Genomic DNA, 72,089 nt, shown 5'->3' with positions numbered 1-72,089 from the left:
CTTATCCCATAAATGGGCTCCCTCTGGGGCCTTCTCCCCTCACGATATTCCCATTCTTCCACAAACCTCATAACCTCATAACCTCATATTCGCAATAATGGAGACACGATCGTCGGGCTCCCACTGGGACCAACACCCTCACGACATCGCCATCATTAACGAATTAGTCACAATCACTTCACTTTCTTCAACATTTTTCATTCACATCACTTTATAAAAATCATGCATAACATAACATTTTGTTTTTGAAACCAAGCATGCAACACGTCTTTTAAATGTCTTTCTTAATCCATAAAAATCCCATGGACATTTAAAAAAAATCTTAATTTAATCATGAACATTTCATAAACATTTAAAATGACATTTTACCCTCAAAACATGTAAAATAACATTTTTACATATTAAATCATAATCATCTAAAATTCCTTAAGCATTTAAAATATCATTTTACATAAAAAATTTTTATAAACATCCATAACTATAGAAAATAATCATATTAGCACGTAAAACAGCTTTCATGGCACTGCCATGACGTTTACTAATTTTTAGGTGTAAAAAGACCGTTTTACCGCTGGACGTAACATTTTACGTTTTTGACTTTTTCTTGAATTCATTGACTCTAACATGTCCCAAATAATTATTTAAGCTTACATGAATTTTTCCATATTTTTATTTAGCATAAATCGAGAACTTTTAAATTAATATTTAAATAATACGTATCACTGCGTTTTAATCCCGAATTAAACCAAACCTTAATATAAAATTCTCAAATTACAAACTTAGACTTTTAATAATTATTTAAGCTTAAATATAATTTTCTATAATTTTATAAAGCTTAAAACTAGACATTTCAATTAATTCGTTAATTAGCGTCCGTGAGGCGATAAAATCCCGATTAAATCTAAAACTCATTATTTTGATCCCAAATTTTTAACATAACCGTTTTATGATTTATTCTACCCTTCCAAATCATGAGCCACACCCGTCGACCCATGGATTCATTTTGAGCTTTATTATTTTCGTTTTAGACACCTTATCGAACACACCGAGCAATCTCCTAATTTACCCGAGCCACGCCCGAGCCACCTTGAGCCAAAACTTAACCAACCCATCTAGAGACCCTACTGTGCAAGCCCAGCCCGAAACACCAGCCTTGGTTTGTTCAAAACCTTCCTGGAAGTTGACCCAAAATCTGCACATGTGTGTGTGAGTGCCTTCTAGCCTATCTTAGGACTCCTAGCCAACTAGGACACCTCCAACCCTTAACCACTTGACCCTTCATGACCCTAACCTTCCCTAGCCCATGCGCAGACCAAGACAAGACCAACCCAAGCCATGGACCGCGCGCACGAGCCGCTTGAAGCCAACAGCAGCTGTGCGCTACTTTTGTTCTCTTACGGGTTCTACTTCTCCCTCGAGCCAGCAGCGACCTAAGCCACTCCAAACCCTGCCCCAACCCTGGTCATCTCCTTGGGACACTGATAGACCACCTGGCTCGCCCCTAGGCCGGCCGTGAGCCCCCTTTTTATCAGCTCCTCAAGAAATCTGCTCTCTCGCGTGAGGAGTCCTGCTGCATGGGACTCCTCCACAGCTGCGCGCCTGTGATCCTAGCCATGCTAGGACCCTTCCTGACCCTTATCCACGTCCAGCACAAGCCCCCCTCGAGACCTGGTCGAGCCCCAAGCCCCCATGCATAGTGATCGAGTCCCACGAATTTTATTTTGCAAAACTCACGTCCCTACTTGCTGGTTTTCTATTCTACGGTTCCAGCTTTTCTCTACTCTTGTTTGCAGCATTTTAGGGTGACTAAGGACTCAATAAAACATGTAAAAACTTCCCTCAACCTATCCTAATCATGGCAACCCCTAATCAACATAATTTTCATGTTTTTGGAACAACAATTCACAAGTTTACCTCATGTACATGCAATATTTCGAAAATATTCATAAAAACCTCATATTTTTCATTCTAATATAATTTAAACAATAATATGATGGGATAGACGAGAAAAAGAGATGTATGGCGTGTCTTTGCGTAATTAACGCACGAAAAACCGTTGACGATGACGAAGAACGGAGCAAGACCTTGGCTTGAATCTCCTAGAGCTTTACCAAAATTTTCCTCTTCAAATTGTGGAGGTGGGTGCCGTGTGTTGGTGAGGAGATTTTCTGAAATTGAGGAGTGTGTGGCCGTGTATTTGCTTTGGTATAGAGTGTAGGGTTTATTACATATTATATACTAATTAGTTACTAACTAGGCCTTAGGCCTATTAAGCAATTGAGTTAGGCCCATTAGTCTAATTAGGACATAAATAAAATATTAACAAAGTTTTTCTTTAATTAAATATGTGAATTTATTAGCCGGGTTACCAAAAAACTCGTATTTTAGTTGAAAAACCCACCTCGATAAAATTTACGTCCCGGCGTATAAAATCACCTCAAAACCCTTTATTTTTCAAAAGTAATAAAAAGCATCAACCATATTTTAAATAATTATTTAATAAAAACATTTTTCGGCCCTCGGTCCCCGTTCCTCGATCGTCACTTGAATATCCCTTAAAAATACATTTTGATGCAACCGTCTCGAAAAATATATTTTAAACATGCAATATGCACAACATAATTAATTTATGCAATTAAATCATTTAATTAAAATGCAAGAGAATTTAATAATTGTATGCATGTGGTTCGCGTAGACCTTTAAATTTTCGGGGCGTTACAATCCCCCCCTTAAATTGAATTTCGTCCTCGAAATTTGCTTATCTTTAATAACTCAAAGTTTAGACTTAGTTCTAGTATCCCAAAAATCCACGCTTCCGCTGCACTACTCTGATAAAACTTAAACTCTAGAATGTCCTTATTTCTCCTTGATCCCAATTAAATTTTCCTTCTAAATCCTGATTTTTGAATTGCAACTTAAAAAGACACATAATGATTTAGTATTGTTACTATTATAACCTCGAATTTCAACTTTTCTTACAATTCCCAATAAAAATATGGATGTCCATATTTATCGTATATTACTTTCCTTATTTTATACCCAAAATGTTCATCAACTTATCAAATTTCGATCTTAAAATTTCAAACGCATCCGCTAACGCTTAAATTTTCAAGCCTAATATCAATTCATCCTTAAAAACCCTTGATTAACATTCCTTATAACAACACTATATCCAAGATATCCCAAGTTTCCAAATATTCTTAAAAAGTCTAAATTATCAAAATTCTTCTCATTTTAACTCATTACATTATCGCTTATTGTTAAACTAGTCCCCAAATTCTTTAGCAATTGCTAAAATAAATTCTTAATTTCCTCAAAAATTATCTTAATTGGTCCTTAATTTCAAAACTCATACGATTAACCCATAAGCTCTTAACATTCTTAATTCTCCTCTACGGGTTTCCCATAACATAAATTTCGATAATTTAAACTTATTTACCCAAAATCATTTGCTATAACCTAATTTACCTTTCATCAAAACTTAAAATCCCATATTATATATTTTCTTACTCCCGAAGTCGTTACAAATCCTTAAATCATTATTCCCTACGTCTAATTCCAAAAAATTAATTCAACTAGTAACCTTAAATCATAAATACTTTCTTAGAAAAGACGTCCTGCTCTTTTTATTGCTTTAAAAGTACTAGAAATTTTTTTTTTTCCTCACTTAGCATCGGCCGAACCATAAAATATTTTTGACATCATTTTAAAAATAAACATCCAACTGCTATTTAAAAATCCAAAGAAAAATATTTTAAAGCATAAAATCGTCAAACATTTTACTAAACCTAAAAAGCAATAATTTGAAAAGTAAAGCCCATACTAAACCTCTCAAAAATCTCTCAAAAGCATACATAAGTAATCTTAAAAATCTTTAATCATAAAGCATGAGTCAAAAGTCATAATGCGGAAAAAGTAGAAGCGCTGGTCCTCGGGTTGTGCGCGCCTTCAGTCCAGTCAAATCACTCATCAAGTCCTCCCTCAATACCACCTGCATCCATCACACCTAGTGAGTCTAAAGACTCAACACACCATAATCTTGAAAACGAGTAATACGTAATACAGTCAACATATAACGGTGAAAAATATGTGTACTTAAAATATCGTTTTCATGAAGATGCATAAACATAAACATTTTCATAAATATTTTCATGATGCATAAACTTTAAACATAAACATTTTCATAAAATACTTTTTCATGACATGCAACCATAAACCTTAACCTTTTCCCTTTTTCCTCAACATGACATGACATAAAACATTTTTCATGATCATAAACATTTTTCCTTTTCCTTTTCCTTTTCCTTTTCCTTTTGTTGAATTCAGATCGTTAATTGTGACTTTCCTGATCATGCTCATGAGGGTCGATGGATCCATCTACATAAAACCACAGTACTGGGCGGCGGGGGACACCAGCAACACTCTCACCGGTCAACTGGGCCCTGGCCTATCATGATTCGAATAGAAATACGCTCGTCGGGGCTCCCTCTGGGGCCTTTTCCCATAAATGGGCTCCCTCTGGGGCCTTTCCCCCTCACGATATTCCCATTCTTCCGTTACCACAAAACCGTTACCACATATCCGTTACCACATATCCGTTACCACATATTCGCAATGATGGAAACACGATCGTCGGGCTCCCACTGGGACCATAACCCTCACGACGTCGCCAACATTAACGAATTAGTCACAATTATTTCACATCCTTCAACATTTTTCATTCACATCACTTTAGAAAAATCATGAATATCATTACAGTTTTTCATTTTTGAAACCAAGCATGCAACATGTATTTTAAATGTCTTCCCTCAATCATAAAAATCAAATAGACATTTAAAAATCATCATTCAATCATGAACAATTCATAAACATTTAAAAATAATCAAATTTTCATAAAATAGCATTTAGGGCACTGCCATGACCCTAACTAATTTCTAGGTGTAAAAAGACCGTTTTACCCCTGGACTCGACATTTTACGTTTTCGACTTTTTCCTTGATTTCACGACTCTAACATGTCCCAAATAATTATTTAAGCTTACGTGAATTTTTTTCATAATTTTATTTGGCTTAAATGTTAGACTTTTTCAATTATCTTTTCTTAATTGTTTTAACAGTGTTTTAATCCCGAAAAATACCAAACTTTAATATAAAATTCTTAAATTCTAAATTTAGTCTTTTTATATTATTTTAGCCCTTATGGACCCCGACTCGACCCCCGTGAGCCGTTTTCCAATTTTTTCTTTACTTAAAACCCTATTTTGACACCTAAACTTCGACCCCGAGCCAACTTCTGATTTTCACGAGTTACCCCCGAACCATGTCGAGCGAAAACTTGCCCAACACAATAATTTAGCCTACTAGACTCTAACTTTAACAAGAAACCCTCCCCAAAACCAAAAACGAAGGTCCCCTCTACTGCCCATAAGCTGGCCGAGAGTTATATCCTGCATGGACTCTATGTTTGATGCAATAAGGACCCTAGCCGACACTCTAGCCACGAACCAGTGTACCTAGCACTTACCCAGGATCCTAAGGACTCGCCCTAACCCTGCCCAGCAAGCTTGGAACGAGCCCTTCCCTTCCCTGCAGCCGCGCACCTCCTGCACGCGAACTGCCATGCTTCTCGGGTAGAGTCCTTCCTACGATGGACTCTTCGCCGCCTCTCCTCTCGAGTCCTAGCATGGCTAGGGCTCTTCCTTGGTCTCCCCCACGCCCCTGGCTAGCCCCTGGACAAGAGTCGCACCAAGCCCGGCCGTGAGGACCCCTAATCGAACCCATGTTCTTCCCATGACAGCAACTTACGTTTTATTTGGTGCTCTTCAAATTCCAGCGTGTATGGTGCGCTTACAGGACCCTAACTCACGTGTAAACCCTTGTAAATCATGGCCTAGATCATGGCAGTCCTTAAACAACATACAATCATGTTTTAAGAATCAAAAACCTTGCTTAACATATCATGCTATGATCCAAAACGAAAATTTAGAAAAGTGGCACTTGTTTTTCTTTCATGTTATTCATGCATCCAATAATTTAAGCATTAATATGATATGATGGATGAGTAAAGGGAGATTAGGGTGTGCCTTTGCGTTTTATACGCACGAAAAACCGTTGACGACGAAGAACGGGACGCGACGATGGCTTGCTCTTGGCTTGATGCCTTCGAAAACCTCTTCTAGCTTGGTGTGGTGAGTGCCGTGTGTGTATGGGAGTGTTTTCAGATTTTAAAAAGTGTGTGGCCGATCCCTTGATGCAAAAAGTGTAGGGTTTTGGGGAGACTAAATCATGTATTATATACTAATTATTTGCTAACATGGCTTTAGGCCCATTAAGCCAACAATTAAGCCCATTAGCCTTTAATTAGAATTAAATAAAATATTAACAAGGTTTTTGTTTAAATAAATTTGTGAATTTATTAGCCGGGTTGCCAAAAAGCTCGTATTTTAGTTGAAAAACCAACACCGATAAAATTTACGCCCCGGCGTATAAAATCACCTCAAAACCCTTAATTTCATAAAAATACTAAAAAGCATCGACCATCTTTTAAATAATTAAAAATAATTATTTAATATAAATATTTTACGTTTTCTTCAGCCCTCGGTCCCCGTTCCTCGATCGTCACTTGAATATTCCTAAAAATACATTTTTTTATGCATGATGACAAATAAATCTCATTTAGCATATAAACAAGTACGTCACATAATTAATTAGCAGCTAAAATCAATTAATTACTCAATTTTTCATAATTTCCTAGATTCGCATGCAGTTGGATTACGTCGTCTTAATTTTGGACCTTACAATTCCTCCCCCCTTAAATAAAATTTCGTCCTCGAAATTAGAACTTACCGAATAGATCCGGATAGCGACTCTTCAAGTCCCTCTCAGTTTCCCAAGTAGCTTCCTCTTCCGAGTGATTCAGCCACTTGACCTTGACCATTGGAATTACTTTGTTACGCAATCGTCTTTCTTGTCTAGCCAGAATCTGGACAGGTCTTTCTTCATACGACAAATTTGGAGTTAGTTGAAGAGGTTCATAATTAAGCACATGCGACGGATTAGACATGTACTTCCGCAGCATCGAAATATGGAACACATTGTGAACTCCAGAAAGTGCGGGTGGCAATGCCACTCTATAAGCTAGTGTCCCAATCCTCTCCAAAATCTCGAATGGGCCAATAAATCTAGGACCAAGCTTGCCCTTCTTGCCAAAACGCATAACACCTTTCATGGGTGCTATCTTCACAAACACGTGGTCGCCTACTGCAAACTCCAAGTCCCTTCGTCTTTTGTCCGCATAACTCTTTTGTCGGCTTTGTGCAGTCTTCATTCTATCACGAATCTTGACTACAAGCTCAGCTGTTTCTTCAATCACATCTGGACCAATGTCTCTTCTTTCCCCAACCTCGTCCCAATGAATAGGAGATCTACATTTTCTTCCATAGAGTGCCTCAAAAGGAGCCATTCCTATTGATGATTGATAGCTGTTATTGTAAGTGAACTCCACTAGAGGTAATTTTTGTTCCCAACTGCCTTGGAAATCAATGACGCATGCTCGCAGTAGATCTTCCAAAATCTGAATAACCCTTTCTGACTGACCATCGGTTTGAGGGTGGAACGCTGTACTGAACAATAACTTGGTCCCCATCGCTGCATGCAGACTTTTCCAAAAAGACGACGTGAACCTCGGATCCCGGTCAGAAACGATGGATACAGGAATCCCATGCAGCCGAACTATCTCCCGAATATACAAGTCGGCATACTGAATCATGGTGAATGTCGTCTTAATAGGTAGAAAATGCGCTGATTTCGTAAGACGATCCACTATCACCCAAATGGCATTAAATCCTTTAACTGTCTTTGGCAATCCCACAACAAAGTCCATGGTGATATTTTCCCATTTCCACTCGGGAATAGGGAGTGGCTTCAATTTTCCCGCTGGTCTCTGATGCTCTGCTTTGACTTGCTGACAAGTCAAACACTCGGATACATATCTCAAGATGTCTCTCTTCATGCCTGGCCACCAATATAACAACTGCAAATCTCTATACATCTTTGTACTGCCCGGATGAATGGAATATGGTGTGTCGTGGGCTTCCTTCATAATAAGATCTCTCAAAGAATCGTCACTAGGAACCCATAGACGGTCTCGATAACGGACTAAGCCATCCACTACTGAATATAAATTCCGGCCCTTGGCTTCATCTCTTGCTCTCCACTTTTGCAACTGCTCATCAGTAGGCTGTCCATCCCGAATTCTGTCTCTCAAAGTCGACTGCACTGATAATGTGGCAAGATTAGGGGCCTCGCCCCTAGCATACACGGCAAGCTCAAACCGCTGTATCTCGGACTGCAACGGTCTTTGGAGTGATAATTGAGTGATAACCGCTGCTTTTCTACTCAATGCGTCTGCCACTACATTAGCTTTCCCCGGATGGTAGCTAATGTCACAATCATAGTCCTTTACCAATTCAAGCCATCTGCGCTGTCTCATATTCAACTCCTTTTGGGTGAAGAAGTATTTCAAGCTTTTATGATCAGTGAATATTTTGCACTTCTCCCCATAAAGGTAGTGTCTCCAAATCTTTAATGCAAAGACTACTGCTGCAAGCTCAAGATCATGAGTAGGGTAGTTCTTTTCATGAATTTTCAACTGTCTTGATGCATAGGCGATAACTCGGTCGTTTTGCATCAGAACTGCACCTAAACCTAGCTTAGAAGCGTCGGTATAAAGAACATACTCCCCTTGCCCTGATGGCATGGATAACACTGGTGCTGATATCAAGGCTTGCTTCAACTTGTCAAAACTGTCTTGACACTCGGATCCCCAAATAAACTTAGCATTTTTCTTCGTCAAAGATGTCAAAGGCACTACAATAGATGAGAACCCCTTGATGAATTTGCGATAATAGCCAGCTAGTCCCAAGAAACTGCGAATCTCGGTGACACTCTTCGGTACTGGCCACTCTTTTACTGCCTCAACTTTACTCGGATCAACTTCCACGCCATCCCTAGAAATGATGTGGCCTAAGAACGCCACTCTATCAAGCCAAAACTCGCACTTGCTGAATTTTGCATAAAGCTTTCTGTCTTGTAAAACTTGCAGTGCTGTCCTCAAATGGCGACTATGCTCCTCTCTGCTCTTGGAATAGATCAATATGTCATCAATGAAGACAATAATAAACTGATCCAGATACGGCTGAAATACGCGATTCATGAGATCCATGAAGATTGCTGGCGCATTGGTCAACCCGAATGGCATGACCATAAACTCATAGTGCCCATATCTTGTGCGAAATGCTGTCTTGTGCACGTCAGACTCCTTGACTTTCAACTGATGGTATCCAGATCGCAGATCAATTTTAGAAAATATCGAAGCTCCTTGCAACTGGTCAAATAAATCCTCAATTCTTGGCAGTGGATACTTATTTTTTATAGTGACCCTATTGAGCTCTCGATAATCGATGCAAAGACGCATACTACCATCTTTCTTTTTCACAAACAAAACCGGTGCGCCCCATGGAGAGTAACTAGGGCGAATAAAACCTTTGTCTAGCAATTCTTGAATTTGATCTTTCAATTCTTTCATTTCAGCGGGTGCTAGACGATAAGGTGCTTTAGATATAGGAACAGTGCCCGGCATAAGGTCAATAGAGAACTCCACCTCACGATCGGGCGGAATGCCAGAAACGTCTTCGGGAAAGACGCTAGGAAAATCCCTCACAATATCAACATCTTCTAGCTTCTGGCTGATGGATTCATGTGTAGTAGTGACACATGCTAAATACGCCTGACATCCATGCTTAATAAGCTTCCTCGCACATAGACAAGAGATAATGTGCGGCATTTGCTGGTTTCTTGCCGCCTCGAAAACAAAAGATTTACCACTGGGTGGCCTGATAGATACTGATCGCTGACAGAAATCAATCGAAGCTCCATTCGCAGATAGCCAATCCATCCCAAGTATAATATCGAATTCGGGCATAGGAAGCACAATAAGATCTGCCCGAACAACATCTTTGAATAAACGAAGCTCCAGATTCTTAACAATCTTAGACGTGAGCATCTGATCACCGGATGGAATCGAAACTTTGAAACCCAAACCCATATCTTGAGGAGTAACATTCAGTCTTTTGATGAAGGTTTCTGATATGAAAGAGTGTGTAGCTCCTGAATCTAGCAAAGCATAGGTAGCTACGCCTAGAATGATGATCCTCCCTGCGGTGAAAATGTCTTTTAATTCTTTTCGTGTTGACACTTAAGGATTTACTATCATTAATTCCCAAAGATGAATGAAGATTTCGTGTTGAACTTAAACATTTCTTAGAGAAGTTTTGCTTTAGTCCCTCAATCTTTTAAGTCTGCATTATTGACCCATAATTTTCGAATTATTGCACTTAAGTCCCTTAAATTTTCGAAAATTGCATATTGGCCCCCCAATAATTTCGAAACCCCCTTTTATGGTTTTCTTTAATTTTGGCCCTTAGACTTTTTATTCTGAATCATAACATCCTTCACATAAAATAAGGCACGAAAATTCGAATCATTTTTCTATGGTTTCTAAAATCATCGCTTAAGGCCAACTAAGTAGAACATGCAACCTAATTTATTCTAGGTTGAAACTTAATCACAATTCAATTCTAATAACCAATTTAACATTTCATGCAGAAATAAGGAATATAAAAATGTTAAATGACTAGGTTACCCGTGATGAGTGTAGTGTCTGCCTCTTCCTCGGCTTCCTCGGCATTCATCACATAAGCTCGGGCCGTAGTAGCTGCTTTCCTCTTTGGGCAATCAATAGCTTTGTGACCGGCCTCCTTGCAGTAGAAACATTTATATGATCCCAACTCGCATTTGCCAAGATGTAGACGGTTGCACTCCTTGCATGGTTGTCTCTCAGCAGGCTTTGGTGCTCCCAGATTCTGTGGCTTTGGTGGCGCTGGCTTCTTGACTTGACCTTGGGGCTTTTGAGGCCCTTGAGGTCTAGGAGGACCCGTATTTGGCTTCTTGTTGGGTTGATTGTTATTCTGATAGTGCTGCCTCTTGCGCTGAATCTCAAAGTCAATGTCCTTTAAGGACTGCTCAGCATGATATGCATAAGTAACTGCCATAGCATAATTCTCCGGACGCATCATCATGACTTTATCCCGAATGGTAGGTCTTAGGCCATCCTTGAAATGCCTAAGTTTTTCTTCCGCGTCTCCAGCAATAAGGGGTACAAAGTGGCAACCCCTATCAAACTTCTTCACAAAATCGGCAACAGGTACGTCTCCCTGGCGGAGAGTCATAAATTCCCTCTTTATCCGGCTTCTGACGTCAGCAGTAAAGTATTTCTCATAGAATTTCGTCTTGAACTGTGCCCAAGTGAGTGTAGCAAGGTCAACACCATGCTCGGCTCCTTCCCACCATAAAGAAGCGTCATCCCTAAGCAGATAAGTAGTGCACCTCACACGGTCGGCGTCTCCCATGTTCAGATAGCGAAAATGTACCTCGAGTGATCGGATCCAACTCTCTGCAGCAAATGGATCGGTGGTGCCAGAAAATTCCTTCGGCCCTAGCCTCCGGAACTGCTCATAAATATCATGCTGTGGCCTAGGTGGCTGCTGTGGCTGCTGCTGCTGCATCTGCTGTAACTGCAGCTGTAGCTGTTGCTGCTGTATCTGCTGCTGCTGTAACTGTTGCTCGAAGAGACGAGCCATACCCTCTAATGCACGAGTAGCAGGATCCCCTGGAGGAGGTGGTGGTGGTGGTGCATTTCTTTGACTATTCCCTCTGCGATTAACATTGTTCTCTGCCTGATTCTCGATAACGGGTACGCGTCTAGGAGTCATTTTATCTGAATGTTTTCCAAATTCTAACGTAACCAACATGCATTTAAATCTAAGTTCTCTAATCATGAAACACATCCTGACTTAATTAGCATTTTAAGCATGCAAGGCAATACTACTCAAAAAGCTATTAAACATGTATCATAAACATAATATCCATAACGTCATGCAGGTTAAATCATATAAAATCACATAAAGCAAGTAAATCTTACAACTTGAGGCTTGACGACTGATATTCCCGGCGCTGATGGTGGCACAACCCTTTGCAGGACCTTTGCTCTGATACCAACTGAGACGTCCTGCTCTTTTTATTGCTTTAAAAGTACTAGAAAATTTTTTTTTTTCCTCACTTAGCATCGGCCGAACCATAAAATATTTTTGACATCATTTTAAAAATAAACATCCAACTGCTATTTAAAAATCCAAAGAAAAATATTTTAAAGCATAAAATCGTCAAACATTTTACTAAACCTAAAAAGCAATAATTTGAAAAGTAAAGCCCATACTAAACCTCTCAAAAATCTCTCAAAAGCATACATAAGTAATCTTAAAAATCTTTAATCATAAAGCATGAGTCAAAAGTCATAATGCGGAAAAAGTAGAAGCGCTGGTCCTCGGGTTGTGCGCGCCTTCAGTCCAGTCAAATCACTCATCAAGTCCTCCCTCAATACCACCTGCATCCATCACACCTAGTGAGTCTAAAGACTCAACACACCATAATCTTGATAACGAGTAATACGTAATACAGTCAACATATAACGGTGAAAAATATGTGTACTTAAAATATCGTTTTCATGAAGATGCATAAACATAAACATTTTCATAAATATTTTCATGATGCATAAACTTTAAACATAAACATTTTCATAAAATACTTTTTCATGACATGCAACCATAAACCTTAACCTTTTCCCTTTTTCCTCAACATGACATGACATAAAACATTTTTCATGATCATAAACATTTTTCCTTTTCCTTTTCCTTTTCCTTTTCCTTTTGTTGAATTCAGATCGTTAATTGTGACTTTCCTGATCATGCTCATGAGGGTCGATGGATCCATCTACATAAAACCACAGTACTGGGCGGCGGGGGACACCAGCAACACTCTCACCGGTCAACTGGGCCCTGGCCTATCATGATTCGAATAGAAATACGCTCGTCGGGGCTCCCTCTGGGGCCTTTTCCCATAAATGGGCTCCCTCTGGGGCCTTTCCCCCTCACGATATTCCCATTCTTCCGTTACCACAAAACCGTTACCACATATCCGTTACCACATATCCGTTACCACATATTCGCAATGATGGAAACACGATCGTCGGGCTCCCACTGGGACCATAACCCTCACGACGTCGCCAACATTAACGAATTAGTCACAATTATTTCACATCCTTCAACATTTTTCATTCACATCACTTTAGAAAAATCATGAATATCATTACGTTTTTCATTTTTGAAACCAAGCATGCAACATGTATTTTAAATGTCTTCCCTCAATCATAAAAATCAAATAGACATTTAAAAATCATCATTCAATCATGAACAATTCATAAACATTTAAAAATAATCAAATTTTCATAAAATAGCATTTAGGGCACTGCCATGACCCTAACTAATTTCTAGGTGTAAAAAGACCGTTTTACCCCTGGACTCGACATTTTACGTTTTCGACTTTTTCCTTGATTTCACGACTCTAACATGTCCCAAATAATTATTTAAGCTTACGTGAATTTTTTTCATAATTTTATTTGGCTTAAATGTTAGACTTTTTCAATTATCTTTTCTTAATTGTTTTAACAGTGTTTTAATCCCGAAAAATACCAAACTTTAATATAAAATTCTTAAATTCTAAATTTAGTCTTTTTATATTATTTTAGCCCTTATGGACCCCGACTCGACCCCCGTGAGCCGTTTTCCAATTTTTTCTTTACTTAAAACCCTATTTTGACACCTAAACTTCGACCCCGAGCCAACTTCTGATTTTCACGAGTTACCCCCGAACCATGTCGAGCGAAAACTTGCCCAACACAATAATTTAGCCTACTGGACTCTAACTTTAACAAGAAACCCTCCCCAAAACCAAAAACGAAGGTCCCCTCTACTGCCCATAAGCTGGCCGAGAGTTATATCCTGCATGGACTCTATGTTTGATGCAATAAGGACCCTAGCCGACACTCTAGCCACGAACCAGCGTACCTAGCACTTACCCAGGATCCTAAGGACTCGCCCTAACCCTGCCCAGCAAGCTTGGAACGAGCCCTTCCCTTCCCTGCAGCCGCGCACCTCCTGCACGCGAACTGCCATGCTTCTCGGGTAGAGTCCTTCCTACGATGGACTCTTCGCCGCCTCTCCTCTCGAGTCCTAGCATGGCTAGGGCTCTTCCTTGGTCTCCCCCACGCCCCTGGCTAGTCCCTGGACAAGAGTCGCACCAAGCCCGGCCGTGAGGACCCCTAATCGAACCCATGTTCTTCCCATGACAGCAACTTACGTTTTATTTGGTGCTCTTCAAATTCCAGCGTGTATGGTGCGCTTACAGGACCCTAACTCACGTGTAAACCCTTGTAAATCATGGCCTAGATCATGGCAGTCCTTAAACAACATACAATCATGTTTTAAGAATCAAAAACCTTGCTTAACATATCATGCTATGATCCAAAACGAAAATTTAGAAAAGTGGCACTTGTTTTTCTTTCATGTTATTCATGCATCCAATAATTTAAGCACTAATATGATATGATGGATGAGTAAAGGGAGATTAGGGTGTGCCTTTGCGTTTTATACGCACGAAAAACCGTTGACGACGAAGAACGGGACGCGACGATGGCTTGCTCTTGGCTTGATGCCTTCGAAAACCTCTTCTAGCTTGGTGTGGTGAGTGCCGTGTGTGTATGGGAGTGTTTTCAGATTTTAAAAAGTGTGTGGCCGATCCCTTGATGCAAAAAGTGTAGGGTTTTGGGGAGACTAAATCATGTATTATATACTAATTATTTGCTAACATGGCTTTAGGCCCATTAAGCCAACAATTAAGCCCATTAGCCTTTAATTAGAATTAAATAAAATATTAACAAGGTTTTTGTTTAAATAAATTTGTGAATTTATTAGCCGGGTTGCCAAAAAGCTCGTATTTTAGTTGAAAAACCAACACCGATAAAATTTACGCCCCGGCGTATAAAATCACCTCAAAACCCTTAATTTCATAAAAATACTAAAAAGCATCGACCATCTTTTAAATAATTAAAAATAATTATTTAATATAAATATTTTACGTTTTCTTCAGCCCTCGGTCCCCGTTCCTCGATCGTCACTTGAATATTCCTAAAAATACATTTTTTTATGCATGATGACAAATAAATCTCATTTAGCATATAAACAAGTACGTCACATAATTAATTAGCAGCTAAAATCAATTAATTACTCAATTTTTAATAATTTCCTAGATTCGCATGCAGTTGGATTACGTCGTCTTAATTTTGGACCTTACAATCTATGTGTCTCATAAAGCATTCATAATATTCACGATTAATCTATAGCCCAAAAAGTAAAACGTCAATACTAAAATCCAAAAATCAACATAATCCAATTCCACCACAAAACCAACATGCGTTAAAATCAAATAATTTTTCATTTCATATCGTATCACATATAAAAAAAATTCCAAAACATATAAATCATATATTATCATGAAGCTATTAAACATGTGACGTGAACATATAATTCATGTAGTCATGCAGGTGACAACATATAAATCATATAAAGCATGTAAAAACTTACAACTTTGAGGCTTGACGACTGATCTTTCTGGCGCTGATGGTGGACACAACCCTTTACAGGACCTTTGCTCTAATATTAACTGAAACGTCTGCCCTTTTTATTGCTTTAAAAGTACTAAAAAAAAAATTTTAACACTCAATTTTTGGCCATGACAAATAACACATATATTTTACCCTTTAAAATAAAATCTCAACCAACTAGCATTTTAAAAATCAAGTGCAATAGTCATAAAATGAAATCGTCAACTGTTTTATCCAACCTAAATAAAGCAATAAGTTTGAAAAGTATAGCTCATACTAAACCTCTCAAAAATCTCTCCAAAAAGCATAAATAAATGGTCTTAAAATCTTTAACATAAATCATTTAACATAAATCATAATGCGGAAAAAGTAGAAGCGCTGGTCCTCGGGTTGTGTGCGCCTTCAGTCCAGTCAAATCACCCGTCAAGTCCTCCCTCAAACTCACCTGCATCCATCATACCTAGTGAGTCTAAAGACTCAACAAACCATCATCTTTATAGCAAGTAATACGTAATACAGTCAACATATAACAGTGAAAAATATTTGTACTTAAAATATCAGTTTTCATGAAGATGCATAAACTTCAAACATGAACATTTTTGTAAATCTTTTATGATGCATGAACTTTAAATAGAAACATTTTCATAATGATGCATCAACTTTAAGCATAAACATTTTCATGACATGCATCACATAAACCTTAACATTTTCCTTTTTTTTTCCTCAACGTGACATGATATAAAACATTTTTTTATGATCATAAATATTTTTCCTTTTCCTTTTCTATTTCCTTCGTTGAATTCAGATCGATAATTGTGACTTTCCGCAACATGACATGACATGAAAATCGATGGATCCATCTACATGAAACCGCAGTACTGGGCGGCAGGGACATCAGCGACACTCTCACCGGTCAACTGAGCCTTGGTCTATCATGATCGAATAGAAATACGATCGTCGGGGCTCCCTCTGGGGCCTTCTCCCATAAATGGGCTCCCTCTGGGCCTTCTCCCCTCACGATATTCCCATTCTTCCTCAAACCTCGTAACCTCATATTCACAATAATGGAGACACGATCGCCGGGCTCCCACTGGGACCAACACCCTCATGACATCGCCATCATTAACGAATTAGTCACAATCACTTCACTTCCTTCAACATTTTTCATTCACATCACTTTATAAAAATCATGCATAACATAACATTTTGTTTTTGAAACCAAGCATGCAACACGTCTCTTAAATGCCTTCCTTAATTCATAAAAATCCCATGGATATTTAAAAAAAATCATAATTTAATCATTAACATTTCATAAACATTTAAAATAACATTTTACCCTCAAAACATGTAAAATAATATTTTTACATATTAAATTATAACTATCTAAAATTCCTTAAGCATTTAAAATATCATTTTACATAAAAAAATTCTATAAACATCCATAACTATAGAAAATAATCATATTAGCACATAAAACAGCATTCAGGGCACTGCCATGACGTTTACTAATTTTTAGGTGTAAAAAGACCGTTTTACCCCTGGACGTAACATTTTACATTTTTGGCTTTTTCTTGAATTCATTGACTCTAACATGTCCCAAATAATTATTTAAGCTTACATGAATTTTTCCATATTTTTATTTAGCATAAATCGAGAACTTTTAAATTAATATTTAAATAATACGTATCATTGCGTTTTAATCCCGAATTAAACCAAAACTTAATATAAAATTCCCAAATTACAAAATTAGACTTTTAATAATTATTTAAGCTTAAATATAATTTTCTATAATTTTATAAAGCTTAAACTAGGCGTTTCAATTAATTCGTTAATTAGCGTTCCGTGAGGCGATAAAATCCCGATTAAATCTAAAACTCATTATTTTGATCCCAAATTTTTAACATAACCTTTTTATGATTTATTCTACCCTTCCAAGTCATGAGCCACACCCGTGGATCCATGGATTCATTTTTAGCTTTATTAATTTTTTTTAGACACCTTATCGAACACACCGAGCCATCTCCTAATTTACCCGAGCCAAGCCCGAGCCACTTTGAGCCAAAACTTAACCAACCCATCTAGGGACCCTACTGTGCAAGCCCAGCCCGAAACACAAGCCCTGGTCCATTCAAAACCCTCCTGGAATTTGACCCAAAATCTGCACATCTGTGTGTGAGTGCCTTCTAGTCTATCTTAGGACTCCTAGCCAACTAGGACACCTCCAACCCTTAACCACTTGACCCCTCATGACCCTAACCTTCCCTAGCCCACGCCCAGACCAAGACCAGACCAACCCAAGCCATGGACCGCGCGCACGAGCCGCTTGAAGCCAACAGCAACTGTGCGCTACTTTTGTTCTCTTACGGGTTCTACTTCTCCCTCGAGCCAGCAGCGACTCAAGCCACTCCAGACCCTGCCCCAACCCTGGACCATCTCCCTGGGACCCTGACAGACCACCTGGCTTGCCCCTAGGCCAGCCGTGAGCCCCATTTTTATCAGCTCCTCTAGAAATCTGCTCTCTCGCGCGAGGAGTCCCTGCTGCATGGGACTCCTCCACAGCTGCGCGCCTGGGGTCCTAACAATGCTAGGACCCTTCCTGACCCTGACCCACGTCCAGCACGAGCCCCCCTTGAGACCTGGTCGAACCCCAAGCCCCCATGCATAGTGATCGAGTCCCATGAATTTTATTTTGCAAAACTCACGTCCCTACTTGCTGGTTTTCTATTCTACGGTTCCAGCTTTCCTCTACTCTTGTTTGCAGCTTTTTAGGGTGATTAAGGACTCAATAAAACATGTAAAAACATCCCTCAACCTATCCTAATCATGGCAGCCCCTAATCAACATAATTTTCATGTTTTTGGAACAACAATTCACAAGTTTACCTCATGTACATGCAATATTTCGAAAATATTCATAAAAACCTCATGCTTTTCATTCAAATATAATTTAAACAATAATATGATGTGATAGACGAGAAAAGGAGATGTATGGCGTGTCTTTGCGTAATTAACGCACGAAAAACCGTTGACGATGACGAAGAACGGAGCAAGACCTTGGCTTGAATCTCCAAGAGCTTTACCGAAATTTTCCTCTTCAAATTGTGGAGGTGGGTGCCGTGTGTTGGTGAGGAGATTTTCTGAAATTGAGGAGTGTGTGGCCGTGTATTTGCTTTGGTAAAGAGTGTAGGGTTTATTACATATTATATACTAATTAGTTACTAACTAGGCCTTAGGCCTATTAAGCCATTGAGTTAGGCCCATTAGTCTAATTAAGACATAAATAAAATATTAAAAAAGTTTTTCTTTAATTAAATATGTGAATTTATTAGCCGGGTTGCCAAAAAGCTCGTATATTTGTTGAAAAACCCACCTCGATAAAATTTACGTTCCGGCGTATAAAATCACCTCAAAACCCTTTATTTTTCAAAAATAATAAAAAGTATCAACCATATTTTAAATAATTAAAAATAATAATTAATTAAAATATTTTTCAGCCCTCGGTCCCCGTTCCTCGATCGTCACTTGAATATCCCTTAAAAATACATTTTAATACAACCATCTCGAAAAATATATTTTAAACATGCAATATTCACAACATAATTAATTTATGCAATTAAATCATTTAATTAAAATGCAAGATAATTTAATAATTGCATGCATGTGGTTCGCGTGGACCTTTAAATTTTCGGGGCGTTACAGTGAATCTGTTCAGCTCTCTATACTCAATGCAGAGTCGCACATTACAATTCTTCTTCTTCACGAATAATACCGGTGCGCCCCATGGAGAACAACTCGGGCGAATAAAACTCTTGTCCAGCAACTCTTGAATTTGATCCTTCAGCTCTTTCATTTCGGCTAGTGCTAGACGATAGGGTGTCTTAGAAATTGGCACTGTGCCCGGCATCAGCTCAATAGAAAATTCCACCTCTCAGTGTGGAATGCCAGAAACATCCTTAGGAAAGACGCTAGGAATGTCTCTGACAACCTCAACATCCTGTAGTTTTTGACTGTCCGGAACAGGCGTTGAAATAACACACGCTATAAAGTCTTGGCAGCCTCGTCTAATAAGATTCCTTGCACAGACGCAGGAGATAGTGTGCGGCATTTGCTTGTTCCTTGCTGTCTAAATGTCAAATATTTCCCGCTGGGCAAATCCTAATCCTCGGGTATAATCTTTTGTCTCTTGACAAACGTTTCAGATATAAATGAGTGTGTAGCTCCTGAATCTAGCAATGCATAGGTAGCTACACCTGAAATAAATATCCTTTATGCGACAAATATATCATCAAATCCAATCGAGTCCAAAACTTAAAGAATTTATATCATTAGTCACCCAAAATAAGTTTCGAAAATTGCATTGATCCTCTTAAAGTTTCGAAATTCTCCATTTTGGACCCTAAAGATTTCGAAAATTGCATCTTCCCCAAATAAATTTCGAATTTTATCAAATCAGGCACTAAACTCTCGAAATTAAGTGTATGACCCTAAAATTCCAGAATTCGCAAAATAGTCCCTGTACTTTCCAAACTTTGCAATTAAGTCCCTGATATTTCAAAAATTCCAGATTTCAGCTTGGAACTTTCGTTATTCTTAATTTCAGTCCGTGGACTTCTTAAAATTACGGTTTAGCCCCTGCATTTTTCGGCCTTGTGCATTTGGACCCTTAAACTTTCGATTTTTTCACTTTGGCCCCTAACCAACATGACAAGCCCCTATTAAATTATTATTTTTAATTATTTAATATATGATATATTTAAGATGTAATTTTTGAAAATGGTGTCTTTTGAAGTGTTTTTACATGTCGAGTCGTATTTTAAACGGTAATCGATTTTGGAAGAAAACAAGGATTTTTTGGAGGATTGGCTATTATTTTCGAAAACTTTCCTAAACGAGATATTTTTCCTAATTTGTAATGGGCCTAATGGACCTATGATACTAAGAATATTGGGACTAAGTTTCTACCCAATTATTTATATCAAAACTTGACTTCTAAGCCCTAGTTTATGCACTCAAAACTCACGCCTTACCACCTAAAGACTCCTACGGTTTTCTCCAACAAAACTCACGCACACACCCTCACTTTCAAGGAAATTCACGTTGGATTTTTGAAGGAAAATCACAGCAAGGTCTCCCCGTCTCTCTGCCAAAGTTCTTCCCTTCAAAAAATTATTTTCATGCGTGAATCATGAAAAGACACGCCTTATCCCTTCTTTTCTCAGCATTCATACTATATTATGTGTGATTAGGTGTTCTTCCATGAAAAATCTCAACATCATGGTATTTTCGTTTTTAAGGGTCTATACATGAAAAACATGATTTTTCTTGCATGATTCATGATGTTTCTTGTTAAAGGGAATGGGCTGTCTGGTTAAAAATGTTAGGGTCTCGATTCGTAGTAGGCTTAAGGACTCTTAGACGCACAATTAAGGCCTGGAAAAGACAAGGCAAGGGCTGAACGATTTTAGGGGTTCAAGGGAAACTAGGGCTCGATCGTTTGGGAATTAAAGGAGGAGGCCATGCAGGTCCTATCTAAGAGAGGGGCTGGGCTCGTGAGGGTCGTAGTATCGAGTCATGAGGGTCCATGATGGCTGGATGGTCCAGGAAAGGGAAAGTTTTCTTGCGAATTTGTTTGTAAAACTCTAAAACACATAAATTCCAACAAAAAGTCAAGTTGTTGCTTCCCTATTACAATAAATATGTTTTTAATTAAGCAGATGATTGTCAATTTACATTATTTTTTTGTCTTTTATTAATAAAAAAAATCTCTGATTGGTATTATTGAGTGATGGATAGAAGTACCTTTTTTTATATAACAAAATCTATTAATAAAAAAATTACAAAAAATCTATTAAAGAAATTGTTTGAATATGCTCATTTATATAATAAATCTCAGATAATTAATTATTGCTAAACTATTATTTAATTCAATATTTTTCATAACTTATTTAAATTTACTCTCACTATTATAATATATATTTATTTCATGCTAATCATATTACTAACTTTTGAAATTGAAATTTATATTAAACAAATTTTTTAAATTATGATAATTATATGCATACAACATACCTCTTAGTTATCTAGCATACAATAAAATTCAAATGAACTTTTGCCAAATATATTGAGCAGTTATTTGAAAGGATCCATCAGCTTAACAGTATGAATGTTTACCATGCAAACAGTCAGAGCAAAAAATATTAGATGGACCAATTTTTCGAGTTCAAATTCAAAATAGCTAGAAAGTTAACCGTAAAATTGGGTAAAATGTGAGAGATATTATTACAAGTACGAAGAAATAAAACAAAATCAGTGTCATAAATAAATACCAATCATTCGATTTTTGGAAAGAAAATATCAATTTATAAAAATAATAAGTCAACTATCCAATCGCACAGATATATGTACATGGATATGGTGATCCTCCACCTAGTGAATTTCAACCACCTGGTCTGAAAACTAATGGATCAAGTGAATTCTTCACATTTTTTCGAATCACCGCATCATTTTTCGGAAATTCAACGATCCTTATAATTTGGTCAAAATATACAGGATAATTTTCACTGCATGCAGCGTAGGAAAAAATTTAAGAGATCACACGCATGCATATCTTATATATCCATATAGCACAAAATCATTCTATATATATGTATGCATATCAAATATCTGCAAATGTATTTATACATTGTAAAGAATTACGGATGAATAACTATCAAATTATATTTAGGCATGACAGCAAATTAAGATACGCATGCATTCTGCCATAAATTGCTCGCCAATATAATAATTACCATTCTAAATTCTCTATAAAAAATTCGAACTCTGTAACATCAAAAGTTCAAATTTATTCAATTCATCACAAGCTTAATTTTTATAGACTATTATTTATTATATAATGGAGTACTTCCATGCATTGGCCCTGGTCGTAACCATCTTTTTAACCATCAATCCAGGTATGCTTGAAAATAAATTTTTAATATATTTTAAAAAATAAATTAATTTTCTCATTGTTTAATCTTCTATCACAAATCTTTTCTTGGTTGAGTTTCTGAACAATTTCTTGAATTAACTACTTGTTTCTTGAAGTTGCACGAGGAATAGGCATCAACTACGGACTCTTAGGCGACAATCTTCCCTCTCCATTTGATGCCATTGCAGTCCTAAAATCAAGAGGAGTCCAAAAAATTCGTCTTTTTGAGCCGAACCCTGATGTGCTTGCGGCATTGCAAGGTTCAGGGATTGCCGCCATTGTTGGCACCCGAAACGAAGACCTACAAGCTCTTGCTGCCGACCCATCAGCATCGAGGTCGTGGGTAGACCGCAATGTGGTTCCCTATGCATCGGGTCTGAGTATTCTACGTATATCTGCAGGCAATGAAGTGATTCCAGGGGAATTAGCCCAATACGTACCCGGCGCAATGCAAAACCTGGCTGCCGCCCTGGAAGCAGCAAACTTAGGCGGCATTCAAGTCAGCACCACGGTTTCCATGGCAGTTTTACGATCCTCGTTTCCTCCATCACAGGGCGTTTTCTCCCCGGAAACCACACCTGTAATGACGCAAATCGTCTCCATTTTAGCCGCCAAAAACAGCCCTCTTCTTGTCAACGTATACCCGTATTTCCCACGTACAGGCGAACCCGAACACGTCCCGTTGGATTACGCTCTCCTGCAGAGCACCGCTGCACCTGTTCCTGATGGCCCGTTGACGTACTATAACCTGTTTGATGCTATGGTGGATACAGTATACGCTGCATTAGAGAAAATTGGAGGAGAAAATATCGAGATTGTGGTGTCGGAAACTGGGTGGCCAACTGAGGGAGGTGCTGATGCAAGTATAGGGAATGCCCAGATTTATGTGAATAATTTGATTGGGCTCGTATCATCTGGACAAGGGACACCACGGAGGCCAAATAAAAACGTCGACACTTACATTTTTGCGTTTTTTAATGAAGATTTGAAGCCTGAAGGAACCGAGAGGCACTGGGGTTTGTATTATCCTGATCTAACTGAAGTTTACCACGCTAACTTGTGAGTCTTTGAGGGTATTGGTTGGTGCTATAATAGGTTCTGTAGGGGTGACAGAAAATGGGTTTTTTTTTTTGTCGTAGACGGGGACTCGATTTATATACAATTGAAAATAAAATGGCTTTTAAGTTATTTAAATTCGTTTTCCTATTTATTGTTGTTACTTGTTTGTTAATTAGTATTTTACATCAGCATCCTAGCTTCCTTGCTCTAAAGATGTTCAGTTTCCTAGCTAAAACCAAATAGTTTTCAAGTTTGTAAATTGAGAGATATATAGACGGTGAGAGCTTGTATCCGAATATTGAAACATCTACTACTTAAAATTCTATTGAAATATTTTTTTAAATGTTGCAACCGAAAATACACACACTCATAAACAATTGAATAAGTTAAACATGCAATTTAAAATTCATCCAATCACTGACTAAAAATAACTGCAGTTACACAAAATCTTAAAATGTGACATCCATTAGTAGTTACAGTTTAACCAAAAGAATACCAAAGAATATCTAAAATTATGGCCATCACGAGAGCATAAACGAAAATCATAAACATGTTAAATTAATGTTTAAAACCCCTGACTCTTAAACATAATATGCGGAAAAATGCAATGTCTTCGGGTTATCATGTGCACCCCCAGCTCCGTGTAATAAGTCTTCAGCACCTCCAGTCTCCACATCCTCATGATCACCTGCATCAATCACACCACACTCCTGAACCGTAATAACAAGAACATATACATATCAAGCAACAGTGAAAAGTACTGTAATTAACAAAAAAAAATTATTATCTTCAAACGTATAAACATAAGCGTAAACATATTCGTTTCAAATCATGTCATATCGTATCAACATATACGTGTTCATTTTTTCTTATTGAATTCAGATCATTAATTGTGATTTTCCTATCAGCTCTAAATCGATGGATCCATCTAAATATAACTGTGTTCATTCGTGTTCGTATTCGTACTAGTCACAACCAACTCACTTCCTTCAAATACATGTCATCATATTCATCACTCTTGTAAAACTCATGCATATACATACTTTTTCTTAAAACCAAGTATGCAACATGTTTCTAACTGTTGGAACATTTCATGTTCGCAATCTTGATTTTGATGTTAACAAAACTTGTTATTTTGTTTCTAATGATTTACCTAAGTGTGCAAGAAACTGAAACTGAAACTGAAACTGATCAGGCTTCGAACTTATCAGTTAAACGAGCCAAAACTGAAGCTACCGAGATGCAAACTGAAAACATCAACTAATCGACCAAACTGAATCAGCTCAACTGATATCTTAAAGAACGGTTCAACTGATTGTCCAGCTGATAGGTGATTTAGCAGAAGATATTCAGAAGCCCGGCCAGCAGATGAAGAGTTCAACTGATAAAGAACCCAGCTGAACAGTTCAACTGAAAGAGTGAAATCAGTTCAACTGACGAGTCAACTGATTTCACCAGCACAATTGAAGATCAGTTCAGATGATCAGTTAGGAACATAAGTTAGAAATCAATCAGTTGCAGATCAAGACAAGTTTATCTAAGTGGATTCCAGCTACACACAAAGATACAAAAGAATCTGTACGATTAAAGATACAATATAGACGTTGCAGCAAAGATTAAAGCCGAGAGATTCCTGAAGGCATGTCAGAAAAGTCAAGACTCATATACCAAGGAACGCATTCAAGCTGCAACGATCAAATGTGATGAGTCTAGTTTTACGGTCAACGTGCTGCTATAAATACAGACCAAGACCATCAGCAATACGTGTGAGTGAATGGAAAAAACAACAGGTGTGTGAAGATACACAAAAAGGGCACACATATTGCATATCAGTTTACAAGAAGCAATCAGCCCAGAGGGAACACTTCATCGTGTTAACAGCTTAGATTAGAAGCATATTTCCCTCAGTCTGAGAACACTTTCGGGTAGTTTTCAGTGATCAGTTCTCACACACACACCACCACCACTCAGATACAATCTTGCACAAAGACAATAAACTTATGTATGTAGTCTTTAACACACAGACGTTAAACAAGTGTTGGCTGGAAGGTGATGCCTTCAGTCTAGACTAGGAGTTTAGTTAGACAGTGGATAAGTCTTAAGCCGGGTGGGTTTGTACAAAGTAGCTGTATAAATCAAAGTCTTCTAGTGGTACCTACCTGAGGAGGTAGAAGAGGTGACGTAGGAGCAGTTGAAGTCTCCGAACATCCATAAACATATCTTGTGTCTTTTCTGTTTAATTGCTTGTTTTTGTTTAAGTGATTTGATTAGTACAGCTGATATCAGTTCAGTTATGTCCATAAATGAACTGTTATAAGCCATAACTGATCCCTAGTAATTTCCAATCATTCAGTTACACAAGATATAAAATATATCAGTGTCTCTTAACGAATGATTATTTTGAGTGTTTTCCGCTTGGTTTTACACCTTGTTCACAATAGCTCCTGCAATTGATTCTTCAATTCTTTCATCTCGGTCAGAGCCATTCTGTACGGAGCCTTAGAAATTGGGGTTGTACCTGGAATCAATTCAATAACGAACTCTACTTCTCGATCAGGTGGTAAACCAGGCACCTCCTTAGCAAACACATCAGGATAATCCTGCACCACATCAATATCATGTAATTGCATATTACTTTCTTTTCTCACATCCAATACCAAAGCCAGAAAACCAATACAACCCTTGTACAACAATTTAGTAGCTTGCAAGCAAAAAATAAAGGAAATACTCAGCGAAGAACCTAAACCAACAAACACTTCACTCTCATGATCATCGGCTAAAAACTTCACTCTCTTGCCCGCACATTCAATCACTGCACGGTAAGCAGACAACCAATCCATACCCAGTATGACATCAAAGGCAACCATCGGAATAACAATTAAATCAGCAAACAACAATCTCGTACCCATCTGTACAGGAGAGGCCTTAAAGATTCAAGTTGGCCAAATTTCATCTCCGGAAGGTAACAAATTATTGAAATGTAAATGCATGACAGTAGGTTCAATAGATAAAGAGTGCATAAACACTTAAGACATAAAAGAGTGTGTCGCACCAGTGTGAATTAATGTAAGTGTTTCCTTGCCGAATATTAAAATATTACCTGATATTACCAAAAAATAAGAATTAGCACCCTCTTTAGTCATTTCAAAAATTCTACCATGTACTCTTCCTTTATCCGAAGTAAGAGGGCACTTCTCTGCCATGTGTCCCAATTCTTTGCATCTGAAACATCGGCCACTCCCAATCAAACATTCTCCTTTGTGTGGCTTGCAACATTTAGGACACAATGATCTCTCAGGATCCGAGGAAGACAACAGAGCTTTGTTACGCGGCTCCATCTTACCTTTCCCCTTGTGGCCGCCTCGAACATGAGTGATTGCCCCTTGACCTCTCGCTTGGAAAGTATGTCTTCTTAACTGTCGCTCCTTCTCGATCTCCTGTTCATCGTGTCCGGCAAGCAATGCTTTCTCAACAATATCTTGATATGTGACCACTTTCGACATGTGAACATCCCTCTTAATATCTGGTCTTAACCCACGAAGAAAATGATCCCTCTTATCTTTGTCATTTTCGGCAATAAAGGGAACAAAGACACATCTTTCCTCAAATTTAAGTGTATACTCATTGATATTCATGGAACCTTGTCTCAACTCAGGAAATTCTTTTACCTTTTTGGCTTTGACTTCACTTGAAAAATATTTGGCATAGAATAAATCCTTGAACTCATTCCACTTTAATTTACGAACAGTAACCTTGGTGGCTTCCAACCAAATACGGGCTGCTTTCTCCAACATAAAAACATCACAACTCACTTTATCTCTATTAGTGAACCTCAAATAATCAAATATGGCCTCCAATGACTTGATCCACTCAAGAGCCACTAGTGGATCAGGACCACCGATAAATTCAGGAGGGTTCATCCGCCTGAACCGATCATAAGAACCATCTTCAGTGCTTTCCGTTCTTCCTTGACCCCTTCCATGGCCACGACCCTGGGTCGGGGTGTGCATGCTCAATAACTGCTGAATCTATTTTCCATGGACCTTTGCCTGTTCTTTTAATAGCTTACTGAATTCGTCCAAAACTTTCGCAGTCTTATCAGTGGTAGGGGTCCTATCATCCCCTTCGGTGCTTTTTCTTTTGGGATACATTTCCTACACATAAGCTCACTTCAACATAGCTAGGAAGTAATGATATATCAATGGCAATGAAAAAGAATCATTCCTCAATGTTAAAATCAATAGATGCAGGATCATAGACATATCGGATTGTCCTATGTAGAAGAAGTCATATATGGTCCGAAGAAACCTGCTCTGATACCAATTGAAACACCTCTCTCCCATGAAATTTAATTTTTAAAGAAAGTTAATGTGCGGAAGCATTTTATTTTAAATGGAAAACTAAAACTCGTATAATAAAAAAAATGTTACCAAACATTTAACATAACCATATCCAAAATTATCAACAAAATATATTGAAAAGTTACCACAAAAGATGTGTGACTCATTCTTTCAAAATACATGTTACTTATGACTACCAATGTTTTACCACACCAAAATAAGTATTACATGTCAAAAATTTTCCCCTTCCCTTGCCATATGACTTCTTCCACCTCTAACAATCCATTTCATTCTTTCTTATCACCTGCATCACATGATATTAACTGGAATGAGTTTATAACTAAGTAAGTAGAAAGTGAAGAACAACAAATAAATATACATAGGCTTGGGCTTGAATAACATGGCTATGACAATGAAAGCTATATAATACCATCTTCAATGAACAATAGATAACAATGCATAATAGATGGTATTTCATGGCATGGATTAAAGAAAGAAATTGATAGTTCTGTGACCTGTGACATGTGGCAAGACATAAACCCTTAATAAATCTGTAACGGGGACTATGTAATATGTACCTCTTTGATATAAATATCAAAACTATGAGATATACACATTTATCATGAAATTGGCCAATAACATTGTAATGCCTGAGATTTTATTATTGTAATCTGAAATGAGTTATTGATAATTGATGTGATTATAGACGTAAAGGATCAGACCGGGAAAGACAAAAGAAGACTTGAATTATGTGCGAGGACTGAACCCCTCGCGCATATGCGCAACTGAGCAGGGCGCATATGCGCGAGGTAGGCAGAGAACCTCGCGCATATGCGCGACCAGGATCCGCACATATGCGCGAACATGGCAGAGAACCTCGCGCATATGCGCGAAGAGAGGATGCGCATATGTGCGAGCAGTTGCAAGGAAAAATGCCGAGACCAGTAGGTCTCGCGCATGTGCGCCGAGGAAGGTCGCGCATATGCGCGAGACGTGCAGCACAAAGATTGAGCCACATTTCTTTACCATGCAACTTTTATGTAAAATGACTTAATTCTTTCAAATTCAGTAGCAAGGAAACATAGGAAAACTTTAGAGAGTTTCAAGTTTTCATTTTTGAAGTTTGAACTTTGCACAAGATCCGTCCGTCCGATTTTCAATCCGACTTCAGTACCGTACTCCTCTCGACAAAGGCTTCAGAAAGACGTAAGTTTTATTACTTTCTGATATGATTTGAAAATATGATATGAAGAAAATCCTGATATGATCTATACTATCTGTTGCTGCGATTGTTATCATTGTATAATCGAAATCAGATTGAAGAACGGACACCGTATGAAATTGTTATGATTTTTCAGATTTTATTTGATTGAGATTATACAAATTTGATATCAGATTGAGGTTGTTATTGATTATGAGTTGAGATTGGTATCTGTTGATATTTGTATTGCTGGCTATATAAAGATTGTGCCGTTATGTCGATGAAACAGAATTAGATTGAGTTATGATTATATCCAGTATTGATTGTGTTGTATATTAATATTGTACTCCTCAATATTGTCATTGCAAGATTGAGTATTGACAGGCTTCGAATTTGAGACTTCGACTTCGTCAGATCGACAAAAGAAAGGTATAAATCAATGCTGAACCGAGAAGATACGACTCGAATTAGATGTGACTTGAGTTCCCAAAACCACATACTTTACTTTATTGCATTGATGTTTGCAATTCATGAGATTGATATGCTTAGTCTATTGAGTTATAGCAAAGCATGTATTGAGTCATGGGCTGATGTGCCTAGTAATTGGCTGAGGTGCCAAGTCTTTTGCTGATGTGCCAAGACACTAGATGTTTGGTTTATATCGATGTTGCTTAAGAGCAGATTGACTTCTATTGCTGAGATTCGATATAGTATGCCAATGTCCAGGAACCGGGATCCTTAGATTAGAGATGAGTCGAGTCTGAGATTATGAGTCAAGAGTTTGATTTACAGTTTTATATCGATTCATGTCTTTCAGATTATGATACATGTTATTGATATCTTTTTCATGTTTTTATATTTGTTTATATGATTGCATGTATACGTTGTTTATACTGAGAATATATTTCTCACCGGAGTTATCCGGCTGTTGTTGTGTTTGTATGTGTGCATGACAACAGGTGGGACATGGTCATGGTCAAGAAGAGGAAGAGAGATCAAGATTAGTGTGGAGATCCGGACTTAGAAGTAGATTTGGTTTTCAGCACTTGATGTAGTTGTGGAACCTTAATTTGAGATAAACGTATTTTGTAGAAGACTTGTACTTTACTTTCGATGTTTATATAAGACTGATTATCATATGTTCCGCACTTATGTATTTTTTTTAAAAAATTATACCCAAATTAATTAATTGATCCTAATGATGATTAAGAAGACGAATTAGGTTCGGGTCCCCACAGCAGGTGGTATCAGATCAGTAGGTTCCTTAGACTGAGATAGAAGCTAATGAGCGGGGTAGATTGAGTTTTTTTTCCTGCTTTTATGTGCTAGCATGTTTTACTGCTTTGTAATGCATGGTTACCTGAATATCTGATTCGATGGGAAACATGTATGACTTGAGAATGAATCAGAACCGATTCTTGATCAGCAGTAAGATGATCAGAGGAGGACTGAAACAGATTTGTTATATTTGGTTACTAATCCTTTTGATAATCAGATATGCCTCCTCGAAGAGTCCCAGAACAGGGTAGTACCTTGACTAATCCAATGGATGTTACAGCAACACCGATGGAAACGTTACTGAAGAGATTTCAGTCGTTCAAACCGCCAACGTTGAAGGGCACAGAGAATTCTGTTGAGTGCGAGAGTTGGCTAGATGATATAGAGATGTTGTTTGATTCATTGGATTATATAAATGAGCGTAGAGTCTGACTTATTTGGCACCAGTTGCATGATGTCGCAAAGAATTGGTGGCTCACGACAAAGAGGGCTTTGGAACATCGAGGTACAGTTATCACTTGGAAAATCTTTAAGACTGAATTTTATCAAAGATTTTTCCTAGTGTCGTACAGGAAAGACAAAGGGGCAGAGTTTGCCAATCTAAGACAGGGTCAGTGGAACATAGAAGAATATGTGTTCAAGTTCTCTACATTGCTACAATTTGCTCCACATGTTGCTGAGAATGATGAAGCTGTTGCTGATCAGTTTATCAATGGGTGAATCCTGAGATTTTTACATTGGTGAACACTGGGAGACCGAATAATTTTGCTGATGCCCTGAACAGAGCAAAAGGAGCTGAAGCTTGCCTGATTAGGCAGAAAGGAGCTTCATACGTTCCTCCAGCACCGAGACAGCAACCAACTTCTACTCCATTTCAACAATCCCCTCCCAGATTTGAGAGTGGCAGTAGCAGCAGCGGAAAGAAAGATCATTTGAAAGCCAGAGGAAAACAGTTCAAGAAGACAGGGAGCAGTTCATCTAGCTCCAGTGGTTCCCAACAGAGCCAGAGTAGTACAAGGGTCTATTGCAGAACTTGTGGAGGAAGACATCCCACAGAGCAATGCCAAGGAGTATTTGGTAGTTGCCACATCTGCAGACAGCAGGGACATTTTGCCAGAGTCTGTCCACAACGGAGTTCTCAAAGATCCCAGGGAGCAGAATCATCTGGATCAGTGGCTCAGACAGATAGATGATCATCTGCTGTTCACTCCTTTCAGCCACCACCGACTACTGCTCAGTCACAGTCCAGGCTAGGAGGAAGCCAGACTGTTAACCAGCCTCCTAGACAGCAGGCCAGATTATTCGCTTTGACTGAAGAACAGGCACAGGAAGCACCAGATGATGTTGTTGCAGGTAACTGTTCTTTATGTGGTTATCCTGCTTATGTATTGATTGATACGGGTGCCTCCCATACTTTTATTTCTGAGATATTTGCATTGATTCATGCATTTCCTGTTGAGTCATTATCTGTTTTAGTATCTGTCTCTTCACCTTTGGGGAGAGGTCTTGCATCAGTGACGTCTGTTAGACATTGTATGCTACGGTATGAGGGGCATGAGATTGAGTTAGATTGTATTGTACTTGGGTTGTCTGATTTTGACTGCATTATTGGTATTGATATGCTGACCAAGTACAGAGCTACCGTAGATTTTTTCCATAAGATTGTGAGATTCATACCTGAGATGGCTGATGAGTGGAAATTTTACGGTAAGGGTTCTAGATCTAGAATTTATTTGATTTCTGCGTTATCTATGACTCGATTATTACAGAAAGGAGCAGAGGGTTCCTTGTGTATGCAGTAGATGTACTGAAATCGAGCCTATCATTGGCTGATTTGCCAGTGGTATGTGAGTTTGCTGATGTCTTCCCAGATGAGATTCCGGGTTTGCCTCCAGTTCGAGAGATAGACTTCAACATTGAAAATTGGTACCAGGTACAGTTCCGATTTCTAGAGCTCCGTACAGAATGGCACCGATTGAATTGAAAGAATTGAAAGATCAGTTAGAAGATTTACTGGCCAAGGGTTACATCAGACCGAGTGTTTCTCCTTGGGGTGCTCCAGTGTTATTTGTCAGAAAGAAAGACGATTCTATGAGACTTTGCATTAACTACCGGCAACTGAACAAGGCTACGGTAAAGAACAAATATCCTTTGCCTCGTGTAGATGATTTATTTGATCAGTTTCAGGGTTATTCTGTCTATTCCAAGATCGATCTGAGATCTGGCTATCATCAATTGAGAGTCAGAGATTCTGATATTTCGAAGACAGCTTTCAGAACTAGGTATGACCATTATGAGTTTATTGTCATGCCATTTGGTTTAGCGAATGCTCCAGCTGTATTTATGGGTTTGATGAACCGTGTATTTCAGAAGTATCTTGATGATTTTGTGATTATTTTCATTGATGATATTATTATTTATTCCAAGAATATGATTGATCATGCTGAGCATTTGAGAACTGTATTGAGAATTCTAAGGGCTGAGAAATTGTATGCAAAGCTGTCGAAATGTGAATTATGGCTGAAACAAGTTGTATTTCTGGGTCACATCATATCTGGAGATGGTATTTCTGTTGATCCCAGCAAAGTTGAGGCAGTGATCAGGTGGCCTCGACCTTTATGGGTTTAGCAGGCTATTACCGTTGATTCATTAAAGATGTCTCTAGTATTGCTAAGCCGATTACTCAGTTGACTCAGAAGAATGCACCATTTGTATGGTCTGAAGAGTGTGAATCCAGCTTTCTCGAATTAAAGAAGACATTGTCCAGTGCTCCGGTGTTGACTATCCCGTCAGGTACTGGTGATTTTGTTGTTTATTGTGATGCTTCTCACAGAGGATTGGATTATGTTTTGATGCAGCGGAGACATGTTATTGCCTATGCCTCAAGACAATTGAAGCCACATGAGTCTCGCTACCCAATTCATGATCTTGAATTGGCAGCCATCGTATTTGCACTGAAGATTTGGCGACATTATCTATATGGTGAGAAGTTTGAGATTTATTCTGATCACAAGAGTCTGAATATATGTTTTCATAGTCTGAATTTAATATGAGACAACAAAGATGGCTTGATTTACTGAAAGATTTTGATTGTGAAATCAAATATTATCCGGAGAAATCTAATGCAGCAGCTGATGCACTGAGTCGAAAGGTATGTTCTTTATCCTTATCGATGATTGGTGTTTCAAATTTGATTGAAAATTGCTGTTTGTCTGGATTAGCATTTGAAACAGATTGTAAACCGTTGAGATTCTATGCTATTCAAGTTGAACCAGAGCTGATCTTGAGAATTAAAGAAACTCAGAAAGTTGATCAGAATGTTCAGAACTCGATTTCAATGGTCAGAGCAGGGCATCAATCAAAATATCAATTTCGTGATAATGTATTGTATGTGAATATTCGTCTTGTTGTGCCAGATGTTTCAGATTTGAAACGACAGATTTTGTCAGAAGCGCACAGTAGTCGATTCAATATTCATCCTGTAGCAGAAAGATGTATAATGATTTGAAAAGACAGTTTTGGTGGAAACAGATGAAAGCAGATATTTCAGAGTTAGTATCAAAATGTCTGAATTGCCAGCAGGTGAAAGCAGAAAGAAAGAAACCCGGAGGTTTATTAAACCGCTTGTCTATTCCTGAATGGAAATGGGATCATATTTCTATGGATTTTGTGACGAAGCTACCACGTTCCTCCCGAGGTTGTGATGCGATTTGGGTCGTGATTGACAGATTGACCAAATCAGCATGTTTGATTCCGTACAAAATGACGTACAGACATGACCAGATTGCAGATATTTATGTCAGAGAAGTGGTCAGACGAGGCTGAACTTGATGAGACTCTGAGTTATTTTGAAAATCCGATTCAGATTCTTGATCGTAAAGAAAAGCAACTCAGAACGAAGACTATTACGCTTGTAAAAGTTCAGTGGAGTCGTCATGGCATTGAAGAAGCTACCTAGGAGACTGAATCAGATATGAGACAGAAATTCCCAGAGTTATTTCACTGATGTGAGTTTCTTGTTTAGCTTCTGTTATACATTTCTTATTGTATCTGATTTGATTACTTGCGATTTCGAGGACAAAATCAGATCTTAGAGGGGGAGAAATGTAATGCCAGAGATTTTATTATTATAATCTGAAATGATTTATTGATAATTGATGTGATTATAGACGCAAAGAATCAGACCGGGAAAGACAAAAAAAGACTTGAATTATGTGCGAGGACTGAACCCCTCGCGCATATGCACGACATAGCAAGGTAGGCAGAGAACCTCGCGCATATGCGCGACCAGGATCCGCGCATATGCGCGAACATGGCAGAGAACCTCGCTCATATGCGCGAAGAGAGGACGCGCATATGTGCAAGCAGTTGCAAGGAAGAATGCCGAGACCAGTAGGTCTCGCGCATATGCGCCGAGGAAGGTCGCGCATATGCGCGAGACGTGCAGCACAAAGATTAAGCCACGTTTCTTTACCATGCAACTTTTATGTAAAATGACTTCATTCCTTCAAATTCAGTAGCAAGGAAATCGAGGAAAACTTCAGAGAGTTTCAAGTTTGAACTTTGCACAAGATCCGTCCGTCCGATTTTCAATCCGACTTCAGTACCGTACTACTCTCGACAAAGGCTTCAGAAGGACGTAAGTTTTATTAATTTCTGATATGATTTGAAAATATGATATGGAGGAAATCTTGATATGATCTATATTATCTGTTGCTGAGATTGTTATCATTGTATAATCGAAATCAGAATGAAGAACGGACACTGTATGAAATTGTTATGATTTTTCAGATTTGATTTGATTGAGATTATACAAATTTGATATCAGATTGAGGTTGTTATTGATTATGAGTTGAGATTGGTATCTGTTGATATTTCTATTGCTGGGTATATCAAGATTGTACTGTTATGCCGTTGAAACAGAATTAGATTGAGTTCTGATTATATCCAATATTTAATGGGTTGTATATTGATATTGTACTCCTCAATATTGTCATTGCTAGATTGAGTATTGACAGGCTTCGAATTCGAGACTTCGACTTCGTCAGATTGACAAAAGAAAGGTATAAATCAATGTTGAACCGGAAAGATACGACTCGAGTTAGATGTGACTTGAGTTCCCAAAACCACATACTTTACTTTATTGCATTGATGTTTGCAATTCATGATATTGATATGCTTAGTCTATTGAGTTATAGCAAAGTATGTATTGAGTCATGGGCTGATGTGCCTAGTAATTGGCTGAGGTGCCAAGTCTTTTGCTGATGTGTCAAGACACTGGATGTTTGGTTTATATCGATGTTGCTTAGGAGCAGATTGACTTCTATTGCTGAGATTCGATATAGTATGCCAATGTCCAGGAACCGGGATCCCTAGATTAGAGATGAGTCGAGTCTGAGATTATGAGTCAAGAGTTTGATTTACAGTTTTATATCGATTCATGTCTTTCAGATTATGATACATGTTATTGATACCTGTTTCATGCTTTTATATTTGTTTATATAATTGCATGTATACGTTGTTTATACTGTGAATATATTTCTCACCGGAGTTATCCGGCTGTTGTTGTGTTTGTATGTGTGCATGACAACAGGTGGGCCATGGTCATGGTCAAGAAGAGGAAGAGAGATCAAGATTAGTGTGGAGATCCGGACTTAGAAGTAGATTTGGTTTTCAGCACTTGATGTAGTTGTGGGACCTTAATTTGAGATAAACGTATTTTGTAGAAGACTTGTACTTTACTTTCGATGTTTATATAAGACTGATTATCATATGTTCCGTACTTATGTATTTTTTTAAAAAAATTATACCCAAATTAATTAATTGATCCTAATGATGATTAAGAAGATGAATTAGGTTCGGGTCCCCACAAACATGCATATAATTACTATCAATTCTTTACTTTAATCATGGAAACTTCATTGGACAATTTAACAAACATATAGTGGGCAACAATGACTTACTAGCTCCTTTATCGATGAATTCAATGGTATTTCTTGATCAATGAATATATAACAACACATATAACAAGAATATATCAATAGAAGAAGCTAGACATCAATAAACAAGACCTTTGTACATATATATATCATGTGAGCAAAGAAAGAAAGCATCTACTTACAACCCAAGAAACAAATGGTTGCTAAGATGATATTGAAGGGATTCTTACAATAAAATACATATAATCAACCATTAAGCATCACCATTGATCAAAGGAATCAACAAAGCCAACTTATACCTTCAACTCCTCAAACCCACTAAACCGAAAAATATAAAGTCCTTATCTTGGAGCTTGGAAATTTAAGTAGGAGGAAAAAAATCTACTAGGACCCTTGAACTTGAAGTTGAAAGATGAAGGAGAGAACCTTGTGGAAGAAGGAACTTGAATCTATCAATGATATTGAAGAAGGATAAGAAATGAGTAGAAGCCTCTAGACATAGTATTAATAAGCCCTTCCTTCGCCCAAAATCGTGTTTCCCGAGTAGCACTATTCCCCTGCCTAGCGCCGCAGCGCCTCCTCCTTGGCACCGCGACGCCCGTTCCCCGGCGGTTACAGCGCCGCGGCGCTGCCTGGAAGCACTGCGGCGTTTGGGCTTCGGCCCTGGCATCGCCTAGGAGCTGCCTCCTGCAGCTCAAGCGCACCACCAGCGCCGCAACGCCACTCCTCCGGCGTTGCGGCTCTGCTCCTGCACCACACCATCAATCACAAGCTCACCTAGGATACACTTGAACCATAAACTTCCTCTTCCAATTCCATGAAATACCAATGCAACAAACCATCCAAATACATGTTCAAATCATCTATATAAACCATCACAACAAGAACTCCTCCCCCTCCATAAGCCATCAACAACTATGAAATGTGACACCAAAACAAAAATCATACTTTTACCGTTCCAATGAACATATCAACCCTTCCAACAACTATACACAAGAATCATAACAATAATCATATATCCAAAACACAAAACCAAAGAATAACATCATTGACAATAGAAGGATAAAAGGTTGGGATATTACATATTGCTTCAGTTTTGGCTTGATAACTGATTAGTTCAAATCCTGATCAGTTTCAGTTTCTGCGCACTTAGGTAAAATTGTTATAAACAAAATAATAAGTTTTGTTAACATCAAAATCAAGATTTTGAACATGAAATATTCCAACAATAAAATTTAGTTTTCAAAAATAATGCACTTGATATTTTAAAAGTCCCTTGTTTGCCCAAAATGGGCTTCCCAGGTAAAATCGAGCTCGTCTCGTAAAAAAAATTTGAACTCTATCATTTTTAGAAAAATTTAAGCATTTTTAATCATATTAATAAGTCTTGAAAATATTTAATGAAAATTATTTATTTTTATCTCCGTCGTGCTCGGTCTTTTTTCACAGCCTATTATCGAATATTCGGATAAAATCTATAATTTCAGGAAATCATGTCATATAATCATTTAATCATGAAATCATATCCTTAATCATATTATATCCATCAAGTAAGCATTTAAAATCGATTAAACAAAATAATTATGTAATTTAATTCATTTGCATGCATGTGGTTTACGTAGGTTGGTTTTGGACGTTACATGGTCATTGATCTACCAAAACTAGAATATGTAAAGAGTAAAATATGTGTTGCATGTCAATTTGAAAAATATGTCAGATCCAACTTCAAAAACAAAGGAAATAAGTCTTCTTCCAGATGCTTAGTGAAACGTCCACTACTCGGTTTTCTTAAAAAGTAATAAAATTTTTTTTTTCTAATTCATTCGACCGAAACACTAAGAAATTGAATTATGAATATTTTGCACCATTTAAAAATAAACCAACCAACTATTATTTGAAAATCCAAAAGAAATTAATTCAAAGTATAAAGTCATAAAACGTCAACCAATCTAAACTAACATTATTTCAAAAATAAATTTAACTCTAACATCCTCTCAAAAACCTCTCAAAAGAATCATAATCATAAAATCTTTAAGTAATCATAAATCATAAACATAGTTTTATTTGTGAAAAACTAGCGACGGTCATCGTGTTGTGTGCACCTTCAGTCCAGCAAGATTAACCATCAAGACTTTCATTATTATCAAGCTCACATGCATCGATCATACCTAGTGAATCTATTGACTTAGCAAAACTTAAGTAATACATATACATTCACAAGTAAAGTGAAAATGTTTTTCATAAATAAACTTTAACGTTTTTCTTTCAACATATCATATCATATTTCCTTTCATCAAATCAAATCATATTTCCTTTCAACATATACCTATACGTTTTCTTTTTATTAAATTCAGATCCTCAATTGTGACTTTCGTATTAGATGAAGGTCGATGTATCCATTTACGTATTACCATGGTACCGGGAGGCGGGGACATCAGTGACACTCTCACTCGTCAACTAAGCATTGGCCTTACATATCATCGTATCATCGTATTAGTCACATTCAATTGACCTCCTTCAACTTTTCATATTTCCATCACTTATAAAAATTCGTACACATATAAATCATTTTCTTTTAAACCAAGCATGCAACATGTATTTCAGCATTAACGTTTCATCATAAAATTTTACAAGCATTTGAAATAAAAATTTTAATATTTATTACAGCATTCAGGGCATTGCCAGGACGTCTAGCATTTTTCAAGTGCAAAATGACCGTTTTGTCCCTAAAACCCTAACTTTCCCAATTTATCCTTGGACCTTAAAACGACGACCCAAATCATTCCAAACTTAAATATCACCTTAAAATACACCCATAAATATTTCTTAGATGTAAACTTAAACTTCTCGACTAATTTCTAAATTCGTTTTTTAACTTAAACGTACACCTCGGTTTTGACTTGTATGGACTCGAAACTTAACCAAACTTGAACCGCAGCTTATTAACACCTAACTAAACCATATAAATACTACAAGAAATTTCAGAATCAACAACACACATACGACAACGTTAAAAAACTTTTAACGGTTTTAACTAAAACCGTTGTCGTAGATCATTTTAACCGTTGTCTTTTGGGGGTCAAAGACAACGATTTTTAGGGTCAATGACAACGGTTCTGTAAAACCGTTGTCTTTGAGCGTTTATGACAACGGTTTCATGAACCGTTGTCTATTAGCGTGTTTTTTAGGACAATCGACAATGATTTTAGAAAACCGTTGTCGATTAGCATGAGTTTAGACAAAACACAACGGTATTTAGCGACGGATTTGCTACAACCGTCGCTAATAACTGTTCTTCTATAACTGTCGCAAACATTAGCGACGGTTTTAGTCAACCCGTCGCTAATTTAAAAAATTTGACACTTTTGAAAATACCGCCTAAAATTCCCTTCATTTTCTTCCACCCACTCTCTATAAATACCAGCAAATTCGTTCCATTTTCTTCCACCCACTTCACAACACATAAAATTTTTCTCTCTTACACAATGTTATAAATTCATAACACTTAAAATTTTTATCTCTTACAGGATTTTACCACTTCACAACCATTAAAATTTTTATTTCTTACACGATTTTATCACTTCACAACACTTAAAATTTTTATCTATTTTACCAATTCTAACATAGATTTATTAAATTATTAAAATTATTTTTTTTATTTTAACTAAAATATTAGCGACGGAATTCATACAGAAACCGTCGCTAAATAGCGACGGGTTTTTCATGAGGTCCGTCGCTAATTTTAGCGACGGGTTTTGATAAACTTTCTCTAAATTTAGCGATGGTTATTAGAAATCGTCGCGAATTAGCGACGGTTTTCAAAACTCCGTCGCGTCTTTTACATGCAACGGTTTTTCAAAATCCGTCGCAAATTGCATCTACAACAACTGTTCAAAACCGTTGTCTTTGAGCGAACCATTTAACAACAGGGACTTTAACAACAGTTTTAAAAAGGCTACGACAACGGTTTTTGACCGTTGTCGTAGGGTATTTTTCTTGTAGTGAAAACTCAATTCAAGCCCATTAAACCATTGGACAAGCCTAAAACAGCTACTGAATTTTTTCTCTTATTTTCGAAAAGCCCTAGCCTTCTACCCTTGAAACCTTCGGCCCTAGCCCATCTTCTCTATGACCAAACCCTATACTACCCTACTAGGACCATGACCGTGTCCATAGCAAGCCCCTAGACCTAACCTAACAGCCTAACGAGCCCAGCCCTTCACCCTTGCCCTAGGAAGCCATGCGCGACTCCCATAGGAGCGGCTCATGCCTATCCTTCGAACCAGCCATAGTGCAGCCTATGCAGGACCATGGCTCAGCACTCTTAAGACCCTTGGACGTGCCCCTAGCAACAGCTAGCAGTCGCATGCACCTAGGAAGCAACCGCACCCTAGCCGAAACCCTAACCTTCAAAATCTCCAATTTTCGTTCAACATGCTTCTCCACCTTGTCCTACCCTTACCTATGCATCTAGGGACTCTTAAACGTGTGTAAAAACATCCTTCAAGTATCGCTACCATGGCAGCCCCTTTGTGCATTATTAGCAGAGTTTTAGAAAAAGAAAACTCTAGTTTTATGCATGTATAGCCATAAAAAAGAAAATAAAAGTGGTACATCATATTTTTAATAAAAAACATAATTAAATACACATAATATGGTGTGAAATATGTTTGAAGGAAGATTAAGTCGTTCCCTTGCATTTATTACGCACGAAAAACGAGTTGAGATGCGAAGAACGTCGACGTAGGGAGGACCTTGCTGAATTTCCTTCAACTTCCCGTGATTAACCCTTCAAAATTTCTATGATGTGTGTGGTTTGAAAGCTGATGAAGAGTCCTTGTCGCTTAGAGGGGCGGGGACGTGAGTTATGAGGGTTTGGGAAGGGTTTTAGGGCCTTTTATTTTAATTAAAAATGGTATAGACCATTAACCTAGTATAATATGCCCATTATTTGATATTTAAAATATTTTGTTTAGGAGAAGTTGTGAAAATATTAGCCGAGTTCTCGAAAAATTCATATTTTCGTCGAAAATCGAATCAAAAATTCCATTTAAAATGCACCACACATTAAACAATTAAAAATAATTATTTAATAAAAATATTTTCCCTTATATGATCCCCTCCATCGCGTCTCGAATAACCTTTAAAACACAGTTTTATACATATTAACAGAAAACCTTTTTTTTAAAACATGTGATCATGCGTACGTATCATAATAAATTCATGCCATTAAAACCATTTAATTAGTTATTTTCTATTTTCCTTAGATTTATATGCAGTTGGACTACGTTATCGTATTTTTTGACCCTAGCTTACACTTAGAAATATTATATATGGATTTGTCTGGTACTATTTTTGTATATGTTTAAGAAGAATGAAGTATATTCTAGTAATCGTAAATGATTCATCAGATTTAACGGGTAATTTTCCTCGGTAACAAAGATAAATACTCAACTAATCAAGTTTATGAAATGTGCTGCAAATGAAAAATTAGGTATTAATAACAAAATTTGAAGTTACAACGGTACTTAATTTACTAACAAAACTCTTGAAATTTATTTAGATGAGTGTGGAATCAAATACGAGTATTCTGCATCAAAAACTCCTCAAAAGATTGATATTGTTAAAAGAAAAAACTTAACTCTAAAAGAAAGCTTCACGAACCATGGTAGTTTCATGAGAGGTATTATTTGTTTAATTTGAGTCGAATCTTTTCATGAAATTGAAAGTGTGTTTTTATGAAATTGATAACCCGCAACATTTGTCGGGCTGATTCCATCTCTTAGATTTACATGAGGAAAAGATTAACCTCATCGTAGAAGGCACAGTATGTTTTGGATTCCATTAAACCACTCTACACGCAACACGATTTACATAATATATCATCTAGACTTACATGGAAGGAAAGATTAATGTCATGGTTGAAAGCATCGAATATTTTCGATTCCATAATCCACTCTGCACGCAACACAAAAAACCATCAGAACTTTGAAAAAAACGGAAACACACCCTAAGCTCGACTAAAATACCACAAAAAACACTCAAGAAAAAAAAAACCTACTCAAACAAAGAAATATATTGACTAATGATATAATTTTAATCTGTACCCAAAAAAATTTTAATAATACAACAGGTACACGATAATTGTTGGTTTGACACACCAATATTATATTTTATCCCATAATAATAATAATAAATAAAGTAAAGAAGATGGTAGTAAGAGCCAGAGAAAGACAGATGGAAGCGTTTGGTTGAAAGAAACAGGATCGCTTGCCACGACTGCTGCTGTCACCGCGACTCGTCCTCTGCCTAAGACGACCACGTACGGTCTTGTAATTCCATCGTCATAAATTATATTAAGAAATAAATCATATCAAATTATTATTTAATACTCTCTGAACATTTTGATCTCAAAACCATCCCCAGGAGAAAGCCATATATATATATACGTGTTTGTGTACCATTACTCGCATTCGAAATCCAACGTTGTTTCCAAACAAGGAAAAACAAGAAAAAAATCCGAGATTGCAAACATGGCTGACAGAGGGATGTTGAAGGTTACTTCAATGTTTCTGTTACTGTTATTGGCGGTGATTTGCGAGGCCAGCGTTGAGAATCCGGAGAAAGAATCTTGGACTGAATGGGCGAAGGATAAGTTGTCTGGGGGCCTCGCCGGCGCGAAGGCTGATGATCTTGATCCCACTGATACCAACCAGTTTGATGATGCCGCCAAGAAAACCAAAGATAAAATTACCGAAACAACTACTGGTAAGTAAATTTCACACGGGTTAGTTTTTAGTGTCATGATATATATGAGTAACATGAGAATTCAATGTTCTTAGTGAGTTGTATTTGGAACTGGTCCCTGGTGGCTGGTAAATTGTTTTTACATGGTAGAAATTTGTTCATTTGGAGTTCCTATGCGTGATATGATCAATCTCCTTCAAAATAATTGAATTATTCACGAGAGATGGTTAAATTTGATAAAAGTGATTAAAATTGGGGATAATCTTGTGGTTTTCTTCAAATCCCTCCGTCAGTACTATTTCATAATTTTTATTATTCTATTCAGTATAATGGTTTCACAGTTGCCTAAACTAAGATCATTTGAGTTGTTTAGAATGCAAATAATAAAACACTATTCAAATTGGAGTTATTTTAACCAAATTTTATCCTAGTAATTGAAAATTTTGAGGTTATATAACTCGCGGGGGAGGAAAAGATGGATACTCGGGGTATTTCTTGGTAACCTTTGATTAGTTTTGTGCAATATACACTTTGAATATGAATATTGAGATCTTAGCCCAATAACATTTTTAACATTTTTTAAGAGATCTTAGCCCATTTAATTTCTGTTCACATTTTTAAGGTCGACTCGAATTAACCAGCTTGGAATTAATATTGAGATTCATGTAATGTGGCAGGAGCTGGAAAGTATACTGCAGACAAAGCAACAGAAGCAGAAGACAAGGCAAGTGAACTGGGCAAGGGAACGAGAGAGAAGACCGGGACAGCCAATGACAAGGCAAGGGAACTCGGCAAGAAAACTAGAGAGAAGACCGGGGCAGCCGAAGATAAGAACAGTGATCTCGGCTGGGAAGCTTACGAGGAGACAGTGGCGGCAAAAGACAAGGCGAGTGAACTGGGGAAGGGAGCTTCCGGGACAGTCAAAGACAAGGCGAGTGAACTGGGCAGGGGTGCTTACGAGAAGACGGTGGCAGCAAAAGACAAGGCGAGTGAACTGGGAAAAGGAGCTACCGGGGCGGTCAAAGACAAGGCGAGTGAACTGGGCAGGGGAGCTTCCGAGAAGACGGTGGCAGCAAAAGACAAGGCGAGTGAACTGGGAAAGGGTGCTACCGGGGCAGTCAAAGACAAGGCGAGTGAACTGGGCAGGGGAGTCTCCGAGAAGACTGTGGCAGCAAAAGACAAGGCGAGTGAACTGGGAACGGGAGCTTCCGTGGAAGTCAAAGACAAGGCGAGTGAACTGGGCAGGGGAGCTTCCGAGAAGACGGTGGCAGCAAAAGACAAGGCGAGTGAACTGGGCAGGGGAGCTTCCGGGGCAGTCAAAGACAAGACGAATGAACTGGGCAGGGGAGCTTCCGAGAAGACGGTGGCAGCAAAAGACAAGGCGAGTGAACTGGGCGGGGAAGCTTACGAGAAGACGGTGGCAGCAAAAGACAAGGCGAATGAACTGGGCGGGGAAGCTTACGAAAAGACGTTGGCAGCAAAAGACAAAGCAGCCGAACTAGGCAAGGATACACACGAGAAAGCCAGGCAAGCGAAAGAAAAGGTGGCGGAGCAAGGCGGAAAGACAGGATCCGAGGCAGCAGACACCCTGAGTTGGGCGAAGGAGAAAGTGAAGGAAACCTACGATGCGGCGAAAGCCAAGGCCGGAGAAACGTACGAATCCGCCAAAGATAAATCACGCCAGATTATCGATAATCTGCAGCAGAGTGGCCATGCCCACGACGCAGAGCTGTGAATCATCTCTGATTGTTTAGTGTTTTGACGTGTTAATTGAGTCAGATTTAAAATAGTATAAGTTGAAAAATATTCAATTTATTTTGATGATATTTTCGTAAATAAATTTAAAAATAATGAATTAATTTTAAGAACAAAATGGTAATTTGTTATCTATCGTAGTCATATAAAGTCCAAATAATTTGAAATTTGGATATAACGAAGAAAATTTAAAGATATAGAAGTTTCATATTTTGAGTTTTGAAAAATTTGATTGTTTGACTGGTCTAAAAGAATATACCGACGTTAAAACGATAAATATAATATAATATAATATTAAAAAATAAAAAAAAATAAAAAATTGATTGAGTCGTAGAAAGAATAAAAAATTGATTGAGTCGTAGAAAGAATAGAGACAGCCAGACGAGAGGTGAGAAAAGAGGAGATACGATTTTTTTTTTCTTTTCGTACGACTTATCGGTTTATCCAATCGATGAACCGACTTCAGTTTTGGGATCGTTGATACGAAGTCTTCGATTTGAGGTATAAATTTTATATTTTTTGTGATGTTTGAAATTCGTCGATTTTTGGAATAAATCCGATAAATTGTTAAATCATATAGAAATTGAAGATTGTTGAATAATGTATGATTTTAACGAAGAAGAGATGATTATAGTGATGTTATTTTGAATTATTCCTAATTTATTATAATTGACAAATTTTAATCGTTGGATTGAGATTGAAGAATTATTTGTCAGTTATTATTAATTCTGATTATATATGTGGTAGAATAACCGACAAGAAATTAAGTTTTGAAGTCGGAATTGAATTATTTTATGATTTTGATTTGATATTAATTTTCAAAGTTTCAAAAGATATTTGAAACTTATATTGTTGATTTTGAATGATGTTATTGATTGAAATGAATATGTTATTGATGTAGATAGATTATTATACTGATATCTTCAAGCTACATCGACTGGAACGAAGAATTGAGGTATGTTGCGACCGGGTAACATACGACCTGTATCTGTATCATATGATATATGTTTGATTGATTTGATTGATAATACATGTCTATATACCTTATTTGTTGAGTTTATGTGGCATACATGATATGCACGTTGAGCTATGATCCTTGGATACCCTGATATGATATGATTTGATTCTGGGGTTTGTGAACATGATGCTATGTTTGATATTACATGACCCTTAAAGCATAGTCATTTGTGGCCCCGATGATTGATTGAGATTTGGGATTTGATGTCGCTTTGTCGACGTTATCATATGAGTGTCCCTGATTGAGGCTGGTGTCCCAGCTCGAGCATTGATTTGATAGCGATTCGATTGATTATGACATATGCTCAGTGGATGGGCATTTGACCTGATACTTCCACGACATACATGCATTGCATACCATATATTATTGTTTAGATATTTGTAGTATGTATTGTGGTTGCTTCAGACTGAGCTTTGCTCACCCTAGAGGTGGCTGTTGTTGTCTTTGTATGTTGACAATGACCAGGATATCAGGAGACCGGAGATGATACTTTTGGAGGGAATCACAGTTTGAGTTGAGGTTTAGTGGTTGTTTCTCAGTATATATGTATATGTATCTATATACCGGGGTATGTCCCGAGAATATGAGTTTGTTTGTATTCAGTTGGGTTTGATTACGTGTGGGCATGTTTTATGATATGAGATGAAATACTATTTTTAGTATTTAAATAAGATGTTTTGGGCTCATCGTAAAGAAAATTTAAACTCATTTTCCACTCTAATTAATTAACCCTAATCAGATTGCATTGTAATAACGATTAGGAGTTAAGGACTCCACACGGAGTGGTATCAGAGCATAGCTGGGAATGCTCGATTGAGTCTTGTGTACACGTGAATAGGCACAAATGAATTATGCATATGTGTTTGATTTATTGGTATTACTTGCTCCTACTTGATTTAGTTTGAGTAAGTTATTGATGAGATTGATTATATGAGATGATGATGATGTGAAATTGATTTGTGATATTCATCCACTGATTTGTAGATGAATCCCACAAATGAAACTGCGAGTAGTAGTACTGAGAGGATGGTTGGACAGTTTGAAGGATTGTCCATGGATCTGGTGATGGCTCGATTCCAAGATTTGAAACCACCGAGGTTCTTTGGCACTGAGAGTGCAGAAAGAGCAGAGGCTTGGTTAAAGGATATCGAGCACTTGTTTAATATTTTTGAATATTCTAAGGCTCGACGAATGAAGTTTGCTTTGTATCAATTGAAAGACCGAGCAAAATCTTGGTGGGAAGCCGCTGAGATTGGACTGAAAGAAGCCGGGATTGAAGTCACATGGGATGTCTTCAAGGCCCAGTTTTTGGAGCAGTATTCTCTTCCTTCCTATTATACTGCCCAAGAGAATGAATTTAATAGTCTGCAGCAGGGAACGATGACTGTTGCAGAATATGCTTCGAAGTTTTCGACTTTGTTGAAGTATGCACCTCACGTAGCTGCGAATGCAAAAGCAAAATATAGCAGGTTTGTGAATGGATTACATCCTGCTATTTATACTTTTGTCATTTCTGGTTCGCCTACTAGCTACGCAGAGGCAGTTGAACGAGCCAAGGCAGCCGAGGCTGGACTAAGGCGAGGAGGTCCACAGTATACTCCTCCACCTCCAGTGACAGCTCAGCAGCCTACTTTGCGTTCAAGAGGTAAGAAGTTCAAGAAGACTGGTTCTGCTTCTTCATCTTCTTCGAGTTCCAGTGGATCCCAGAAAGGGAGTCCCGTGATTGCTCCTTATTGTAGTCATTGTGGAGGCAAACATACGATCGAGCAGATTCGAGGTATGTTTGACACTTAGTACCAGTGTGGACAAGAAGATCATTTCTCTCATGTATGTCCGAATAGTGGTACGACTTCGTCTCAACCCCAGCCAGGATTTAGAGGTGGCCCTAGTATGATGAGACCTGCTGTTCCTGTTCCCTCTTTTCAGCAGTCGAGTGTTCTACGATATCGAGGACCGGTGGTCAGACTTCTTAAGCCCCTCCTCAAGTAAGAGTGTATGCTATGACTGAGGATCGGGCTAAAGAAGCTCCTGGTGGTGTGATTGCAGGTATATGCATGCTTTGCGATTATCCTGCACGTGTTTTATTTGATATAGGAGCATCCCACTCATTCATATCTCATGCATTTGTTGCATCATATGATATTATGTGTACCCCATTGTATGATACATTGTCGATAGCCACGCCAGCAGGGAAGATTATTTTTGTCTGAGCAAGTTGTGCATAATTATGTATTGATATATAAGGACAATGTGATATTTCTGAATTTGATTGTCCTTCTAATGCACGACTTTGATTGTATTGTTGGCATGGATATCTTGACGACAAATCGAGCTACTGTTGATTGTTTTCATGGAGTGGTTCGATTTCGACCTATTGATGGACCCAAATGAAATTTTTATGGCAAAGGTTCCCAAGCTAAAATTCCTTTGGTATCCTCTTTGGAAATGTTTCGACTTCTGACTAGCGGAGATGAGGGTTATCTTATCTAAGCTATTGATGTCTCTAAAAAGGAGCCATCTTTATCCGATATTCCTTTTGCGAAAGAATTCCCGGATGTATTTCCCGATGAGATTCCTTATTTTCCTCCTCATCGATAAGTTGAGTTTAGTATTGATCTTGTGCCGGGGCTGCACCTATTTCTAAAGCTCCTTATCGCATGGCACCTCTGGAATTGAAAGAATTGAAAGAACAATTACATGATCTTCTCGATAAGGGATATATTGGACCGATTGTATCACCTTGGGGAGCTCCAGTTTTATTTGTTCGAAAGAAAGATGGTACTATGCGAATGTGTATCGACTATAGACAACTAAAGCGGGCTACTGTGAAAAACAAGTACCCACTTCCTCGTATTGATGATTTATTTGATCAGCTTCAGGGTACTTCTGTATACTCTAAGATTGATCTTCGTTCTGGGTATCATCAAGTACGAGTTCGAGACGAAGATGTGCCCAAAACTGCTTTTCGTACGAGGTATGGCCACTATGAATTCTTGGTTATGCCTTTCGGTCTCACGAATGCTCCTGCTGTTTTTATGGATCTAATTAATCGTGTCTTCCGAGATTATCTTAACCGATTCGTTATTGTATTTATTGATGATATTCTTATCTATTCGAAATCGAAAAAGGATCATGCTGAACATTTGAGACTGTTACTTCAAACTCTTCGTACTAGCCATTTATATGCTAAATTGTCCAAATGTGAATTTTGGATGGACAAAGTGGTATTTTTAGGCCACGTTATTTCGAGACATGGCATATCTGTAGATCCTGCGAAGGTTGAAGCTGTATTAAATTGGTCAAGACCTACGAATGTTCCTGAGATCCGTAGCTTCATGGGTTTAGCTGGTTATTATCGTCGCTTTATTGAAGGGTTTTCGAAGATAGCTAAACCTATTACTCAATTGACACAGAAAAATCAGAGATTCATTTGGTCAAATGAATGTGAAGCTAGTTTTCTTGAATTGAAGACGAGATTGACCAAAACACCTGTGCTTACTATTCCTTCAGGTACCGGAGGATTTGTGATATGTACAGATGCGTCTGGTAAAGGTTTGGGCTGTGTTCTGATGCAACATGGCAAAGTGGTTGCTTATGCATCTCGTCAATTGAAATCTCATGAAACACGTTATCCTGTTCATGATCTTGAATTGGCCGCCATTGTATTTGCTCTGAAGATTTGGCGCCATTACTTGTATGGAGAGAAGTTTGTTATCTATTCAGATCATAAGAGTCTGAAATATCTCTTTTCTCAATTTGATTTGAATATGAGGCAACACAGGTAGATGGATCTCCTGAAGGATTTTGATTGTGAGATTCAGTATCACCCTAGATCGATGAATGTTACTGCGGATGCCCTTAGTCGTAAGGTGCATGACTCTGTTTTAGCTTCTGTTTGTGTCGCTAAGGTACAGGAGGATATATGTACGTCTGGTTGGACTTTTCACTCGAATTGAAATTCTGTCACTGTCTCAGCATTGCAAATTGAGCCGAACTTGATATCGAAAATAAGAAAGGCCCAACGAAGCGATGCTCAGATCCAAAAGTCAAAAGAACTTGTATCTGCAGGACATCAGTCTGGATTTCAGATTTCTTCTGATGGTTCTTTACGACTTAATGGTCGGCTGGTAGTTCCTGATAATTCTGATTTGAAATCTGCTCCTCTTCGAGAAGCACATTGTAGCAAATACAGTATTCACCCTGGAGGCCGAAAGATGTATTTGACATTGAGACCTCAATTCTGGTGGAGACATATGAAGAAGGACACCGCTGAATTTATTTCGAAATGTCTTGTATGCCAGCAAGTGAAAGCCGAGAGAATGAAACCTGGAGGATTACTCCATAGTCTTGAAATCCCGAAATAGAATTGAGAACATATTGCTATGGACTTTGTGACTCATTTACCTTGTTCGCCCAAGGGATGTGATGCTATTTGGGTTATTATTGATCAGCTTTCGAAATCTGCACATTTCATTCTGTATGAGCGTACTTATCCTTATAAGAGAAAGGCCCGTTTATACATCGAGAATATTGTGAGACTGCACGGTGTGTCAGTTTCAATTGTATCTGATCGTGATCCCAGGTTTGCTTCTAAATTCTGAGGTAGTTTCCAATAAGCGATGGGTACGCGTTTGGCTATGAGTACTGCTTATCATCCTCAGACTGATGGCCAAACTGAGCGTACAATTCAAACATTAGAAGATATGTTACGTGCTATAGTGATGGATTTCAGAATGGGATGGCAAGATGCCTTACCATTAGTAGAATTCTATTATAATAATAGTTTTCAAACGAGTATTGGTATGGCACCGTTTGAAGCCCTATACGGGAGACGATGTAGGTCACCGTTATTCTGGGATGAAATTGGTGAAAAACAATTGACTGGACCTGAAATGATACAGAAAATTAATGATAAGGTTCAGTTAATTCGACAGCGGATGAAACTTACCCAGGATCATCAAACGAGTTATGCGAATAAACGAAGACGACCCTTAGAATTCCAGAAAGGTGATAAAGTATTTTTGAAAATATCTCCCTTCAGAGGCACTGTTCGATTTGGCATGCGAGGGAAGTTATCACCTTGATATGTTGGTCTGTACGAGATCCTTGATTGAGTTGGGGATCTTGCTTATCGGTTAGCATTGTCACCAGCTTTATCTGCCATTCATGATGTATTTCATGTTTCTATGTTGAGAAAGTATGAACCAGATCCATCACATGTACTTGCACTTGATGAGGTTGAACTTGATCCTTCTATTTCCTATGTTGAACAACCTGTTTGCATTATGGATCGGAAGGAGAAAGTATTGCGCAATAAATCGATTCCGCTAGTTCGAGTGCAATGGACAAGACATGGTGTGGAGGAGTCAACGTGGGAATTGGAAAGCAAGATGCGAGAATCATATCCGCACTTGTTCGATTCTATTCCACCTGTTCCATTGTATTCAATGTATAGTGATCCATTTACTGATTTTAGTTTTGATATGTACTATAACTGGTGATATATTATATGTTTGCCAATATTATGTATATAGAGATGTTTGAGATTTCGAGGAAGAAATCTTTTAAGTTGGGGAAAATGTGAGACCCCGAAAATAAAATAGTATTGATGGCATTTTTGTAAATAAGTTAAAAAATATTCAATTTATTTTGATGGCATTTTCGTAAATAATTTGAAAATTAATAAATTAATTTTAAGGGCAAAATTGTAATTTGTGACCTATCTTAGTCATATGAAGTCCAAATGATTTGAGATTTGGATATAACGTAGAAAACTCAAAAATATAGAAGTTTTATGTTTTGAGTTTTGAAAAATTTGATCGTTTGAGTGATCCAAAAAAATATATACCGACGTTAAAATGTTAAATATTATATATTATATTATATTATATTATTAATATAATATAATATAATATTAAAAAAAAGAAAAAAAAAGAAAATTGATTGACTCAGTGGAATTCATATTTGAATTCCACCAAACTCAGTAGAAAGAATAGAAACAGATAGACGAGAGGGTGAGAAAAGAGGAGATACGATTTTTGATTTTCTTTTCTAAAATGCGAGTTATCGGTTTATCCAATCGACGAACCGACTTCAGTTCTAGGATCGTTGATACGAGGTCTTCGATTTGAGGTAAAAATATTATATTTTTGGTGATGTTTGAAATTCGTTGATTTTTGGAATAAATTCGATAAATTGTTAAATCATACATAAATTGAAGATTGTTAAATAGTGTATGATTTTAACGAAGAATAGATTATTATAGTGATGTTATTTTGAATTATTCCTAATTTATTATAATTAGGGAATTTTAATCGTTGGATTGAGATTGAAGAATTATTTGTCAGTTATTATTAGTTCTGATTATATATGTGGTAGAATAACCGAAAAGAAATTAAGTTTTGAAGTCGGAATTGAATTATGTTATGATTTTGATTTGATATATATTTTCAAAGTTTCAAAAGATACTTGAAACTTATATTGTTGATTTTGAATGATGTTATTGATTGAAATGAATATGTTATTGATGTAGATAGATTATTATACTGATATCTTCAAGCTACATCGACTGGAAAGAAGAATTGAGGTATGTTGCGACCGGGTAAAATACGACAGGTATCTGTATCATATGATATATGTTTGATTGATTTGATTGATTGGATTGAGAATACATGTCTATATGCCTTATTTGTTGAGTTTATGTGGCATACACGACATGCACGTTGAGCTATGATCCTTGGATATCCTGATATGATTTGATTTGATTTTGGGGTTTTTGAACACGATTCTATGTTTGGTATTACATGACCCTTAAAGCATAGTCATTTGTGGCCCCGATGATTGATTGAGATTTGGGATTTGATGGCGCTTTGTCGATGCTATCATATGAGTATCCCTGATTGAGACCGGTGTGTCAGCTCCAGCATTGATTTGATAGCGATTCGATTGATTCTGACATGTGATCAGTGGATGGGCATTTGACCTGATACCTCCACGACATACATGTATTGCATACCATATATCATTGTTTAGATATTTGTAGTATATATTGTGGTTGCTTCAGACTGAGCTTTGCTCATCCCAGAGGGGGCTGTTGTTGTCTTTGTATGTTGACAATCACCAGGATATCAGGAGACCGGAGATGGTACTTCTGGAGGGAATCGCAGTTTGAGTTGAGGTTTAGTGGTTGTTTCCCAGTATATATCTATATGTATCTATATACCGGGGCATTGTCCCGAAAATATGAGTTTGTTTGTATTCAGTTGGGTTTGATTACGTGTGGGCATGTTTTATGATGTGAGATGAAATACTATTTTTAGTATTTAAATAAGATGTTTTGAGCTCATCGTAAAGAAAATTTAAACTCGTTTTTCGCTGTAATTAATTAACCCAATTGAGATTGTATTGTAATAACGATTATGAGTTAAGGGCCCCACATCGCGTTAGTAAAACCAGAAGATAGTATAAAAGCAGAAGTTCTCGTATCGCTTTAACAAAGCAGTACTCTTTGAGTACTTATCAACTTAGATAAACAGAAGCAGAACTCGGCTTATACAAGATCAGAACTTAACGACTTTTATATGATCGTTACTATATTAAATGTTACCGTTACTTTATCTAGTACAAGTATTAAATGCATCATTAATGCTGAACAAAGTCATTTAATACGTTTTACCAATTTTGGTATGAAACAAGACTGATTGTTCAAAAGCTTTTTGCAGGAACCTTTTTCGATAATAAAACCGATTCTATCAGAAATCAAAGAAGCTGTTTTGTTTGTAGACATCGGAATCAAGACTTCTATAAATATACAAGATCAACGACGGTTAGAGGTTACCCAACAACGATCACATTCTCCATTATACAAACGTCGATTTGAGCACTCAGAAATACTATCATCTTCAATCTCAATATACAGAAAAGCAAAACACGCTTCATAGTAGTTATTTGATCTTTTGAGATCATATTGTGCTGACTGTTTCTTATTCTCTCTACAAGATATTCACGTTACTTTATTTTTTAGAAGAGTTTGTAATCTGGAAAAGAGTCTTTTCCAGAACTTTGTTGTATTTGTTTTATTATGTTGAGAAACTAAGAGTTTCAGTAGACAAAAGATAAGTCCTGCTGAAGTGGGTGTGTACAAGTGTTGTACTGTAAAATCCAAAGTCTTTTAGTGATGCCTTCTGGAAACAGAAGAAGGGGAGACGTAGAAGACTTCATCTTCGAACCTCCATAAACAACCATTGTCTACTCTCTACTGTTTCACCAATTTCAACCTAAAACCATCAGATCGTTTCCGCACTATATATTGTGGTCTGCTGGTTATATACTTGAACAAGATAAGCTATAATCTCTAACATGATTCTAGCACCCTTTGCAAAAACGACTAACAAAGGAACGAGTTTCTTCACCCCCCTTAAACTCTTTATCGATCCCCAACAAGTGGTATCAGAGCAGATTTTTTTTGTTCTGAAAATTTACAACAGTTATGGCTCATTTCAGCAAGGTTCCCATGTTCTCAAAAGAAGACTTTGATGATTGGAAGATCCGGATGCAAGCTCATCTTGCAGCTCAAGACGATGACATGTGGTTTGCCATAACATATGGTCCGTTGAAGATCTTAAAGTCTAACGCTGTTGTTGCTGTTACTGAGGGAGCACCCCAGATGGTTGAGAAGCACATAAGTGAATGGACTGACAAAGAATAAAAAAGCCAATCTTGATAATATTGTGAAGGACATTCTCTACAAAACTCTCAACAAAAAAACCTTCAGTAAGATCAAGATGTGTTCTACTGCTAAAGAGATTTGAAAAAAACTCATCCAAATCTGTGAAGGAAATGAACAGACGAAATAGAATAAACTGTCTGTAGCAATGCATAAATTTGAGAATCTCTAAATGAAAGCTGGAGAAACTCTGAATGAGTTTGATGAACATTTCAGCAGCTTGGTTAATGAACTAGCAGCTCTTGGGAAATAATATGACAAAAGAGAAATAGCACTCAAAGTTATGATAACTCTACCCAGAGAATGGAATGTAAAAACTATGGCTATGAGAGTATCCAAAGATCTGAACAAGTTAGAACTGCATGACTTGTTCGCAGACTTAAAAGTCTATGAGTTCGAACTGGAAGTGAGAAGCGGAGAAGAGCCCTCATCAAATCTACCTACCAAGGCTCTTGCTTTTACTACTACTGCTGCTGCTGCTGCTGCTGCTGCTGTAGTTATTCCACAAGAATTACCTGCTACCACCATTGAAAGAACATCTGAAAAGACTGTTGAAAAGATCAACAATGATGCTATGTCTATTTTTGTGAAGAAATTCTCCAGATTCATGAAGAAGATTCACCGAGCTTATCAAAGCCCTAACCCGAATTTCAAGAAGGATTCACCACCCGGTGACATAACGTGTTTTAACTGTGGAAAGATCGGTCACTTTATTGCTGATTGTCCAAAGCCAAAGAAGGATGATCAGAAGAAAAAGGAATACAAGAGGAATGACAAGAAATTCAGAAGAGACCGCAAAGCGATGATTGCTGAAGAAAGCAAATCAAAATGGGCGGATTCTACTTCTGAGTCTTCTGACTCAGAAAGTCATTCTAGCGAAAGTGATGTAGAAGAGATCAAATGTCTCATGGCAGATATTGAACCAACCTCGACATCAGGAGAAGTACTTGACTTTGACTCTGACGAATTTACACGAACTGATTTCATTAAAGCACTGCATTACATGGTGGAAGAGTTCTCGAGACTTTCACAATCATTCAAGGAAGTTAAGATTGAAAATCAAGACTTAAAGGAAGTCACTTGCTTGCAATAGAACAGCTGCAATGATTTAAAAGTTGATATGAGTAAGTTAAGAACTGAGAATGAAAGAGTGAATGCAGACTACCAAACAATGAGGTCTGAAAACCAGAAGCTATCTGTTTTGGTAAATACATGGAACAAGTCTTCTGTTTCTTTAGAGAAGATTCAAGAATTGCAGAAGCAATGCGGTGACAGGAGTGGTCTCGAATTCAGCAATAATGAAAGCACTTCTGAAACAAGTACTAAGCCAGAACTGGATAAAGGCAAAGGGAAATTCATTCACTTTGTCAAATCCAGTGTGGTATATGAACATGTAGTACCAACTGTTCGAGTTGAAAGGACCGTAGATCAGACAAACAGAAGGAAGCATTATGGTCTGGGTTATGTTGAACCTAAGGGAAGAGTTCACCAGAGTTCTGGATCCAACAAAGGATTCAACTCAGGAGGATAACCCTCTATGAAGGTTAAAAACTACCAGTACTATAATTCTAGACCTGTTCAGAATAGATACATACCAGACAACAAAAACAGAAGGGAAAAACAACATTCTAAGTTGCATTCTGTTAGAAATAACAACTTTATGTTGCACACACCTCTTTGGATGCCTGAAGTACAAGGTCACCTAGAATTGTACAAATGTGGGTTCCTAAAGGATTGATAAGGATTGGACCCAAATAGATTGGGCACCAGATACTAAAATTTGTGTTTGCAATAACAGGAGAGGAAAGCCAAAATCAGCAGCTCCACATGGTATCTGGACAGTGGATGTTCCAGACACATGACTGGACAGAAGAATCTACTATCAGAAGCAATGAGTTGTACTGGACCAAAGATAACCTTTGGGGACAACTCAAAAGGTAAAACCGTGGGTAATGGTAAGATTATCCATGGTAACATTACTATCAATGATGTACTATTAGTTGAAAATCTTTGTTACAACTTGATTAGCATCAGCCAACTGTGCGATAATGGTTACTCTGTGGCTTTTCAGAAGCACACATGCACAGTTAAAAATGCTGATTAGTCTACTATATTAACTGGAAAAGATAAGGCAACACATACAAAGTTTCATGGAATAAAGATCATATTAATGTTCCTACATGTTTAGTTGCCTCTCTTAGTGATAAACATATGGCACAAGAGATTGAATCATCTGAATTTCAAGTCAATCAATAATCTCAAGAAGCAGAATTTATTTGATGGTTTACCTGATATTAATTTTGTTAAGAATCATGTCTGTTCTGCATGTCAACTCGATAAACAAGTCAGATCTAGCTTCAAGAATAAAGGTAGTAAATCAACTTCAAGGTGTTTGGAATTATAGCATATGGACTTATTTGGTCCAATCCCTATCACGAGCTTAGGGGAATGAAATATACACCTGTTGTTAATGATTTTTCTAGATTTACTTGGGTAATATTTCTTGCTGGAAAAGATCAAACTAGTAGCTTCCTGATCAAGCTTCTGAAAAGGATTCAAAATTAAAAATCAGTTTCTATAATTAAAATCAGAAGTGATCGGGGCACTGAGTTTACTAACAAAGCTCTTGAGTTATATTTAGATGAACATGGTATTCATCATGAATATTCAGCTGCCAGAACGCCTCAACAAAACGGAGTAGCTGAGAGGAGAAACAAAACTCTCAAAGAAGCTGCTAGAACAATACTAGCAGATGCAGACATCTCTCAGCGCTTCTGGGCAGAAGCAATCAAGACAGCATGCTACACACAGAACAGAACAATAATCAACAAAAGGCATAATCAGACTCCGTATGAGATATGGAAAGGGAGTAAGCCTAACGTATCTTATTTTCATGTATTTGATGGCAAATGTTTTGTTCACAATAACGGTAAAAATTATTTGTCTTCATTTGATCAAAATCAGATGCTGGACTTTTCCTTGGTTATTCAGCAGTGAGAAAAGCATTTAGAGTTTTCAATAATAGAACTCTTAATATTGAAGAATCTATTCATGTTGTTTTTGATGAAGATAACAGTGTTCCTGGAATTTCTATTGTGTCAAATCTAAGTAACATGTTAGACATGATTCATCTGAAATTGGATAGTGAAGATGATGCAGAACTTAGTGTTAAAGATGTTCAAAATCTAGTACTGCATTACAGAACGAAGCACATTGATATCATACATCACATCATTTTATCAGAGACCATGTGTAGAAGAAGTGGAATATGTCCCTACTGATCAACAAGCAGCAGACATCTTTACAAAGCCTCTGCCTGAGAATAAATTTTCTTATTTTCGAAATGTTCTTGGATTAATTGATTTAACTTGAGTATATTGTTGCTATCAGTTTGTTAATTATTATTAGTTATTTGTTACTCATCTAATATCAGTGTGTTTATAAGGAAAAATAGACAATTTGGGGAAACTACTGATATTTTATTGAGAATAAAATAGATGCCATACAACACTGCTCAGACTACCGCTTACGGCATCTTGCCACAACATCAACCAATTATTCAAGTCATGACTCCTAATATTCTTGAAGGCTTGGGCATTTTCCATCCTCTGAAGCAAGTGCTATTCCTTCAAAAGTGTCATGTGCCTCAGTACATCATCCTTGACCAACTCAGATATTTGATCAACATGTGCACGCCTCTTGAGCTTCCTTGCAAGTGATCTTTGCTTAGCAGAAGCAGGGAACCCTCCATCATTACTGACTGTATGCAGTGAGCAGTAATCCAAACGGACATAACCTTTCTAGAGATTCATTCTTCAGCGTCCTCTTTAAATCCCTGAATATTTTGAGGCGTCCATGAAGGATGAGGAACATGTGTGCTGCTTTCACAATCCATTGGAGTTCAAATGTCATTACGAGCAAAAGTGATCTTTATTTATTGACAAGACTTGAAGGGATAGGAGGAAGACAAAGAGTCATCTGGCGTTAACTTATTCAGATTAAGTTTTTCTCATCCTTTCTTTTTATTTATTTGCATTAAGTAAAAAGCAGTAGATAAACAGAGATGAAAAAATTAAATATTTCATTCATAAAACCAGATGTATTACATTGCTCTATCTATTACATTTGTTGATGTCAGCAGTTTGAAGTACTTCAAATGTACTGAGTACTTCAACAGGAACCTAACTAAGATCTGCTGAAATCCCCTCACTTCGTGTGGTCATGGTTTGTAAAAAGGATGATTCTGCAACTTAGTCCTTCTAATTTAGAACAATCTAATTGATTGTTCAGATTACAGGTCAATAAATTTCTTCCAAGTCTTCATATTTTGAAAAAGGATGTCTTCAGACATCATCTTACGAGAAGTTGGAAATTGTCCTTGCAACTCTTCTGCTGAATCAGACTCTGGAGAAGACTCCGAGAGAATTTTTGCATCATCCATTTGTTGAGATTTGTTATTTGTGTACTTAACTTAGTTTGTGGACGTACAGGTACTTATATAGAGCCTCGGGGAAGCTAAAGAGACGTCCAACTGGTCACATCATGCACGAATATCAAGAGTCATCTATCATTCCCTCAGATCTCATATCGATTGCATTTATTAGTTGCATTAATTGAGGGGGAATATTATTTTATTCTGTCTTTTCCTTTTCTGTGCTTTATCAGAAGCAGAAGAATGTTTGTCTTTTCGATAAAACAATGTGTCTGCTGGTTTTTATCAAGATGCTGAAAATATTTCAATACTTCATAACTTCCAGTAGATATTATCATAAGACGATAAATCCTCTTCTGATATTTTTTAAGTAACCGCTTGGACAGCCCGCCTATTTTAGAATATTTTAAAATTTTGGCGTATCTGACACTCTCTGCTCAACTTTTCAAATTAAACCGTAAACATATTGACACGTGTCCTTATGTTTAAGTGACGGCTGTACATTCTAGATTTTAATCGTCTTTTCTCAGTCATTTCACCTTTACGCTTTCAGATCTTTCAAATACTAGCTACTGCTTTCTCTCGCATTCACACTCTACTGCAGAATCTACTCCAAATTCTTTTTGTTTGCAGAAATGGCTGGAGCTTACACTCTAAATGCTTATCAATTTAATTTTGCTTCAGTCCTAACAATCAAGGACAAAAATCTTGTCAGCATGTTTAAAGCCATCGAGAAATCTGGTCTCAGAAGGTTTTTGGAAGCACCAGCTGTTATCTACAAGACTGTTCTCTTAGAATTCTATGCCAAAGCAACAGTTGACGAAGGGAAACCCATCTATTCCCAGTGAGGTGTATCTATTTCTATTGATGTTGCCCTATTGGGATCGACCTTCTTTCTCCCATGCTCAGGTATCTCTGACTTTTCTGATACTTCTATGGAGAAGATGTCGGCTACCCTCGTCACCTTCTCAACTTCTGGAGAGGAACTCTCCCCCTCTTACTTCAAAAAGCTTCAGAAGATGGAATATCAAGTGCTTGCTGATATTGTGGCAAATGCACTATTGGTCAAAGCTGGTACTTTTGACAGATTGACCAAGGAAAAGGTACAAGTGATGTTGGCCATCACTTCTGGATTTAAGGTGGATTGGAGTGGATTCTTGTTTAGAATCTTGAAGGATATGGTTGTGAGGAAGAGTTCTGGTTTTGCTGTTCAGATCAGCAAAATGCTTAAGGATGCTGGTTTTCCTTTCACTACCGAACAGGACGCTTCTTATGTAACAATGGCCGATGATGACAATGTACTTGCTTTAAGTCCAAAGCCATCTGTGGCTGAATTCATTGCTTTGAAGAAGGAGGTGGGAGATGCTCAATCTAAGGCTCAAGGACCTCAGAAGAAGATCAAGAGAAAAAGAGTGGTTATCTCCACTGATTCTGATAAAACAGTATTTGAGGAGTCTGTTGCTCCTACCCAAGCATCTATCCCTGCTACACCTATCAAGAAGAAGGCTCGCACGATGCTCCGCATCAAGAAAACAACAGTCATTGCTGATTTAGACACTGTCCCTTTGAGACAAGTGTTTCTAGAAGCCCCCTCTTCTTTGCGAGAATCTGTTCCCTTCACTAAACCAGCAGCCACTTCTTCTACCACAACCTCAACTACTGCACCGACTTTCAGACCCTCTTCTGGAGTCGTCATTCGAGAATCAATTGTAGGGTCTTCTGCTTTTAGACCCGTCTTGACTGTTCCTTTTTCAGGCAAAGGGAAAGGAAAACTCGTTGCAGAACCACAATCTCTTGGCGTCAAATTATCTGTTCATACTGCTGTTGATCTTCACTGGAGGAAATTGAAAAATCTGCCAGTGAAAACATATCTTTCTTTGATGATTGGCATAAGGTTTGAGTTTTATATCCAATCACATTCTTCGAAACACCAGGTGAATTTCGTAAAATGGTAAAGAATGACGAGAAGGTGTTTGATCTTGACAAAACTGAAAATGTGATTGAAGCAATGAGACGAGAAGTTTCATTCTTGAGAAGCTGAAAGAACAGAAGCTGGAATCAGTTTAAAAGACTCTTCAGTCTAATTTTGATGCTATGATTCCCACTGCTGCTCAGGATCAGAATGTGATCCATATTCTGACTGACCGATTGAGAATGATGAATGAGCAACTTCTTGCTCAAGAACAGACATTTGAAGAACCTGTACAGTACTCAGTAGGCTTCATTCCAGACTTTACTCGGACTAAGACAGTTGAGGAAAGGACTACAGCTCCACCAGAAGCTAAGGTTTCTAGTACTTCCTGCATCACCGAAGTTGCCTACTCAATCATCTTCTCTTATTTCTGTTCGAGAATTAGCTTCAGTTGATGAAATAATTCAATCCATTGCTGTTACTGTCTCTACTGCCCCATAACCTACTCAAGCTGATGATGTGGTTCATACAGAAGCTCATCCAGCAGAATAACCGACGGAAGGATCAGATGCTGCTTCACTACTGCCAAATTTGGAGACATTTTCTGCAGAACATCAAGCAGAAATGGAAGCTCTGTTGAACATTCCATCTGGATACATTCCAACTCATGCGCAATGGTAACCACTAAAGCTAATCCACTAGAAGAAAATGCAGCACCTGACCAATCTACGGCCTTTGAAGGAAATTCTGCTGAACAGTCCCCTGCTGCCACTACTGCTCCAACCGAAATTGTCTCTTCTACTGCCTTGATTGTCCCTCCTACTTGATGCGAACACGGGTGGTCAAACTCCAAGGAAAGTATGGGATCCTTTAGAGTTTCCGGAGGGACCAATCACGAGAGGACGACTAAAGAAATTCAAAGAGGCACTACAAGGAGTGATGATCAAGGAAGAAGGGCTCGTGATGCATGGGAGTACGTTTGGGGGCCAAAATAACATTATTGATGCATCTTTTTGAACGGCCGAGACTACACGTACCTGTACACGGGGTCCGTGTCCATTACATCTGAGAATGAAGAAATCCAGAGTCTACACGGACCCAAGCACGGACCTGTACATGGGGTCCGTGTCCTATGTTTTTCGCAACGATCGATTCTACACGGACCCCCTTCTGGACCTCTACACGGGGCCCGTGTCCTTTACGTTTGGGCGAGAATATTTTCTTAGAGTTTTAAGTCTTTTGGTAACTAGATTTTGTGATATCTCTTGATTATTAAAACATATTTGGATGAAAATTAACACAATTCAGATTATTATTATTAGTTTATCAAACTTTTGAGATTTTCTCTCAAACTTTTCAAAGCTTCTCTTTGTGTTCATCAAAAAATCAAACTTATCAAGGATTTATTCTTATGGCGTTTGTCGATTGATTTCATACGGATTGTCAAGGACAAGTTCTTTGAAGGTTCGTCTGTTTCTCAATTATTTTTCTCATAAATATTTATTGCTAAGTTTGATAACTTAGAGGTGAATATCACAAACCCATACTTGATTCAAAAGATCGGGACAACACGAATTCCTCATTCGTTATTGAATTGAGGGCGCGGTTCTTATTTAATAGTGTTTGATTTTTTTTCGTACGTGGATTCATATCATTTGGTATCAGAGATTAGGTTCATTGAATTCAAGTAAGTATCTTTCGTTCTTAAATTTTTCAGATCTGCAATTATCCTTTCGTTTGTTTGTCAGATCTGCTATCCTCTCGTTCCCTTTTCAGTGCTATCTTTTAGTATATCGTTCTTCATCGATTTCTAAAATTTTGGTATTTTTTTTGTTGGGATTTTCGAGAATACTCAGCCTAGCAAAAAAAATACCAAAAATCCGAAAATTCACCTTTATTTCCTTTTGATATTTTGTTCTATTATATATTGTGAGTCATATTCAATTGTCTCTCACAATAAAAAAAAATATATATTCAAATTTCTTGTCTACGCAGTCCAAGTGAGTCGATCACAATTGTTCACAAGTTGAACTTGATTGTTTGATATACAAATACAAAGCTTGAGCACACTTTCGAGAATACAATCAAATTTGAGTGAAATTACTTGAGTGCGAGTGAATTTTATTTGGAGTGACTAGTGAGTATTTCTTGTGAGCAAAAAAAAAAAAATAAGAGGAGAGACGAGCGACCTTTCTTTGGAGTGACCGTGAGCACTTGGGTGAGGAATATCTATTTTTTCTACTAACATTTTCTTGCAGGTACAAATCTGAAATTAAAATGGAGAGGGAGGTAGGTGATAATTCGAACCAAGGGTTGTCTAAGGTTCAAATGGAGGCATTATTCGGTCATTTTAGTAGGATGATGAGGACCGATGTAACGCTCCGAAAATTTAAAGGTCCACGCGAACCACATGCATGCAATTATTAAATTCTTTGTGTATTTTAATTATATGTTTTAATTGCATTAATTAATTATGTTGTGCATATTTGCCTGTTTAAAATATATTTTTCTACATGCTTGCATTAAAATGTATTTTTAAAAGGTTATTCGAGTTGCGAGCGAGGAACGGAGACCGAGGGCTGGAAAATAAAAAAAGTTTTTATTAAATAATTTTTTTAATTATTTAAAATATGGGTGATGCTTTTTATTATTTTTGAAAATAAGGGGTTTTGAGGTGATTTTATACGCCGTGACGTAAATTTTATCGGTGTTGGTTTTTCAACTAAAATACGAGCTTTTTGGCAACCCGGCTAATAAATTCACAAATTTATTTAAACAAAACTTTGTTAATATTTTATTAAATCCGAATTAAGAATAATGAGCTTAATTTAATGGTTTAATAGGCCTAAGCCTAGTTAGTAATTTAATTAGCTATTTAAAATATTAAACACCTAAAAACCCTACACCTTGCACTGCCACACACTTTTGAAATTCAGAAACTCTCCCCACCACCCCCTTTACACGGTACAACTTGCACACCACATAGTAGAAGGAATTTTCGAAGGTTCAAGGGAATTCAAGCCAAAGGTTTCACTCCGTTCTTCGACACCAACGGTTTTTTCGTGCGTATATAATGCGAAGGCACGTCATACTTCTTTCTTTCAAACATCTATCACACCATAATATTTATTTGATCATGATTTGAAAGAAAACATGACACAAAATTTTATTTTCGTAACTATGTGCACATAGGTTTCAAACTTGTGTTATTTGATTCCAAAATCATGTTTTTATGTTGTAAAAGGGGCTGCCATGAATTAGGATGATATATGGCATGTTTTACATGAATTTAAGGGCCTAGAATCTTGCACAATATGCTGCACACACACAAGAATAGAAGCTGGAACCGTAGGAAACACACAAGAACAAGAACCGTAAGTTGTGTCATTGGTTGTGGTTCATGTGGCTCGATCTCTAAGCATGGGGAAAGAAGGCTCGACCAGGTCCCAAGGGGGGGGCTCGTTCTGGACGAGGGTCAGGGTTAGGAAGGGTCCTAGCCCTGGTGCGCAGCCTTGGAGGAGTCCCATGCAGCAGGGACTCCTCTCGCGCGATCTGGAAGATGACAGCAGCCAAGGGGGCTCGCTGCTAGGGCTAGGTGGCTCAGGGTAGGTCCATCAGGGTCCAAGGGTCATGGGCAGGGGCTGGGCAAGGGGTTGGAGTGGCTGGGTCGCTGCTGGCTCGAGGAAAAAAATTGTAGCCGTGAGGGAGAGCAAGTCGCGCAGCTGGTGTTCTTTGATTCAGGTGCTTCGAGCTTGGGGTTCTGGTGGCTGGGTTGGTCTGGGCTTGGTCTGGGCTTGGTCTAGGCATGGTCCAGGGAGGGTTAGTGTCGTGGGGGGTCGAGTGGTTAAGGCTGGGAGGTGTCCTAGTTGACAAGGGAACCTAATACACCAAGGATGCAAACTCACGCACACACATTCATACAAGTGGTCTACTGTCCAGCAAGTTTTTGAGTGGGCCAGGGCTAGTTTTTCGGGCTGAGCTTGGTCAGTAGGATCCCTAGATGGGTTGGCTAAGTTTTGGCTCAAGGTGGCTCGGGCGTGGCTCGAGTAAATTGGGAGATGGTTCGGTGGGTTCGTTAGTGTGTCAAAAACGAAAATTAAAAGGCTAAAATTGTATCCATGGGTCCACGGGTGTGGCTCATGACTTGGAAGGATAGAATAAATCATAAAAATGCTATGTTTAAAATTTGGGTTCAAAATAATGAGTTTTAGATTTAATCAGGATTTTATCGCCTCACGAAACGCTAATTAACGAATTAATTGAAACACCTAGTTGTAAGCTTTATAAAATTATGAAAATTTAGGCTTAAATAATTATTATAAGTCTAAGTTTTTAATTTGGGAATTTTATATTAAGGTTTGGTTTAATTCGAGTTTAAAATGCAATAATACGTCTTATTTAAAGATTAATTTAAAAGTTCTCGATTTATGCTAAATAAAAATTTGGGAAAATTCATGTAGGCTTAAATAATTATTTGGGACATGTTAGAGTCAATGAATTCAAGAAAAAGACAAAAACGGGAAATTTTACGTCTAGGGGTAAAACGGTCTTTTTACACCTAAAAACTAGTAAACGTCATGGCAGTGCCACGAATGCTGTTTTATGTGCTAATATGATTATTTTCTATAGTTATGGATGTTTATGGAAATTTTTATGTTAAAATGATATTTAAAATATTTATGGGATTTTATATGTCAAAATGATATTTTAAATGTTTAGGTAGTCTTATATGTTTATGATTTAATATGTCAAAATGTTTTTTTAAATGTTTTGAGGTTACAATGTCATTTACAATGTTTATGAAATGTTCATGATTAAATTATGATTTTTAAATGTCTATGGGATTTTTATAATTTAAGGTTGACATTTAAAATACATAATGAATGCTTGGTTTCAAAACAAAAATGTTATGTTATGCACGATTTTATAAAGTGATGAGAATGTTAAACATTAAAAGAAGTGAAGTAATTGTGACTATTGAGGTAACGGTATGAGGTGACTGTATGTGTTAACGGTATGAGGTGACGGTATGTGGTAACGGTATGTGGTAACGGTAAGAATGGAATATCGTGAGGGGAAAAGGCCCCAGAGGGAGCCCACTTATGGGAAAAGGGTCCAGAGGGAGCCCCGACGATCGTATTCTATTCGAAAGAGGATAGGCCAGGGCCCAGTTGACCGGTGAGAGTGTTGCTGGTGTCTCCCGCCTCACAGTACTGCGGTTTCATGTAGATGGATCCATCGAATTTTTGAGGTTTAAGAAAGTCACAATTAACGACCTGAATTCAACAAAGCCAAAGAAAAAGGAAATGGAAAAATGTTTATGATCATGAAAAATGTTTTATGTTATGTCATGTTGAGGAAAAAGAAAGGAAAAGGTTAATGTTTATGTGATGCATGTCATGAAAATGTTTATGCTTAAAATTGATGTATCATTATGAAAATGTTTCTATTTAAAGTTCATGCATCATAAAAAGGTTTACGAAAATATTCATGTTTGAAGTTTATGCATCTTCATGAAAACGATATTTTAAGTACAAATATTTTTCACTGTTATATGTTGACTGTATTACATATTACTTGTTACCAAGATGATGATGTGTTGAGTCTTTAGACTCACTAGGTGTGATGGATGCAGGTGAGGTTGAGAGAGGTTTTGACGAATGATTTGACTGGGCTGAAGACGCACACAACCGCGCTTCTACTTTTTCCGCATTTACGATTCATGAATCATGATTTATATTAAAGATTTTAAGACTATATTATTTATGCTTTTTGAGAGATTTTTAAGAGGTTTAGTATGGGCTATACTTTTCAAACTTATTGCATTTTAGGTTGGGCAAAACAGTTGACGATTTCATTTTATGACTATTGCACTCAATTTTTAAAGTGCTAGTTGGTTGAGATTTTATTTTAAAGGGTACAATATTTTATAAAAATATTTTCATGTGTTATATGTCATGGCCGAAAATTGAGTGTTTAGGAAAAAAAATTTCTAGTACTTTTGAAGCAATAAAAAGGGAAGACGTTTCAGTTGGTATCAGAGCAAAGGTCCTGTAAAGGGTTGTGCCACTATCAGCGCCAGAAAGATCAGTCGTCAAGCCTCAAAGTTGTATGTTTTACATGCTTTATATGATTCAGTATGATGTTACCTGCATGAAAATATGAAATAAGAAATTATTTGATTTTAACGCATGTTGGCTTCGTGGTGAAATTGGACTATATTGATTTTTGGGTCTTAGTATTGACGTTCTACTTTTTGGGTCATAAGTTAATCGTAAATATTACGAATGCTTTTGGAACATGTAGGTTTCCAAAGAAAATATTTATGATTCACTGGTTACTAGTTGAATTAATTTTTGGAAATTACTCATAAGCAATAATGATTCGAGGATTTGTAACGACTTCGGGAGTATAGAAATGTATAAATTGGGGTTTTAAGTTTTGATGAAAGGTCAGATTGATTATGAGAATTGATTTTTAGGTAACTAAGTTTAAATTATCAAAATTTATGTTATGGGAAACCCGTAGAAGAGAATTAAGAATGCCAAAAACTTATGGGTTAACTGTGGGAATTTTGAAATTAAGGAACAATTAGGATGATTTTTGAGGAAATTAAGAATCTATTTTGCAATTATTACGGAATTTGAGAACTAATATAACAATAAGTGATAATTGAATGGGTTAATTGATAAGAGTTTTCGATGATTTATATTTTTAAGAATATTTGGAACATAGGGATATCTTGGTTATAATGTTATAAGGAATGTTAATCAAGGGTTTATAAGGATGAATCAATATTAAACTTGAAAAATCTAAGCGTTAGCGGATGCGTTTGGGATTTTAAGATTAAAATTTGATAAGTTGATGGACATTTTGGGAATAAATAAAGAAAGTAATATACGATAAGTATGGTCAGCTATATTTTTATATTGAGAATTTTAAGAAAAGTTGAAATTCGAGGTTATAATAGTAACAATACTAAGTCATTATGGGTCTTTTTAAGTTGCGATTTGCAAATAAGGATTTAGAAGGTAAAATTTATTGGGATCAAGGAGACGTAAGGACATTCTAGAACTTAAGTTTGATCAGAGTAGCGCAGCGGAATCGTGGATTTTGGGATACTAGAACTAAGTCTAAACTTATTTCGGGGACGAAATTCAATTTAAGAGGGAAAAATTGTAACGCCCCGAAAATTTAAAGGTCCACGCGAACCACATGCATGCTATTATTAAATTCTTTGTGTATTTTAGTTAAATGTTTTAATTGCATTAATTAATTATGTTATGCATATTTGCATGTTTAAAATATATTTTTCTACATGTTTGCATTAAAATGTATTTTTAAAAGGTTATTCGAGTTGCGATCGAGGAACGGAGACCGAGGGCTGGAAAATAGAAAATGTTTTTATTAAATAATTGTTTTTAATTATTTAAAATATGGGTGATGCTTTTTATTATTTTTGAAAATAAGGGATTTTGAGGTGATTTTATACGTCGGGACGTAAATTTTATCGGTGTTGGTTTTTCAACTAAAATACGAGCTTTTTGGCAACCCGGCTATTAAATTCCCAAATTTAGTTAAACAAAAACTTTGTTAATATTTTATTAAATCCTAATTAAGACTAATGAGCTTAATTTAATGTTTTAATAGGCCTAAGCCTAGTAAGTAATTTAATTAGCTATTTAAAATATTAAACACCTAAAAACCCTACACCTTGCACCTCAGATACACGGCCACACACTTTTGAAATTCAGAAACTCTCCCCACCACCCCCTTTACACGATACAACTTGCACACCACATAGTAGAAGGAATTTTCGAAGGTTAAAGGGAATTCAAGCCAAAGGTTTCACCCCGTTCTTCGTCACCAACGGTTTTTTCGTGCGTATATAATGCAAAGACACGCCATACTTCTTTCTTTCAAACATCTATCACACCATAATATTTATTTGATCATGATTTGAAAGAAAACATGACACAAAATTTTATTTTCGTAACTATGTGCACATAGGTTTCAAACTTGTGTTATTTGATTCCAAAATCATGTTTTTATGTTGTAAAAGGGGCTGCCATGAATTAGGATGATATATGGCATGTTTTACATGAATTTAAGGGCATAGAATATTGCACAATATGCTGCACACACACAAGAATAGAAGCTGGAACCGTAGGAAACACACAAGAACAAGAACCGTAAGTTGTGTCATTGGTTGTGGTTCATGTGGCTCGATCTCTAAGCATGGGGAAAGAAGGCTCGACCAGGTCCCAAGGGGGGGGCTCGTTCTGGACGAGGGTCAGGGTTAGGAAGGGTCCTAGCCCTGGTGCGCAGCCTTGGAGGAGTCCCATGCAGCAGGGACTCCTCTCGCGCGATCTGGAAGATGACAGCAGCCAAGGGGGCTCGCTGCTAGGGCTAGGTGGCTCAGGGTAGGTCCATCAGGGTCCAAGGGTCATGGGCAGGGGCTGGGCAAGGGGCTGGTGTGGATGGGTTGCTGCTGGCTTGAGGAAACAATGGAAGCCGTGAGGGAAAGCAAGTCGCACAGCTGGTGTTCTTTGATTCAGGTGCTTCGGGCTTGGGTGGCTGGGTTGGTCTAGGCTTGGTCTGGGCGTGGTCCAGGGAGGGTTAGTGTCGTGAGGGGTCGAGTGGTTAAGGCTGGGAGGTGTCCTAGTTGACAAGGCAACCTATTACACCAAGGATGCAAACTCACGCACACACATTCATACAAGTGGTCTACTGTCCAGCAAGTTTTTGAGCTGGCCAGGGCTAGTTCTTCGGGTTGGGCTTGGTCAGTAGGGTCCCTATATGGATTGGCTAGGTTTTGGCTCAAGGTGGCTCAAGCGTGGCTCGAGTAAATTGGGAGATGGCTCGATGGGTTCGTTAGTGTGTCAAAAACGAAAATTAAAAGGCTAAAATTGAATCCATGGGTCCACGGGTGTGGCTCATGACTTGAAAGGGTAGAATAAATCATAAAAATGCTATGTATAAAATTTGGGATCAAAATAATGAATTTTAGATTTAATTGGGATTTTATCGCCTCACGAAATGCTAAATAACGAATTAATTGAAATGCCTAGTTGTAAGCTTTATAAAATTATGAAAATTTAGGTCTAAGCTTAAATAATTATTATAAGTCTAAGTTTTTAATTTGAAAATTTTATATTAAGGTTTGGTTTAATTCGGGATTAAATCGCAGTAATACGTCTTATTTAAAGATTAATTTAAAAGTTCTCGATTTAAGCTAAATAAAAATATGAAAAAATTTATGTAGGCTTAAATAATTATTTGGGACATGTTAGAGTCAATGAATTCAAGAAAAAAACAAAAACGTGAAATTTTACGTCTAGGGGTAAAACGGTTTTTTTACACCTAAAAATTAGTAAACGTAATGGCAGTGCCCTGAATGCTGTTTTATGTGCTAATATGATTATTTTCTACAGTTACGGATGTTTATGGAAATTTTTATGTTAAAATGATATTTTAAATGTTTATGGGATTTTATATGTCAAAATAATATTTTAAATGTTCAGAGAATCTTATATGTTTATGATTTAATATGTCAAAATGTTTTTTTAAATGTTTTGAGGTTACAATGTTATTTAAAATGTTTATGAAATGTACATGATTAAATTATGATTTTAAAATGTCTATGGGATTTTTATAATTTAAGGTTGACATTTACAATACATAATGCATGTTTGGTTTCAAAACAAAAATGTTATGTTATGCATGATTTTATAAAGTGGTGAGAATGTTAAACGTTGAAGGAAGTGAAGTAATTGTGACTATTGAGGTACGGTATGTGGTAATTGTATGAGGTAACAGTATGTAACGCCCCGAAAATTTAAGAGTCCACGCAAACCACATGCATGCAATTATTTAATTCCCTTGTATTTTAATTAAATGTTTTCATTGCATGAATTAATTATATTGTGCATATTTGCATGTTTAAAATATATTTTTCTACATGGTTGCATTAAAATGTATTTTTAAAGGTTATTCGAGTTGCGATCGAGGAACGGAGACCGATGGCTGAAAAAATAGAAAATGTTTTTATTGGTGATTTGTTTTTAATTATTTAAATTAAGGGTGATGATTTTTAGTATTTTTGAAAATAAAAGGCTTTGAGGTGATTTTATACGCCGGGACGAAAATTTTATCGGTGTTGGTTTTTCAACTAAAATACGAACTTTTTGGCAACCTGGCTAATAAATTCACATATGTAATTAATCAAAACTTTGGTTAATATTTTATTAAATCCTAATTTAACTAATGGGCTTGAATTTTGGGGCTTATTAGACCTAAAGCCTACTTAGTGGTTAGATTAGTATTTAAAGTGCAAAGAAATCACAAAACCCTACACTAGCTACTCAATCAATCGGCCACCCTAGATTCATTGGTGAAAACTCTCCCAAACACAACACCACCTCACGGCTGCACTTTTTTTGGAAGGGTTTTTCGACAGTTTAGCATCAAGCCAAGCTTTTGTGGCGTCCCGTTCTTCGTCGTCAACGATTATTCGAGCATATACTACGCAAAGGCACACCTTAATCTCCCTTTTCTCATCCATTACATCATAATATTGTTTAAAGTATGTGTGCATGAAAAGCTTGAAGTCATACATGTATACATTTTGAATTTTCGAAAAAAAAGACCATCTTGTACATGCATTGGATTTGTGATTTATATGCAATTTGTTTGATGCCATGACTCACGTTTTTTTATACTAAGGGGCTGCCATGATGTCTAGGCATGGATAGGTAAGTATTACACGTGTTTTGGAGTCCCACACACCACACATGAATCGACTAAAACCAAGAAAGAAAGACGAAACCAGAACTCGTGCAGGAACCGTTTGTTGCTCTCAAGTTTGGGGCTCGGTTTTGTTGTGCAGGGACGGGGGGCTCGGTTGGCTGGTTCCAGGGGCTAGCCAAGGCCTTGAGTGAGTCATGGTGGGAGTCCTAGCCATGCTAGGACTCACACTAAGGGTCGGGAATATAGGAGTCCTGCTGGGGTGCCTTCGCACGGCTGCAGGGGCCAGGGGCTCGATGCATGGGGCACAGGCTGGGACAAGGTGGTTCATTAGGGTCCTTAGGTGGTGCACAAGAC

The 72,089-nt window shown here is 37.5% G+C and overlaps 3 protein-coding genes across 3 annotated transcripts; 2 read left to right on the top strand and 1 right to left on the bottom strand.

Moving 5' to 3' along the window:
* The first annotated feature begins 22,181 nt into the window (after positions 1-22,181).
* LOC142527555 (putative glucan endo-1,3-beta-glucosidase GVI) lies at positions 22,182-23,751 on the top strand. Its single transcript, XM_075632395.1, has 2 exons — positions 22,182-22,563; positions 22,697-23,751. The coding sequence occupies exons 1-2, from the start codon at positions 22,506-22,508 to the stop codon at positions 23,641-23,643; spliced, it is 1,005 nt and encodes a 334-aa protein (XP_075488510.1). The 5' UTR covers positions 22,182-22,505; the 3' UTR covers positions 23,644-23,751.
* Positions 23,752-25,950: 2,199 nt separating this feature from the next.
* Positions 25,951-27,649, bottom strand: LOC142525949 (uncharacterized). The gene is made up of 3 exons (XM_075630231.1): positions 26,750-27,649; positions 26,158-26,548; positions 25,951-25,970 (listed from the first exon to the last, which is right to left on the bottom strand). The coding sequence occupies exons 1-3, from the start codon at positions 27,647-27,649 to the stop codon at positions 25,951-25,953; spliced, it is 1,311 nt and encodes a 436-aa protein (XP_075486346.1).
* Positions 27,650-42,830: 15,181 nt separating this feature from the next.
* LOC142527710 (uncharacterized) lies at positions 42,831-44,921 on the top strand. The gene is made up of 2 exons (XM_075632602.1): positions 42,831-43,165; positions 43,822-44,921. The coding sequence occupies exons 1-2, from the start codon at positions 42,931-42,933 to the stop codon at positions 44,877-44,879; spliced, it is 1,293 nt and encodes a 430-aa protein (XP_075488717.1). The 5' UTR covers positions 42,831-42,930; the 3' UTR covers positions 44,880-44,921.
* The last annotated feature ends 27,168 nt before the right edge of the window (positions 44,922-72,089 follow it).

Source organism: Primulina tabacum, chromosome 15 (genome assembly GCF_025594145.1).
Source record: "Primulina tabacum isolate GXHZ01 chromosome 15, ASM2559414v2, whole genome shotgun sequence".
Taxonomy (NCBI): domain Eukaryota; kingdom Viridiplantae; phylum Streptophyta; class Magnoliopsida; order Lamiales; family Gesneriaceae; genus Primulina; species Primulina tabacum.
Note: the sequence above shows the minus strand (reverse complement) of the source record. Positions and strands in the feature narration are given on the sequence as shown.

What these genes read in the sequence shown, in the direction of transcription:
- LOC142527710 (XM_075632602.1), top strand. Translation starts at nt 42,931, where the DNA reads ATGGCTGACAGAGGGATGTTGAAGGTTACTTCAATGTTTCTGTTACTG. An exon ending in AATTACCGAAACAACTACTG is followed by an intron (nt 43,166 to 43,821) that starts GTAAGTAAATTT and finishes GTAATGTGGCAG; the next exon opens with GAGCTGGAAAGTATACTGCA.
- LOC142527555 (XM_075632395.1), top strand. Translation starts at nt 22,506, where the DNA reads ATGGAGTACTTCCATGCATTGGCCCTGGTCGTAACCATCTTTTTAACC. An exon ending in CTTTTTAACCATCAATCCAG is followed by an intron (nt 22,564 to 22,696) that starts GTATGCTTGAAA and finishes TGTTTCTTGAAG; the next exon opens with TTGCACGAGGAATAGGCATC.
- LOC142525949 (XM_075630231.1), bottom strand. Translation starts at nt 27,649, where the DNA reads ATGCACACCCCGACCCAGGGTCGTGGCCATGGAAGGGGTCAAGGAAGA. An exon ending in GTGCTAATTCTTATTTTTTG is followed by an intron (nt 26,549 to 26,749) that starts GTAATATCAGGT and finishes TCTCCTGTACAG; the next exon opens with ATGGGTACGAGATTGTTGTT. An exon ending in CGTTATTGAATTGATTCCAG is followed by an intron (nt 25,971 to 26,157) that starts GTACAACCCCAA and finishes GGAAATTACTAG; the next exon opens with GGATCAGTTATGGCTTATAA.